This window comes from Hibiscus syriacus, unplaced genomic scaffold (assembly GCF_006381635.1).
Source record: "Hibiscus syriacus cultivar Baekdansim isolate YM2019G1 unplaced genomic scaffold, ASM638163v2 tig00110348_pilon, whole genome shotgun sequence".
Classification (NCBI taxonomy): Eukaryota; Viridiplantae; Streptophyta; class Magnoliopsida; order Malvales; family Malvaceae; genus Hibiscus; species Hibiscus syriacus.
In genome coordinates, this window is record NW_024062699.1 from 2,638,277 (window position 1) to 2,695,279 (window position 57,003).

The 57,003-nt window shown below is 33.6% G+C and overlaps 1 protein-coding gene and 2 pseudogenes across 1 annotated transcript; 1 reads left to right on the forward strand and 2 right to left on the reverse strand.

Annotated features, from left to right (window-relative positions):
• Positions 1-22,514: 22,514 nt before the first annotated feature.
• LOC120120826 (probable WRKY transcription factor 41) lies at positions 22,515-23,767 on the reverse strand. The gene is made up of 3 exons (XM_039140361.1): positions 23,463-23,767; positions 23,247-23,375; positions 22,515-23,157 (listed from the first exon to the last, which is right to left on the reverse strand). The coding sequence occupies exons 1-3, from the start codon at positions 23,750-23,752 to the stop codon at positions 22,530-22,532; spliced, it is 1,047 nt and encodes a 348-aa protein (XP_038996292.1). The 5' UTR covers positions 23,753-23,767; the 3' UTR covers positions 22,515-22,529.
• A 10,763-nt stretch (positions 23,768-34,530) lies between these two features.
• Positions 34,531-41,572, forward strand: LOC120120934 (annotated as a pseudogene).
• A 376-nt stretch (positions 41,573-41,948) lies between these two features.
• LOC120120831 lies at positions 41,949-46,701 on the reverse strand (annotated as a pseudogene).
• Positions 46,702-57,003: the final 10,302 nt, after the last annotated feature.

The following is a 57,003-nucleotide window of genomic DNA, read 5'->3' on the forward strand; positions in this document are numbered from 1 at the left end:
AATCAAAACCAATAAAAAATTACAAGAATTATCTGACTTAAAAGAACCTCACCTTAGCCAAGAAGCTCACGGTGGAAGAAGAAGAGAAATAAGTCTCCATATTTTCTTTCCTTTTCTCTCATCCTCCACATATATATAATACACCCATAATGAATTTTTTAATTCATTTCTTGCTAAAATACCTTTTCATCCTTCCATCTTTCAATCTTTGCTAATCAACCTACACCAATAATTTCAAATTAACTCTCTAAACTTTTCAAATTTTCAAAATTAGTCACGAAGTTTTAAAATCTTACACTTTAGTCAGTATCCCGGTTTTTGGGATGTTACAATTGTTACCATCAACATTCATATTTTGTTGATGTCTAGTAGTTTTTCTTCGACGACGGTGAAATATTCGTTTTATTTACAAATCGAAAGGCTCTAGCTTGTTGTTGCTACGAGGCATAAACTATTGAAAATAAAAAGAATTAGTATCTAAAAAAAGAGAAAATAAATAAGTAAATAAAAGGAACTCTAATGTAAATCAATGCTTCTCGACAATGGCACCAAAAACTTGATACTACGAAATAGTTACAACATTCAATGCAAGTATACGTGTCGTAAGCCAAGTAATAAAGTGGAAGCTTAGAAAGCTTCGAGTGTTGAACCCACTGAAAGTAAGGCTAGTTACAAGAGAGTCTAATGTGAAAAAAGAATATTTGATGTTTTTAGGTAAACAGAAAGAAATTTGAAGAAAACAAAATATAAAAAACCAGGTAATGTTGCACCATTATGGAAAGCACGAAGTCAATTATCAAGTAGAATAAAGTGATAAATGATAGTTCTCATATCAACTATGCAATCAATACTACTTTCATGTGTCTAGCAATGATTTAAAACATTTTATTAACATTAATCAATCTTCACTAATTAAGGTAATCAAACTATTAATGTGGCTAAACAATTGGCAACATGATTCTCAACATGCACAAATGCTACTAAGAAAAACCAACACTGACAAAGGTACACGACATATCAACAACATCTATTTCTAAAATATCATCAATAAATCATGCATTGAAATTACTAATATTTATAATAGTAGTTTTAAAGAGTAACATCACATGATCATAGTATTAACACATATGCCGAAATGGAAAACTTAAACCAAATATCATCCATGAAATTCATAACATCCCAAAGCTAATTGCTAATCTCCTATCTCAAGTGAACAACAAGCTTAGAATGGTGATCTTGATGACTTTCGATGTTGCTCGGCGAAGCTTTTCAAATGCTACAACACTTCCCTGGTGTCGTAACCAGTTTTCGTCCGGGCACGAAATATTTATTACTTGACGGGAAAAATGATGTGAATAAATGGTTTTTTAAAAATAATTTGTGAGTCGCCATCGGCCTTTTGGGTCAGGTAGGTCGAATACCTAAAAATTATCTTTTAACAGAATTTTTAAGAAAACATCAGTTAAAAGATGAGTTGATCTGCGTTTATAACCAAAAATTATTTCTTTTTAATAATAAAAAGGGATTCGTGGTCGGTTACGTTTAGGGAAGGATTAGCTACAACGCCCAAAATTGATACTTTTTAATTATAAATTGTCTCTATTATTAGAAATTTAAAAATTCAAAATATATTTAATTTATAATCCTATTATTTCAAAATTATATAAAATATATTTATTTATTTAAAAATATCAGAAAAGGACTTCTAGGTGCCTTAAGACAGTTCTTTTCTTTGATATTAATAAAATTAAATAATATTTTTTTTATTAATATTTAATTTTAAAATACCAGAATATGACATCCAGTTGTATTAAGACTGCCCTTTTCTTCGATATTGAAAAATAAATATTAAAATAATTTATTGAAAAAATATAAATTATTATTTATTCTATATATATTTATGACTACATAATATTAAAAAATATTTAAACAAGTAAAATTAAAACAATAAAAATACAATTAGAACTATATATCTAAAAGTTGTAAAATAAATGAAAATATTTAACTTAGTGACTAAATTATAATAAAATTAAAATTAAATACCTAAATCATAATTAATCAAAATAGGGATTAAACATATCATTTTCCTTATTTATTAATTTGGTGACTAAAATAAAATTATATAAATTCATATATCAAATTAAAATAAATTAAAAATATATACTCAGGATTAAAAAAATAATTATTAAAATTAAAGGACTAAATATGATATTTATCCTAAATATATTATTAATACGGTTAATGGCTAAAATATAATAAAATAAAATTTAAACATTAAATTAAATGATTAAAAGTTAATTTTAGTGACTAAATTGCAAAGTTACAGACCTATAAGGGTTGCGGAAAGGGTTTACCCTTTCCTAAATTACACAGATACCCTCCCCAAAACGACGTCGTTTGGGGAGGGTTTTAAATACCCTAAACGCCTGGCCCGAAGGGCCAAGCTTCCCCATTTGCATCTTTCCTTTCTCTCTCAAAAATGAGAGAACCAGAGTTCTCTCTGGTTTCTCTCTAGTTTCCCTCGCCGGAGGGAAACCGGCAGCCATAGGCCACCGTACTCCGCCGCCGGCCACCGGAACGGTGGCCGGAATTTACAAAATACCCCCCAAAGCGTAGTTCTAACCGTCCTAATGCCCGATATAAGGTTATTTTAACCTAAAATCCCATAATATATCGTAGATCTACGATTTTCACCTTTGGCGTTTCGGTTCTCCGATGACTCGTGGAGGCTCTCACGGCGGCGATTTCCTCGGTAAGTCTCTTTTTCTCTTCTTTCGGTTTGTATTTTCTGGATCGTTGGTGTAGCTCTTTTCTCTGTATCTCTTTTTTTTTTCTGTTTATTGTTGTCCGTTTGTTCTCGGTTTTTTTTCTTCTTTCTTTGCTGGTTGTTGGTTGCCTCCTCCTGGCTCTCCTCCTTTTTCTTTTGCAGATTCGGTGGTGGCTTTATAGGCCACCACGACGTTCGCTTCAGACCGGTCACAAAGGGGTGAACCTCGATGAGTCACCAAACTATGGTGGTGACTCATCCTAGAGTGAAGACGTGTGCGGCTGGCGTTCTGAAAGTGGAGCTTCTGGAGGCTTCAGCGGCAAGGTGACGTGGTACTGGAGTGTCGACGCCGCGTGGCAGCTGGAATGGCTTCAGAGGCGGCTGGAAACCCTTGAGGCGGCGTCGCACGGGGCTAGGGTTAGAAAACCCTAACTAAAACCCTAAATGTTTTAGGGTTTCTATCTGGTTTGGGCTTGTAAAATGGGCCTGATTATTGGGCTCTGGGTTTTGTAATTATTTATTAAATAATAATAATATATAATATAATAATAATAATAATAATAATAATAATAATAATAATCAAATGAATCAAATGAAAAAACTAGTGTCTTCAGCTGCCCCTCTTTGCTCATTCTTGTGTTAACGAGAATAGAGCAAAGACGAAAAGACAATAAGTTTTTTTTTCATTTAATCTTCACTCAAAAATATTGAACAAGTTCTTCTTTGGGATTAGTTCTTCTCATTATGAACTTTTCCACTGGGGATGACAATTTATCTTCTTCTATGATGTAATCTAGAAAAAAGTTGAACAAATTCTTCTCTTTCAGATGAGTTCTTCTCATTATGAACATTTCTGGAAATGTTGATGTTGATCCATCTACTTCTGTGATAGAGTTAAACAAAAGGTTAAACAAGTTCTTCTCATTATGAACTTTCTCTGGAAAAGTTGATGTTGATCTATCTAATTCTGTGATAGAGTCATGCAAAAGGTTGAACAAACTCTTCTCATTATGAACTTCTTCTTCCTTCTTCAGATAAATTCTTCTCATTATGAACTTTCTCTGGAAAAGTTGATGTTGATTAAACTAAAGTCGAACAAATTCTTCTCATTATGAACTTCTTCTTCTTTCTTCAGATGAGTTCTTCTCATTATGAACTTTTTCTGGAAAAGCTGATCCATCAAGTGATGGATTTGCAAAGGTTGAACAAATTCTTCTCATTATGAATTTCTCCTTCCTTCTTCAGATGAGTTCTTCTCATTATGAACTCTACCTGGTAATACTGAATCATCTAATGATGAATTCAAGTGAAAAGTTGAACAAGTTCTTCTCATTATGAACTTCTTCTTCTTTCTTCAGATGAGTTCTTCTCATTATGAACTTTTTCTGGAAAAGCTGATCCATCAAGTGATGGATTTGCAAAAGGTTGAACAAATTCTTCTCATTATGAATTTCTCCTTCCTTCTTCAGATGAGTTCTTCTCATTATGAACTCTACCTGGTAATACTGAATCATCGAATGATGAATTCAAGCGAAAAGTTGAACAAATTCTTCTCATTATGAACTTCTTCTTCTTTCTTCAGATGAGTTCTTCTCATTATGAACTTTTTCTGGAAAAGTTGATCCATCAAGTGATGGATTTGAGCAAAAGGTTGAACAAATTCTTCTCATTATGAACTTCTTCAGATAAATTCTTCTCATTATGAACTTTCTATGGAAAAGTTGATGTTGATCTATCTACTTCTGTGATAGAGTCATGTAAAAGGTTGAACAAACTCTTCTCATTATGAACTTCTTCTTCCTTCTTCAGATATTGAGTTATTCTCATTATGAACTCGAACTGGTAATGCTGATCCATCGAATGATGGATTTGAATCTTTGCTAAAATCTTTGAAATTCCTGTCAAATTTTAACATGGATGAGAATGAATGAAAATGCACCTATTTTTGCAAATGCCTAAATATGATGCATGAATGTTTATGCAATCTTCATTTGACTTTAAAATGGCGAACTTGGTTTTCCTCCACTTCATCATTTATTGTCAGGGTCACCTCTGGATATCAGTGTAGCAACTTATACTATCAAGCTTTCATTTCTGAAGAACCATCTGATCAACTTGTATCTTTATGTCTTCTTTGCTTCATGAAAGTCTCAGAAGAATTGTTTCATTTGTGGAACTCTTGTCGTAGTCAGAACTATGACTTTGATGCCCCATCTTGTCTTGGATAAAACTAACTTTCTTTGCTTGGAGTTGTGCAGAAATCTGATAAAACTTTCATCTTTGAAAAGAGAATCTGTCATCTTTAAAAAGGGAATCTATCATCTTTGAAGAGAGAATCTATCATCTTTAAAAAATGTAGATGTAGATATGTTTGACTCAGCAGGGAATAATTAGGAGAGTAGAGTCTGTTCTGATTTGACTCTTGAAACATATCACAAGGAGGATTTATCTTAATTCCTTTTATATCTCCACATCTAATCCAATCTTCGAATACGGCAACTTGGACCATATCATGTCGAGATGTTTAATAACAACCTGTCGTTCAACCTTAGTTGGTGCCACTAGTTTCTTGTTGTTAAAATTTCTGCTTCCCTTCTGTGGAAAGAAATCTTTATCATATCTCACTTCTAATCTTGGGGTTGAAGAAGACAAAATTCATCTTGGGTCAATAAATGAAAACCATAGGATAACAACATTGGTTCAACACCATAATCATTGGTTCGTAAAACATTTGACAACACATTCATCATCTCATGTGGCTTCTGCTTGGATTGCTGGTCAAGAAAATTCTTTGCACGGTGTTTAAAACTTTTATATGATGTCACAAGACCATTTGAGAACAAAACTCCCTGGGGATTCAAGTGTGATGTTGGTATGACCAAAAAGTTGGTCAAATTCACAAGATATGCTAGCGTTGAATTGAATAGGAGACACTAACTGATCTTGATATCATCTCGGGCAAAGACAAATGTGATACTGATCATGCTTTCTTTCATAATGAGAATTGTAGGAAGTAGAAACACTTCAACTATAGGATCAATGTACAGGAAGATATTCGTGGAATTCTTGCTGCTGGGGATGAAACACTCATGATAGATGAAAACTCAGTTTATCTTGGCTAGCAATGATGATCCCAATAACAACGGGAATAATAGTAATGTAAGTGAGTCGAATCTCCCTTTCCAATGTCATCAAGTAAACAAAACTGATGTGAAAAACAGCTTCATAACCTCAACAGTATGGTTGAAACTAACTGACAAGAATCTCAAAGAAATATTTTCAATTATCACTGACACACAAAAGGCCAAATTTAATGTTGAGATCTTAAGGAACTGAACTCTGGATCGAGTAGTCTGCCTGGGGACCATCTTTATCCATGCAATCATGATGTAGTTTATCAAAGAACACACTGTCATGTGGTACATGGTTTAAGAAGATTGGGTATTTGAAACCATACTTGCTGAGTAGATTTTGTTCAACAACATGATCATAATATAACTGCTTGATGAACGAAGTAATTATGTATAGTCAGCTTGACTATCACTGTTTCACCATTTTAATTCTTCACACCTTTCTGTCTTATTGGAAATATTTGTTCAAGTCAATGATCTTGACACATGATGATATGGGCCTTCAGCATGCCCCAATATTTAATGATATGAGTGTTCAAAATACATCAAAATTCTTCATTCTGATTGAAAGGGGCTTTCAGCATGCCCCAACATTTGCTGATAGAGATGCTAAAAGTATGCTCAACATTACTTCTTGTTGAGATGAGCCTCCAAGAATGCTCAAATATTCATATTGTTGTGAGCCTTCAAAATGCCCCAATATTCTATTTCTGGTGGAAATGAGCCCTCAAAATGTCCCACATGAAACATTTCTGTCTGAAATGGGCTTTCGAGATGCCCCAATATTATGCTTCTGGTTTACTCTCAATGTCTGTTTGACTTGAATATCATGATCCCCACGAGGTCCAATTTTGACAATACACTGTTGTAGGTACTTGTGGATTTATTCGTGCCCCAAATCTGTTTATCTTGAATGTTCTCATTATGGTGTCACTAAACAGCAGTGTTGTCAAGTAACTGGAGTAATCCTCTTTACGTTGTCACAAACTTAAGAAGTACTCACATTCTGACAGAAACGTCTGAGATATGTGTCTTCTGAATGAGGTGTCCATTTTCTGTATCTGGAGGGATTTATTCATACAGAGAAGTATAAATAACTTGGTAATCCATTTCAGGCTGACACAGTGGCTTGTTTTCAGTGAAGGCTATTTTTAGAATATACTTTTCTGAGGTCGAGAAACCAATTTATGTGAACAGTAATCTGATACAACAGCAAGACTACATATACAGTGGTACAGGCTTTTGAAAAATCTGCATCCATGTAACATGTTGATTCTGATAACAACTCATTTGATTATGAAGTGATCTTTTAGAATGATTTCACAGATATTGATAGTTCTTCTGATATCGAGGGAAATCCTGAATTCTGATTCTGATGAGGAGAATAAACTGTTATACTTGACAAAAATGGGATTCTCAGAGGCTGAGGCTTCAATAGCCATGGAGGGATGTGGTCCCGATTCATCAATTGCAGAGTTGACAGATTTTATATGTGCTGATCAAATGGCTAAGGCTGCTGACGTACTTCTTCCAGTAGAAGGTAGGAATTCATTATACAATGACCCCAATTACAAGCAAAGGCGAAACTTGGGCTATGATTTTTGAAAAGGAAGAAGCAGAGGAAGCTTGAAAAGAAGCTTCTTAATGAAGACGATCATGCAGTTCATCTTTTTAATTCCAATGATTGGTTTTGGGGTTCCTACCGAACCAGATCAGATAACTCAAAGAACACTTCCAGAAGATGCTATTAGGTCTCCTTATTTCTACTATGAGCAAATTCATCTTTCAAATCCAATGATTGGTTTTGGGGTTCATACCAAATCAGATCAGATAACTCAAAGAACACTTCCAGAAGATGCTATTGGGTCTTCTTATTTCTACTATGAGCACATGGCACTTGCTCCAGTTAATGTTTGGACTGGAATATCATAGTACTTATTCGATGTAGAGCCAGAATTTGTAGATTCGAAGCATTTTCATGCTACTACACTGAAAAGGGCTATAATCATAATTCTGCCAATTGAGAACAGATTTTCTCTTATTCTGCTTCCTCCATATACTGATGCTTTTCCATTGACAAAGAAATGATGGCCTTCCTGGGATCCAAGAACAAAGTTGAACTATTTATAAACATGTACAGGAAGTGCCAAATTGACAGAAAGGATCTGTAAGGCTCTTGAAGCTTATGACAATGAGCCACCTTCGAGTGTCCAGAAGTATGTTCTTGATGAGTGCTAAAAATGGAATCTGGTATGGGTTGAAAAGAATAAAATTGTTCCACTTGAATCTGATGAGGTGGAAATGCTTCTAGGTTTCCCTAAAAACCATACACAATGATCTGTATAGAGACATGTTCCATGGTGGTATCAATGTCCTGTCTCTTTTCTCTGGGATCAATGATGCAGAAGTTGCCTTTTATTGTCTTGGCATACTTTTGAAAACAGATGTGCAAGAACTGAATGATGATCGGTTGGAGCAATTGATGAGTAGATTTGTCGAATTCAACCTTGTTGTCGATTGCATCCAGTGTAACAACCTTACTGGAAGAAATAAACATCATCAGGATGAACTAGAAGATTTTTTTTTGTTGGTGCATTTTCTTGCAATGACTGCTACGACAACTCTCTCTTCAGCTGCTCCAATATATCCCACTCTTTTCGAATCATGAAATGGTTTAGTTGACAGTAAAACTGGTCATCTTCAACTTTTGGAATCCTGTAACCAATGTTACCCTATATAAAAGGCATACAAATGTAGAATTTGTTCCAATGTCTTATTCTGTGCCATATGTTCTCAAATTTGAATTCAGCAATCTTCTGAAGGACATAATGAATATCATCTTGACAAAGAAAGTGATTGACATAGAAGAAGTAGCAATGATGTATCAAGACTTGAGCCATTATCACGGTATAACCAGAGTGCATGTGGTGGACTTGTTCATTCCCATAATACACCTAATGTGACTTATAACTCTGTGATTGAAGAATCTTTCAGAAACAATGGATTGATGGCTGGGGAAAATAATTTTTCTGAAGTTGCTTATCGCCATCAGCATGAGATAAGTGCCAATCTTTCTTGGTGGATTGTCACAGGAGAGCATCACAAGTTCAATTCTCTGGATTTTCTGGACTCTCAGACCACTTGCTTTCAAGAATGTGAAATGCTTCATCATTCTGGCCTCGTTCATTCTTTTTCTTCAATAGAGGTAGAATAGACAACTTGATTCAAGGACTTTCCGCATTTGAGACAGTTCTGTTTGAAAATGTTTTTCCTCCTTTCTGAAAGAATTTTGTAAAGTATTGCCCTTTACAGGTTCACAATTGAATCAAATCATAAAACATGAATTTAATGAATATCAAATAAAACTACACTTTTAAATCAAAAATCATAATCCTATGGCAAATGTCAAAATTATTGATTGATTTAAGGTGTAGGTTGATTTTGGTAAAGTAAGGTCTCTCAGGTTGGTCCAACATATATGTCTTTTTGAGCTTACACTAACTTGAAGGAATGGTTGCTATGTTCATCTTATAGAGATACTTCTTGATTCCAGAATTTCAGGAACGTCTTTGGGATATGCGGTGTTTCATTAAGATCGGCTCTTATGTCATTGTTGCACCATTCATTATTCGAGCCACCTTTTTTTAGGTTTTCAACTCGAATCCTCCTTTGGTTTCAAGATGTTATTTAAAAATTTACATCTTGCCCCTTTTATCATTTTTCATATCATGCATTAAAGATTTTAAAAACCAATTTTTGCAAATAAAAATCAATCTTGGAAGGTGGAATGAATTCTAAAGATATCATCTTTTACTTAGAAATCCATGTATGATTAGAATGGACTTTTCAGGTACGTAACGTAGGCCATGGCTTATGGTTACGAAAGAAAGGGATAAAAAGGCCCAAATAAGTGTTTAAGGGTAATCAAACCAAGGATCAATTCATTCTGATGCCATCAATCTTGCCTTGCTTAACTTGGATCTGCTTTGTTGGGGATTTTTCCATCATCTGGATCCCTCTAGACTGCCAAATTTTGGATTCATTTCCATTTTCTCATATCTCCAGCGTTTCTTGCTCTTCTTGTTTGTACTTTACCAACCTTGTAACTTGAGGCTCAATAAGTCATCCATCTTGATTCAATTTTCTTTTTCTTTTTTTTCTTATTTCTTTGCTGGATGAGTATAATACTTCAATTGCTTTGAGCACCTCCTTTTCCTTTTGCATTTTGGAGGTTTTCCATTATTCTTGATTGGATTGATCTTCAAGCACTCTGTATTTGACATACTTTGTAGTTCAAAACTTTCATGACTTCATGGAAACTTGTCTTCGTAATAAAACTGTATTGACAATCTTTATTCTTGTGAGCCAATATCATTTACCTTGCCCCCCAATGTAGAGGGTGATCCTTGGTTAGGGTTGAATTAGAAGAAACATTATTCAGGCTCAAATGGGGACAACAAAGGATATATATATATATATATATATATATATATATATATATATATATATATATAAAGGATAAATGAAACAATGCCGTTCATCATCTCATACACAGAAACCTTTGTAAAAAGAGGTATCCACAGGGGATGAATTTCAAGATTAACTTTATTTACATGAAAAAAATGTAATTAATGCATGATATATTTATTTCAATCAATCACTTTCCCCTTCTTCTTTGAGTATGCCCTAATCACTCGAAATTATCATCAATGAGTTGGTCCATGATACCTCATCTCGTCTCTTCTTGCAGTAAGATTCACAGATAATTGAAAGTTTGGTTCTTTTGAGGTTTTTTTGGTTTATGATGGTTTTGTGTTTGGAAGGATAAATGTGTGACTTTTAAAGTCATGTATATGGTGGAAGGTAGTATCATCAATCAATCAACTCTACCCGAAAAGGTAAAACATCTAGAGTTTGTGTCTCAAAAACAGGTAGAGATATTTCTTCATAGTCTCAGATAAATGTAGTGTCAGGATTTGGTTTTGGTAAGGGTCGAGTAATTGGTGTTGGATGAGATATGGAAGATATAATTTTACCACTTGCCAATAGATCTATAACTCTTGAAAAATTAAAAGAATATTTAATCTACTTGATGCTCAATAATCTCAAGATTAAAATTTGACTCCTTGCTCATAACCATAAAAGAAACACATATTTATTTATTGCACAAAAGGCGGAGAAAGGAACAGAAAACATATTCAAACAAGATGCTGAAAGTAGAAAGGTACTACAGTGGTAGATAATACTTCCACTTGTTTATGCATCATTACTCCTCTATTGTTGGGTGTGTACTTGGCCCAGGATTTTTATCCTTATTTGCTCCCCATTTCTTGATCATTTCTTGTGTCAAGACTCCCTTGTCGATGAGCGTCTCTATTTCCTTTAACAGTGACCAACAATTCCCTGTTGAATGTCCAGATACTCCCAAGTGAAAATTACAGAAGCTATTTTGATCATAGCAATGGGCATAAGGCTTTGGTGTCACCTTCACCAATCTTGGTGTAATGTATTGACCTTTAACCAAAAGAGGGGTACAGATCTGAGATGGATTCTTAAAACACCTTCAGAGTTTTTCTCGCTCGCGAGGCTATCATTTTCTTTGATCGTTCCGAACGACTGAATGCTCTCATGTTATCGAGGGGGTTCTGGATGCTCATTTTAGCTATAACTGGGGTAGTATTAACCAGATTTCTTAAGTTATCCTTTGCCTTACTAGTTTTCAAAAAATCTGATACATGTATATGAGGTGTCTTCTGGGTTATATCTGCCTCATTCCTTCTTAGACCTATGGGCCAATCTCGAATTACATCTATGGGAGCCTTTTGATTTCTTTTCCCATTTTCTTGCGCCTGATATTCTTCGTAGGATTTGGTTACATTAGTCTCTGTTGCAACAACGGTTTCTGAACGTTGAACCTTAAACCCTTCTTTTATCTTGCATTTTTGAATTGCTTACTCTAAAGGGTCTTGAAAATTTCCCTTAAGGTTACCAGGAACCTTAGCTGAACAATTTGGAATTCCAGTCTGATTTATCCAAGGAACTTCCTTATAGGTCCAATTCTCATTTGGAGGCCACTGTGATTGATTAGGTTGTGGAGTAATTGATCTGGCTGAGATCATTTTTGGATGCAATTTTTCACTCGAACAGTAGAAGGGAGGAAATTGAAATCCCTGCACATTCTTTTTCTTCTTGATCACTCTATAAGGTTTGGCACCATGTTTAACTGAATAAGATGTCACTGTATTAACCCCAGCTTATTTCTTAACTTTAGTATTGTCAGAGCCTCTTATCTTGCCTTTCTTGATAGCCATTTCGATGATTTCTCCAATTATGATGATGTCAGAGAAATTATTAGGGACAACCCCTATCATGTGATTAACATAAGGAAATTTTAATGTGCTGATGAACAAAGTAGTGAACTCTTTTTCAGTCAATGGTGGATGTACTTGAGAAGCAACGTCTTTCCATCGTTGTGAATATTATCGAAAGCTTTCATTGCACTTCATATTCATGCTTTGCAACATTGTTCGATCAGGGGCCTTATCAGTCATGTGCTTGTATTGACCCAAAAAAGCTTGAGCTAAATCCCTCCAAGAACGTATTTGAGTATGTTTTAGCTGATTATACCATCTGGATGCAGACCCAGATAAACTGTCTTGGAAACAGTGGATCAACAACTTTTCATTCTCTACATAGCCAGTCATACGACGACAATACATAGTGATATGATATGAAGGGCAAGTGGTCCCATTATACTTCTCAAAATCTGGAACCTTGAACTTTGGTAGAATAACCAGGCCAGGGACCAAACTTAGTTCTTTGGCATCAAACCCATAAAATGACTCAACTGTCTCTATAGATTTTATCACCTCTTCTATATTTTCCAGTCGTTGAGTGAATTTTTCCTTCTCAACTGATTTGTTTAGGTCAAGGACCTTATTACAAAATTCATCAGGCTCCAACTCAGAAGTAGTAGGACAATCAGTGGGGAATGATGCTCCAGCTTGATATGGTGAGTTCTTAACAGCAAAGTAAATCGGTGATTGAATTTCCTGGAGTACAGAGGTAAACTCAGGAATATGAACAGGTGTAACATCCAAAAAAATTTATGGGGTTTTCAACAAGACTCTTTCCAGCGGTCTGGTGCTTCTCAATCATTTCTTTCATATCGTTCAGTAGATCGATATGAGAATTTGTGATATTAGCTTCAATTTGTGCCAACTTGCTCCTCAATTCCTCTTGTATTTCTTTCTGCTCTATCTCAAATTTAGCTAGTCTATCCTCAGTTTCTTTAGACATTTTTCTTGTGCCGTGCTGAGCGTTCTTGCTTCAAGGAAAAACCAAGATCACTTTGTTTGAAATCCTTATTTTAATGAATAAATGTTTTAATGTATTATGACATAAAAATGCAAAGATGCCAAATGCAAATATAAATATGTGAATGTAATAATAAGAATACCAATTGTGCAAAAGCAAACATAAAAATACAAATACAAAGATGCCTAATGCAAATGTAAAAATGTGAATGTAACAATGCAAATTGTATAGTACAAAAGCAAATATAAGAGTATAAATGCACAACGAAAAATGCAAAGATGCAAAATGCAAATGCATGTATGAAAAGGTATTTACTCAAGAGTGATCATCTTAGAACAGATTTCATTGAACACAAAAGTTTCGGTACATTAAACAAAACTTTACATATAAGGATATATTTTACTCCTAACTTTTCTAAAGCATAATTATTTTCCATTCATGCTCAAAAAGTTGAGTCTTCAGTCTGCTTCGTCTCCTTATAAAATCAACTAAATCTATCATTTAAGAACCATATTGCTTGTCTGGACTGCAACTTCTTCTATGACATTCTCTTTCATCTTCTGTGTCACTTCTCGAAGTTGCTCATTTTCTCTTGTAAGAGATCCTTTTTGTCTAAAAAGTTCTTGAACAAGATCTTCATATATGTTGTAGTTCTTTTTCAGCTTGGTGACCCCTGTGATCCACTCTTCTGGGGTACTTCCTAAGCCAGTATTTTGAAAGGCTTGACTGATTTTCTGAAAATCTTCATGCATAATTTTCATTTCTGTGTTCAATTTCTTGTTTTGGTCGTTCAAGTCCTTCAAATAACATGCTTGAGCTTCATAAAAATCTCCACTACTATGAATGTCCCGACTGATACTCTTACCATAGACTGCTTTTGGTATCAATCGGGCAGAATCTTTGTGGAGTACTTTTGGTATTAATATAACCGGTTCTCTGTGTGCAGAACTTCCCTTGATCCTCGTAGTTTCTTCAGGATGCCTTTCCTTGGCCGCATCATATTTTGTTTGATCATAAAACTTTTTGTCCATTTACGATTTCTTTCTAATTTGATGAACAATCTTTCAAGTCAACACCTTTTGGTTATGCCATGATCATGCAATGCAAACAAAAGAAATCAATATAAACAGATTAGAGCCATGTAACATGCATGAAAAAATAAGAAAAAATAGAATAGTTAGTACCAACTAATGAAAAAAAAATATATATATATCTATCAATGTATAAATCTTAACCTCATGCTTTCTAGTTCCATGCTTTGTTTGGAAAATTTAACTTAACCGCATGATTTCTAGTTCGCATGCATTTATTCAGGAAAAAGAAAAGGAAATAAAATAAATTAGAAGCTAGAGCTTATTTCTCCTTTGTGTATACCTACTGACAACATTTCGGCAGGGTTTCAGATCAGGAGAATTTCTAGGGTTTATTATATGAAGGTTTTCAGTTCTAGGAGTAAAGGTACTCGAACTGTCCTTGTTGATGCCCCCTTGGGCTGTCAACCCTCAATCCTAGTCCATTACAGGCTTAAGCGGATCGAGTTCAATTTGAGGAGACACATTTCTCTATGCCTGACACGGGGAATAAATTCTCACGAAGACATAGAGCATATGAACCCCGAAAGTTACTTGCTAGGTCTGACACGGAGAATAAATTCTCACGAAGACGTCGCTTTCACTCCCACTTAAAAGGTACAAACTCAATTATAGAGCTTTATGTTATGCAATGAAAATGTTGTGTGTGAGGAGAAATGTTAAAACCTCGAACAAACAAATAAAATAATTAATTCTTGAATATAATAAATAAATAAAATAAAAATAATAATATATAAAAATAATAAGTAATAAAAAAAAATTGAAAGAAAAGAATTAAAGATTAAAAATATGAATTTTTAATTTCTAACTGATAGAGACAATTTACAATTGATTTTAAAGTTTGACTATCCCCAGCGGAGTCGCCAAGCTGTCGTAACCGGTTTTCGTCCGGGCACGAAATATTTATTACTTGACGGGAAAAATGATGTGAATAAATGGTTTTTTAAAAATAATTTGTGAGTCACCATCGGCCTTTTGGGTCAGGTAGGTCGAATACCTAAAAATTATCTTTTAACAGAGTTTTTAAGAAAATATCAGTTAAAAGATGAGTTGATCTGCGTTTATAACCAAAAATTCTGTCTTTTTAATAATAAAAAGGGATTCGTGGTCAGTTACGTTTAGGGAAGGATTAGCACCCCTACAACGCCCAAAATTGGTACTTTTTAATTATAAAATGTCTCTATTATTAGAAATTTAAAAATTCAAAATATAATTTAATTTATAATCCTATTATTTCAAAATTATATAAAATATATTTATTTATTTAAAAATATCAGAAAAGGACTTCTAGGTGCCTTAAGACAGCTCTTTTCTTTGATATTAATAAAATTAAATAATATTTTTTTTATTAATATTTAATTTTAAAATACCAGAATAGGACATCCAGTTGTATTAAGACTGCTCTTTTCTTCGATATTGAAAAATAAATATTAAAATAATTTATTGAAAAAATATAAATTATTATTTATTCTATATATATTTATGACTACATAATATTAAAAAATATTTAAACAAGTAAAATTAAAACAATAAAAATACAATTAGAACTATATATCTAAAAGTTGTAAAATAAATGAAAATATTTAACTTAGTGACTAAATTATAATAAAATTAAAATTAAATACCTAAATCATAATTAATTAAAATTATAGGGATTAAACATATCATTTTCCTTATTTATTAATTTGATGACTAAAATAAAATTATATAAAATTCATATATCAAATTAAAATAAATTAAAAATATATACTCGGGATTAAAAAATAATTATTAAAATTAAAGGACTAAATATGATATTTATCCTAAATATATTATTAATACGGTTAATGGCTAAAATATAATAAAATAAAATTTAAGCATTAAATTAAAATGATTAAAAGTTAATTTTAGTGACTAAATTGCAAAGTTACAGACCTATAAGGGTTGCGGAAAGGGTTTACCCTTTCCTAAATTACACAGATACCCTCCCCAAAACGACATCGTTTGGGGAGGGTTTTAAATACCCTAAACGCCTGGCCCGAAGGGCCAAGCTTCCCCATTTGCATCTTTCCTTTCTCTCTCAAAAATGAGAGAACCAGAGTTCTCTCTGGTTTCTCTCTAGTTTCCCTCGCCGGAGGGAAACCGGCAGCCATAGGCCACCGTACTCCGCTGCCGGCCACCGTGAACGGTGGCCGGAATTTACAAAATACCCCCCAAAGCGTAGATCTAACCGTCCTAATGCCCGATATAAGGTTATTTTAACCTAAAATCCCATAATATATCGTAGATCTACGATTTTCACCTTTGGCGTTTCGGTTCTCCGATGACTCGTGGAGGCTCTCACGGCGGCGATTTCCTCGGTAAGTCTCTTTTTCTCTTCTTTCGGTTTGTATTTTCTGGGATCGTTGGTGTAGCTCTTTCTCTGTATCTCTCTTTTTTTTCTGTTTGTTGTTGTCCGTTTGTTCTCGGTTTTTTTTTTTCTTTCTTTGCTGGTTGTTGGTTGCCTCCTCCTGGCTCTCCTCCTTTTTCTTTTGCAGATTCGGTGGTGGCTTTATAGGCCACCACAACGTTCGCTTCAGACCGGTCACAAAGGGGTGAACCTCGATGAGTCACCAAACTATGGTGGTGACTCATCCTAGAGTGAAGACATGTGCGGCTAGCGTTCTGGAAATGGAGCTTCTTGAGGCTTCAGCGGCAAGGTGACGTGGTACTGGAGTGTCGGCGCCGCGTGGCAGCTGGAATGGCTTCAGAGGCGGCTGGAAACCCTTGAGGCGGCGTCGCACGGTGCTAGGGTTAGAAAACCCTAACTGAAACCCTAAATGTTTTAGGGTTTCTATCTGGTTTGGGCTTGTAAAATGGGCCTAATTATTGGGCTCTGGGTTTTGTAATTATTTATTAAATAATAATAATATATAATATTAATATTAATAATAAATAATAATAATAATAATAATAATAATAATAATAAAATGAATCAAATGAAAAAACTAGTGTCTTCACCTGGCGAGGGACTTAGGCTATCATGGCCTTAGAAAATATAAACGTGGAGAAGATCTCTTCGTAAGTGGTGGAATGGATGATTTTTTTTTGCTCAAAAATCCCTCCAAATTATAGGCTAGAGGAGGTGGCCTTCATCACATTATATTTTGCCACTTGCTTGTAAATCCAGCCTTTTGGCAGTTGCCCTCATCAGTTGTCCCATCCAGAAGGTTCTTGTAACCACTTGATGACTCATTTATTATTGCAACATTATCCCAACATTCCCTACGGCTTCAACCAATGCTACAACATCAATGTAACAATTTTCAGCGATAAAAGATAAATCAACTCTAAGTTACCCATTTGATTCTCATGATGCAAAATATGTAGAAATATATTAAATATAATCCTAAAATGCTCCTAAGAGTGTTGGGTGCAAGCTAAACTTAGGCAAAAAGAACTCGAATGATAATTCTTTTAGAGAGTTATCAATACACACAATCTTTTAGCACATGTATGGTGGTCTCCTCTGCTACTCGACACATGAGGCAAACCCCATCGCCTATGCCTGCTTCACGAAGACATTTTTCCATCGGTAGACAAGCATATGTCACACACCATGCATATACTCTCACCTTTGGGAGCACCTTTAATTTTGCAATAGTCTGCCAAACTTTTGAAACTAGTTTTACCGAATGCAAAGGTCGTTGTAACCACCAGTATCCCGATTTGACAGAATACGTGGCAGGGTTGTAGAATCCCCAAATTAGCACCTCCTCTGGGCAAAGTGCAATGGTCGTTGCTAAAATCTTCTCAACATCCTCAACTGCGAACACAACTAGAACATGTGACTCATAATATTTATTGCTACATGGATGCATAAAGAATGCCGCTTTAAACCATTCTGGAGGGAAAACAATATAATCACCCGAAAGGGTTACCATACCCGACTCACCCCATTGATCCTGCACAAGGTTCACTTTGCTATCAATTCCAATGCGTCAGAAATGAGCACCAAACATAGCTTGAAGTGCCATATATATCCCTTTCCAAGCATAAGAACTTGTAACTACTTTTTTAGCATTAAGAATATCCCCTCTAGGGAAATATTTTGCTCATAACACATAAAAGAGCAAATAATTGGGGTAACGAATAAGCCTCTACACGTATTTACCTAACAGTGCCAAATTAAAGGAGTGTAAGTTTCGTAAACCAAGTCCTCCTAGATGTTTTGGTTGACAAATCTTTGACCATGCAATAAGAGACTATCCTTTTTTTGTGGTTTTTCCCGTCCACCAGCAACATCACTTTACAACAGTCATGTCATTAAGCAACTGCTCCGGAAGCATGTAACAAGACATAACGTACTTAGGCAATGCTTGTTCCACTACTTTAAGGAAAATCTCTCTACCTCCATAAGATAACAGTCGCTTTGTCCATCCTTCACCATGGTCGATCACTTTGGTTCACAGATATCCAAATGTGTCAGTTTTGTTATTCCCAACGTATAATGGTAAGACCAAATAGTGCCCGAGAGACACAACTGACTGAATATCAAGAATGTTCGTTAACTGTTAGTAATGATCATCAATGGTCTTGGGATTGAAATAGATGACCAATTTATCCAAATTCACCATTTGCCCATAAGTCTTAGCATAGACTTGAAGAATTTCCTTAATGTGTCACGCCTCCACTGTAGAATTATGCATGAACACCAAACTATCATCCACAAATAATAAATACAAGACATGCAGTCCACTTCAACAAACACGAATACCCTTGATTATACCCTCTATTCACACCTTATGAAATAAAGATGATAAACCTTAAGTCACAAAAAGAAAAAGAAAATGTGATAACGAATTGCCTTGCCGAAGTCCCCTAGATGGGTAAATTCCATAGTGAGTGATATATTAACATGAGTGGTGAATGTAACAGAAATGACACATCACATAATGGTGTCCACAAAATCACTATTAAAACCAAGTTTGGTCATGATTGCTTGGAGAAAATTCCATTCAACCTGGTCATTGGCCTTCTCAATATCTAGTTTAAGTGTCGCGCCTTTATTTGCACCATTACAAGACAAATTCAAATAGTGCAATAACTCATGTGCCACCAAAATATTATCTGCTATTTGACGACCTGAAAGAAAGAAAACCTTATTATCACTTATACATGAAGCCATGACACCCTTTAATCGATTAACCAATACCTTAGAAACCATCTTATAGAAGACATTGCACAAACTTATGGGTCGGAGTTGTTTCATGTATTTTGGCTCTTCTACCTTTGGGATGAGCACCAGAACCGTATTATTTACCATTTTCATATCATTGTACCATTTGGAAATTGTAAACAAAGGTCAATTACATCAGGACCAACCAAATCCCAATGCAAGCGATAAAAACTCGCCGGTAATATGTCAATGACTGGTGCCTTCCTAGGATTAATATCTTTAAAAGCGAGTAGCACCTCAGTTTTAGAATAAGGCTTACTAAGCTCATCATTTGACAACTCTCCAAAAGAGTTATCATTTAGAAGTTTTTTAACTAGGTTGAGCTTGAACTTTAGCATTATTAGGAGCATGTTAGGATTATTTTTACATATTTTATATTATTTGCATCATGAGACTAAGTTGTGATCGTTGGCTTAATTTTATGTTTTTATGCTGGAATTGGATACGATGATGATGGGGCATTGATTGAAGCTGCAGGTGATGTTGTGTCATATTGTTGAGCAGGTTCTGCAACATCCGATGACTTATCAGGTGAAGAATGGAGAACCGTTTAGAACGTATAGCTGGAAGAAGGTAGCTGTCAATGGATCTAGAATCACTTGAAATGTAGAGAAAAATCATTGGTTGAGGGTACATTCTCTCAACCTATAAATAGAAGTGCTTCCTTCACCATTGGATCATCTAGTTTCTTTTTATCCTATATTTTCTCCACCATTCGATCCTTGATGGATGTTTAATCCATTCTTCGGGAGGGGGGTCAATCAGCAGCATTGGAGCAGCTATGTAATAGCGGTGGTCGTTCGGGTTCAACCTTACTTTTTTTTATTGACATGAGAAAGAGAAACACTTTGTGAAGTTGAATGTTTAAATTTAGTGTTTTTATCTGGTACCGAACATAAGGTGTTCGGTTAAATGCTTAAATGATAATTTTTGTTTTAAACTATATTTTATAAGTTATGTTCTTAATAGATGTTTTATTAGAGATAATTGCATATTATTGTATGTTGATCTTAGTTTTTTTAAAGATAAAATGAATTGAGATTACATGCTATCTTTGCCCCAACATTGGAGTTTTACAAGAGTAAACAATTCCGTATAGAGATATAGGAAACCAATGTTATGCCTTATTAACCTTTAATCTATGACATTAATGAGAGTTAAAATTCATAGGTTAAGTGTTAATCGTTGCATGAATCATAATATATAGTGCTACTGCAAAATCATTTTGCTAGGAGCCAAGTAAAACAACATCACATGTCCATCGGTATGATTGCTCCATTGTTTGCTGCATCATTCCCCTGCTTTCATCATCTTGATATCTTTGCTTTGCTATCTTTTGTTAATCACCAAATCAATCTATTTCTTACATATACTCTTTCGTAACAAGTTTTGCTCTATGTGGGATTCGACACTTGTAACATAAAATTTGACACTTGTAACTTTTATGTTACCGCTTTATTACTCGGATGATAATTTATGCTTGCACTTTTGTTATAACATTTACTTAGCATAGCATTCATAGATGTGGTAACAACCTCATCAATGGCCTCGATAACGGAAGCGGCCATAATTGGGTTAGAAGACATGAACAAGTCTTGAAAGTAACCGACAACTATATCCTGCAAGTAGCATTATCAGTTGTCCATAACCTGTCACTATTAAAAAGACCGTGGATCATGTTCTTTTTCTATCGTTCACTAGCACGAGCATGGAAGAAACTAGTGTTCCGGTCCCCGTGCTTCAACCAATTCACACGGGATATTTAACAGATGTTACAGCTCTTTCTTTGCTGCAATAAAAAGCCCTAGCTGTCGACCATGAAGCCGAGAACTAATACCATCATTTACATGTTTCTGAAGTGCCTTTATACGAGCTTTAGTATTTGTGAACTTATCATGCTGCCATTCCCGAAGAGATGCACCGACTGCTTCAATCTTGTTTAATGCAGTACCGTTTGTATATGTAGTTAAACTAACAGAACAGCCTGATAAAATAATATTATAACAAAAAATCAATTATAATATTTTAAAATTTAACGATGAATTTAAATTTTTGATATAATTTAAGATCATCAGATACCATTAAATAATAATGATACAAATCAAGCGACCTCAATGATAAAAGAATTGTTGTTATTCCTTTAAGTCTAGAGTTTGAGCACTTGAGTGTTAGAAGTGTGAGAGCTTAATGTCAAATGATTGAAAGTCATCTTTAAACATATATTGTCTTGTACTTATGTCGGATTAATAAAAAAAAATAATGAACAACGTTCAAATAATAATTATAAGAGTTAATTGCATCATATATACTCAAACTATTACTTTCATTTTAAATTGGTCCTTAAACTTTTGAATATTCTAATTTCATCCTCAAACTATGACTCTCATTCTAAATTAGTCCTTAAACTTTTGGACATTCTAATTTCATCATTAAACAATGACCTTTATTCTAAATTAGTCCATAAACTTTGGAATCTTCCAATTTTATCCCCTATTTAATCCAAATAAGTAATTAATTTCAACCATAGTTTAAAATAAATTTATTTTTTCAAACATATAATAGTATAACATGGCCTAACAATTTTATTAATAATATATGTAATTAGTATATATGTGTAGTTTGGGATAAAAATGTCATGTTCAAAAAGTTTAGGGATCAATTTAGAATGACTATTATAGTTTGGGGATGAAATTAAAATGTTTAAAAGTTTGAGGACTAATTTAGAATGATCGTCATAGTTTAGGGATGACATTGGAACATTTAATAGTTTAGGGACTAATTTAATATGAAGGTCTTACTTTAAGTACAGTCGATGCAATTAACTCTAATAATAACAATAATGTCAAAACTTGTCATAAGAAGAAATTATCTTCCAATCAACAGTAAACTGGAAGAGACTTATGTATTGTACAAAAGCTTCTAGCGAAAAACAAAGCTAGAGTGAAGAGATGCAACCAGCTAACCCGGTCAATGGAACCTCAGTTCTACATCTACCTTTTACTCTTTATTTCGATTTAAAAAAAGAATTAGGAAAAAAATCTCAGGGCATCGAATGGGAAGTTTGGATCCAACTCCACTTGATCGAGTGAGAAATCCAAGTCCATAATTGGAGAGTTGGTGGTTGAAGTGTTGGCTGAAATCAATCCCTTGAGATCGGATTCGGAATTTCGTGTATCGAGAGTCACTCCAAAGTTGTTCGTTTGAGATTGCGAAGCCGAAAAGTAGTTTAACTCAGATGTAGCAGGGGACATAAATGGCGAAGGAAAGCTGCTTAAGATATTGTTGTTATCAAGTACTCCTGAAGATGAAAAGCTATAGTTTTCACTCTTTAGCAACCCGAATGATGTTGAAGGAAATGAAAAAGAATGTGCCAATGCCATCTCTTTATTGTCCAACCCCTCCGTATCGACCCTTAGGCCGTTTCGAAGACTTAAGAGAGACTGCAATTGCTGGGTATCGTTATAGTTAAGGTTGATCGATTTATGTTCTTGTTTGTTTGGTGATGCAGGTGGTGGAACCATCTGGTTTCCATGTGAACATGTGTGAGCTCCCCTGTAAGTGACCTCAAAGATGGTGGGATCTTCATCTGATCTCTGGACTTGCTTTGCTGCCAAACAATCCTGAGTGTGCCGGTACGAGCATCGGTAATAGCTTCTGCAGAAGAATAAAACAAGATTTTTTACTAATCCATATGGTGCTTAGCCAATGATTAGGTCATATTGTTAAGGAAATAGACTAGTAACCTAGGATATTTGGCTCCCAAGATGTCTTTTTGGCCATATTTTCTCCAACTGTAGCCATCATCATGAGTTCCTTCCAACTGGCTTTCACAAGTAACTCTCACGTGATCCGTCCATCTCGGCAACATCTTTCTGCAAAACCCAATCTTTAGCATCAAATGAACTTCATAAATAAGCAATAACATACAAGAAGTAGAACTTGTAGCTTCCTAAATTCACCTCTTCTTTGACACATCTCTGGTATCCTGATTATCCTTATCTAAATCATCACTACGAGGGCTGCCATTCATGGATAGTGGCGACCCCGGCACAGCAGATGTTGCACCCACATTGACTTTCAAAATCTGAAGAGCTTTCTCATAGGAAGATAAAATCTTCTGTACTAACAAATCCGTTGATTCAGCAGAAGCTGATGTATCCAACTGAAACCTTAGCTGTTTCGCTAACTCAAGTCCTTGAATCAGTTCACTCACCAGTGTCCCCTGCTCCCAGTTCCATCTACGCTCCATTTTTTTGTCTCACAGAAAGATATGTTGAAGGATTTGGTTATCAAGAAGCAAAAGCCTTCCCCTAAGGAACACAAGCAGGAGCAGCCGAAGGGACTGGATTAACCCGACTGGAGAAGAGCAAGAAGCAACAACAACCATGGAACTTGGACTGAATGAGAGTTTGATATGTAAACCCAAAACTTGAACTTTTGGAACTTGTTCTTGCTTAGGAAGAGTGGGAAATTTAAAGGGTTTGATATTTTTGAAGATGAAATCGAAAGGTGGGGGTTTTAAAGGGAGAAAAAGGGTTGTTGGAATGTAGAAAGTTTAAAGTTTGACCGAACGAAAACGAGTTCTTCAGCAGAGACGAGTGAGCAGTCTTTGGTCATGTGATGGTCCAAGCTCCAAATTCTGACCAATTCTACGTTTGTAAAAGGACCCATTTTCGTCTGCCCTTATTTGTGGGTTGATAAGAGAAAGTCAGCTTTGAAGCTCAACAGGAGAGTTTGATCAAAGAAATTTCAAACCATATTCCGCGTTATTGCTCTCCCTTTAAGCTTTTATCATATGGTGTGGCCAAATCAGCACTGATTTTTTTTTCTCATTTTAGAAACTATATTAAATATAAACAAAATTTAAAGTTCACAGTTTTTTTTTTAAAAAAAAAACCTTTATACCTTTGATTATAACGAAAATATCTTGTTCGAACTTGGACCGGTTGTTTGTTCTGTACAGGAAGCTGGTCTCCGAGTAGACTGCTTATAATTTCCTCCTCTGCGTACAGGGTTGTCTGTTTTATGGAGTAATAAAATAGAGGGTTGACTTCAGTTGTATACATTTATCATATTTATTTATGATATGGAGTTTGTTAAGCTTTTCCTCCATCAAATGCTATTGGCATATGGAATTGGTTGTCCCCTCCTGACGCTGACGAATTCAGTAATTTAAAATGGATTTCAACTTTATGAATTTAATTTGTGTTCGTTGGGTCTTCAATGTGAAACTGGCAAATTAAATTAAATATTTTTTTGAGTAAATTATTTAGTTAGTCCATACTTCATTTTACTCTATTATGATCGTTTTAAAAAGTATCGTTTGATGTCAATTAAGATAAATAATTAACGATGTAAATGATAAAATAATTTTGAAATTTGTACATTAATATATTTACATTTAGTTATTATTTTAGATAATTTAATAAATTTATCCCTAATATGTCAATTTAATTATAAGAAAACACGATGTTATGCAACATTCAAAGGCGAGATTCGCTAATATTTTATCCCTATATTTTAGATAAAATCGTTTTATAAACTATTTGATTGAGTTTTTTTTTTAAAAATTTAATATGATCCTTTTTTCATTATTTAACATCTACTTTTTCTCTCTTCAATAGTTGTAGGATTAATGAATGGCTATTATGATTAGTTTATATTATATTTTATAGACTCTTCTTCCTCAAAATTATAAACTTTTGTTATATTTCTTTTTCTTTAATGAATCTAAGTATATTATTTCAATGCTTGAGGGCCAAAATATAAATTTGTTATTCCTATAAGGGTAAAGTACACAAATGGTCCCTCGATTATAGAGTACTATTTTATTAAGTCCCTCAATTATTAAAAGTTATAAAATAGTCCTCCGACTATAGAGTGTTGATTTATTGAGTCCCTTGACAATTCAAAGTTACAAAATGGTCACATGTATGTTCCAAACTTGTATTTTTTCGTTAAAACTTTGACGATTGTCTAAGTTGGACGTTAATATGATGACTGAGTTACGATAGTCGTTTCAGATTTTAAGATCAAATTTTATCATCACAATCAACAAATTAAAGTTCAGCTCAGGATATCGTCAAATTTTAACGGAAGAAGACAAGTTGGGAACATAATGAATATTCGAGTGACCATTTTGTAACTTTGAATAGTCGGGAGACTTAATAAAGCAACATTCTATAGTTGGGGATCATTTTATAACTTTTAAAAGTTGAAGAACTTAATAAAGTAATACCATATAGTCGGTGATCATCATTTGTGTACTTTATCCTTTTTAAAAAATAAATATAATATTTAATATTCATAAAATCGAGAGAAGCCAAAATCACTGCCCATCAGTTGACGATCCTTTGCTGACCTACCAGCATGGTAGCTAATTTTTAAAGGGTAAAATATAGTAATGGTCATTGAACCTTTCTAAAGCTTTCATTTAGGTCTCCCAACTTTTAAAACTTGCAATACAATCCTCCAACATTTAGTCCGTTTGCAATATGGTCCCCGATGTTACACTGTCGTTAGTACATTTGCAATATGGTCATTGAACTTTTCAGGCACTTGCATTTAGGTCCCTCAACTTTTAAAACTTACAACATAATCCTCAATTTCATTATAAACCCCAAATTTCTTTTCGATCTCAAATTTCCTTTTTTTGCTTCTCTCTTCTCATTTTTAGTGTAACTTTTCAGTCGGGGATGCATGGGAAATTCTAATCTAACTTTGAATTATGTGCAGGTGTTAACTTGAATAAGAGTCTATTGAGAGAAGACCCAACCGAGGGACTATCAGGATCATCAATGATTCAAGGTGTAATGTTAGATACAAGTCATCTCAGGTGAAGCATAGATGTTCGATGAAATGCTTGTGAGAAAAAAAATGGGGTTAGAAATGAAGAGTTGATAAATACTACTAAGATGAACTAAGTATCATTGTTGAAAGTCACCAACAAAGCTGGAATTATTTTGTATAAATGACATATAATAATTTCTTCGTTTAATCCTTGTGGTTAAAGATTTTCCAACAGGTGATCAAATATAATGAAATCTCAAACAGTGCATTCACCTCTCAGCCTCTTTCGTAACTCAAAAGGCATTATGACAGGGTCAAGTAGCTGCTCCAAATATACTACCCTACCATGATGCATTTCGAGTTACGTGCATGCAAAATTGTCTTATAAAGTTATAATTCAATACAATTCAATTATAAAATTTCCAAAACATGTAAAAAATCCTATTCGTTCACGATATATCAGTTCCATAATCAACATGAACTTATTAAAAAGAATACGAGCTCACAGAACGCCGAAAACCACAGGTCGAATCAATACAATTCCCAGTAAACTAGTACCAGCAGTCTCTCGGATTGAGTCTGATGATTTCACTATATCGATACTCACAACCAATTCCCTGATTTAAAGAAAAACCAAACAAGAAGATCAAAACAAATTAGCCTAGGACCCTCTTTCACTTCTATTCTGATGGATTGAATATCTTTCATAAGGAGTACTAAAAGTTTTTATTAAGAAAAAAGAAAGAAAATTAGATGGTTTGGTTCAAAACTAACACTGAATATCCAAATCATTGACATACAGTTCCAAAAACATAAAAAATTCAACAAAATGCGAGCTGAAAATGAGAAAGTACGAAAGATGAAAAGCTTACTTCCGGATAGCCCAAAAGAGAAAATAAATATCTTCTTGCAAGTGAGGGGGAGAGGCTCAGAAATAAACGCAATCGGTGTTGTGTTCCAACAATTCTTCCTCCATTTTTTCTTTGTAAATAAAAAGACATAACATTGCTTGTGTTTACAATTTTACATGGCGGAAAATTGAAGAACAAAAACCAAACGAGAGTGCATGTGAACGAAAGAGACTGAGAGGTGAATGCGCTGTTTGGGATTTCATTATATTTGATCATCTGTTGGAAAATCTTTAACCACAAGGATTAAACGAAGAAATTATTATATGACATTTATACAAAATAATTATATCTTTGTTGGTGACTTTCAATAATAATACTTAGTTCATCTTAGTAGTATTTGTCAACTCTGCATTTCTAACCCTATTTTTTTCTCACAAGCATTTCATCGAATATCTATATTTCACCTGAGATGACTTGTATCTAACATTACACCTTGAATCATTGATGGTCCCGATAGTTCCTTGGTCGAGTCTTCTCTCAATGAACCCTTATTTAAGTCAACACCTCCACATAATTCAAAGTTAGATTAGAATTTCTCATGCATCCCCGACTGAAAAGTTACGCTGGAAATGAGAAGAGAGAAGCGAAAAATGAAATTTAATATCGAAAAGGAATTTGGGGTTTAGAATGAAATTAAGGACTGTGTTGTAAGTTTTAAAATTGGGGGACCTAAATGCAAGTGCCTAAAAAGTTCAGTGACCATATTGTAAGCGTACTAACGGCAGTGTAATGTCGGGGACCATATTGCAAACGGACTAAATGTTGGAGGATTGTATTGCAAGTTTTAAAAGTTTAGGGACCTAAATGAAAGCTTTAGAAAAGTTTAGTGATCAATACTATACTTGACCCATTTTTAAATTACATTGAAACGCGAGTCAGAGCAACCCTAGTAACCGCGTACTTTCGGAAGATTGGAAAATGGTTCAAGCCTAAACGTTTCTAGCAATTTAGCATCCAACGACCGAATCAACAATGGACCAAGTCCCCAGCCCTTCACAGTTTTTTCCACGTTTTCTATAATTGATACATTAAGGCTTTTATTTGATAAATTTGATAATATTAATAAATAAATACAAAAAATAAAATATTTAACTCCCACAAAATTAAATACAGAAATTGTGGAGGTCGATGGGAACTTGGAATCAAGAAGTTTCATGAACTGTTTCTCGACTTGAGGGAATTCTAAGGATTGTATGAAGTGCATTCATTTATACGTTATCATTTTATAACCATGTTAACTGGCATAACTTACTAGTAAAAGTGGTTAATCTTTATTTTTTGTCCTTAAATTTTAGATAAAAATATAAATCTAATATTTAATTTTAGATAAAATGTCAATTTAATCATTAAACATTAAAGAAAATATTAATTTAACTTTTACCTTTTAAATAAAATGTCAATTTAACTCTTGAATTCATTTGAAATTCTACATCATTGGCCGCCACTCACCACCATCACCGGTCGCTATCAATCCCTATCACTAGTGACTGTTAAACCCTAAAATTTTCAATTATCTCTTTATCCACCACACGTCATATGAGCTTAGTTCTCTCTAGGGGTGTTCAATCAATTAATTCAGTTAACCGATCGAACCGAATTACCTAAAATTTATCAACTGATTTTTTTTTTCTTTTAACCATCAACTAAACTGATTTTTTTTTTGGAAAGTTTTAACCAAATTGAAATAAGTTCAGTTAATTGGTCGATTAACCGAATTTACAAAAAATATATATTATATATTAAAATTTTAATATTTTTGGTTTATTTGATTAATTTGATCGGTTAATTCGGTTAAAATAAAAGTTTAAACACCCCTATTAGCTAAATAATATATAAATAATATATATAATATATTAAATAATTAATAATTTCATTTAATTTGGTTAATTAACCATTTCGACCGAATTAACCGATAATCGAAGTTTAAAAAACTATTAACTTTTAACCGATCGATAAATAAAAAAAACTCGATTTATTTCTATTTTAACCCCTAAATCTCCCAATATTTTATCACATATATCTCGCAATACAATCCATGTTCACTACACATTCCTTTAATCCACTTTCAACCATAGTTTGTATGCAAATTAAAACACTGAATTCAACTGTATAAATAATGAGGGGGAGAGGAAGTTGATAGTTTAGTTTTGATTAGAGTTGATATAAGCCATGCTACTCTAGCTCCTTTTGGGAATCCTAGCCAACACCAGGCTTCCATCTAAGAGTACCACTCAACGCTGTTCAATATAAGTTTGAAAGTCAAATGTCAATAGTTAAAACCCTCTATCTCTTTCCCTTTTGTAAACTGCAATTTATTTTGTACAAAAAAGAGCATCTTTCAACAGCTTGCCAACCACATTGTATTGTAATCGTATCCATATGTGAACAAGCTCTAAATTTTCTATTTTCCTATAGTCGTTAGAATTGTCAACGACGCATTTCTTTTCTCGGTATATTTCATGAAATTGTAAGGATAAAGGGTTTAAGCTTTAAGGCTTGCCACTACAGAGAAAAACGAATAATTTGTAACGGTCTCAATCTGATCTAGTAAAAAACTGAATAAAAAATCATATTAACTGATCGAAATTAATTCAAAGTCGAATTAGAACTAAACTAGATCAACAAACTTTAAAACAATCATTAAATCTATTCTAGGGGCCAAATGCCACACATTTCTAACATAGAGGTTGAATTATGTAATTATACATTATGATAGACTAAAATATAAATTTTAGTCAATTAGGTCTAATAGGTTTTGAAACCATTAGGTCAAGTTTGAAACCAATTATTCGGGTATTAAAATCGAACATTCAATTTTGAAACTCAAAAACCTTTTAAAATTTGGGCATCGAAACGTGCCTTTGGGTTTCAAAACTCAATACCTAAAAATCACAAATAGCCTTTCATAGGCCTTAATAAACCCCTAATTCGTATCTTATTCATCCAATAACTCAAATTGACAACATTTTACACCATCCAACATGTATTAGTTCATCAACAACCAAGGAACGGACAGGTGATTATACGTTCATCTAAGCATCATACAAATGATTAAGAGATTAAAATCAACCTATTAGCTAATTTTGAGAAATTACCATTTTGAACCTTATTTTCTATACTTTACGCATCAATTTACTTCCAAAAGTACTATTTAGCAATTTGATTTATGATAGAGACGTTTATATGTGGTTATCATTTCCTCTATGTTAGGGTTCTAGACTTACTATTTTCATGCTTGCTATGATCTATCAATCAAAATGCCATTTTCTCCTAAATCTATGCACCAAAATATACCAATTCTTGACGAAATATACCAAACATTGTATAATTACAATTTATTCAAATCATGAATATATCAAATACTTGAATAATATAATTTTAGCACGAATCAATGTACTTTAGTGATTAAAGGAATGATTGTTATCTATTAAAGTTTCGATTTTAAGCACCAACGATTGTAGGATATTTGAACGTTCATTGTCAAATGGTTAATAGTTTCTAGAACAAATACTACCACTTGTAATTGATGCTGTGTAAAATGCTATAGCAATAACGCAAGTGCATGTGTTGCAAATTAAGTAATAAAAGTGGTAACGGTTAAGTTACGAGTATCGATACCACAGAGTGCATATGGTTTTCAATAGAGTTTAAAAACATAGAAATGTTGATTGATTGCTTTACGGCTAGAAAATATAATCAAAATGTAAAACACAAGTTCATGCTACATCATTACAGAGAAAATGAAAGGTAAAAATATAAAAAAAAACTCCAAAATATAATTTGTCAAAGACATTGACTTATTTAAAAGTGCAAAAAGTATTAAGGAAGAGAATGATCACTTAGTGTGATTGAAGCAATGTGAGGGTTGTGCGGCTGGCAGTAATGCTTTAAACGTTGCCTATTGAATTTAAACGTGCTTCCATCCACTAAGTTCTTTAGCAAAACAACTCCATGAGAGAATACTTCAAGAATTTCAAAGTTACCAGCACGATCGTAGCTTTCCAGGGAATAATTTCAATCGCGAGTTGAATAACAAGACTTGTTGTCCAGCATGAAATTCCCTTGGTAGAATATATTGATCATGCCACTTTTTACTCTTGTCCTTGTAAATACGTGAGCTCTCATAAGCATTATTGTGAAGCTCATATAATTCATTAATTTTGAGCATTTATTGTTTCCCTACAGCATCGAGATCAAAGTTTAGCTGCTTTAATGCCCACATTGGCTTATGATCCATCTCTACGGGTAGATGACAAGCTTTGCCATAGACAAGATGATAAGGGGACATCCCTAGTTGAGTCTTGTATGTAGTTCTATAGGCCCATAAAGCTTCTTCAAGGCGTTGTGACCAATCATTTCTAGAAGGACTCACAACCTTCTCAAGAATTTGTTTGATCTCTATGTTAGATACCTCGACTTAGCCATTGGATTGTAGATGGTATGATGTAGCAATCTTATGCTTTAGACCATATCTGCTCAATGCTCTAGCAACTTGATGACCAATAAACTGAGATCCTTCATCAATGATAAAAGCACGGGGTATCCCAAAACAAGTGAATATATTCTTGTGAAAAAATTTCAAAACAACTTTGGCACTGCTGTTCGGCAATGCTATAGCTTCCACCCATTTGGAAACATAGTTTACAACAAATAGAATGAAAAGGTTACCATAGGAAGATAGGTATGGACCCATGAAATCTAATCCCCACACATCAAACAGTTCAATCTCCAAGATAGGTTGCATAGGCATTTCATTTCGTCGAGATATTTTACTTGTTCGCTGGCAGCGATCACAATGTTTCACAAAGTTATTGGCATTGCTGAATAGCGATAACCAATAATATCCACACTGAAGTACCTTCACTGCTATGCGCATACCACCAAAATGTCCTCCAAATGGTGCATTATGGCAATGCTACAGAATGCTTTGTTGCTCAAACTCGGGAATACATCACCGCATAAGTTGATCATTGCATTATTTAAATAGAAACGAGTCTTCTCAATGATATTGCTTCACATCACTTAGAAATTTCTTTCGGAGTTGATAATTAAGATCTGGTGGCATCATTCCACTAACCAAATAATTTGCAAAATCGACATACCATGGTAATGTTGTAGCAACTAACATTCATTCATCAGGGAAGGTGTCTGGAGTCGCTACACGATATCCATCTTCGTTACCAGATTCTAATCTAGACAAGTGATCAGCCACTTAATTTTCAGATCCCTTCTTATCCCAAATCTCAATATCAAATTCTTGTAGCAATAATACCCAACGAATCAACCTAGGCTTTGTATCTTTTTTCACGAACAAATGCTTCTGAGCGTAATGGTCAGTATAAACAATTACATTTGTTCCCACTTGTTATGAGCAAAAATTTTCAAAGGCAAACACCACATCAAGCAACTTTTTTCCAGTTGTGTTGTAATTAATATGGGCGTTGTTCATCGTTCGACTTGCATAATGTATAGCATGGAACATTTTATCCTTGCGTTGCCCCAACATTGCTCCTACAACGAAGTCACTAGCATCTCACATCAATTCAAAGGGTAGTTTCCAGTCTGGTGCTATTATAATAGGGCATTGACCAATTTCTTCTTGATTGTCTCAAATGATTTTAGCACTTCAGTATTAATGACAAACTTTCAATTTTACTCCACCAATGAACATAAAGGCTTAACAATTTGTGAGAAATCTTTAATAAACCTTCTATAAAAGCTCGCATGACCAAGGAAGCTTCGTACAGTCTTCAGATTTGTTGGTGGGGGTAATTTCTCAATAACCTCCACTTTCACCTTATCCAATTCAATGCCGCATCAAGAGATTCGATGCCCCAGCACTATCCCTTCTTTTACCATGAAATGACATTTTTCCAATTCAAAACTAAATTGGTTTCCTCACACCTTTTCAAAACAGTAAACAAGTTGTTCAAGCAGCTCTCAAAATCTTGTCCAAACACTGAAAATTCATCCATGAAAACTTCCAAATATCATATCAGAGAAGATTACCATCATGCTGCACTGGAATGTTGCTGGAGTATTGCACAGGCCGAACGACATCTGTCTAAAAGGAAAGGTGTCGTAAGGGTATGTGAACGTTGTTTTCTCCTTATCCTCTAGTGCAATAGCAATCCGATTGTATCCACTATACCCATTCAAGAAACAGTAGAAAGAATTACCAGCAAGGTGGTCCAGCATTTGATCTATGAATGGTAATGGGAAGTGGTCTTTCCTTGTAGCTTTATTGAGCTTCCTATAATCCATACATATCCTCCAACTAGTAGTAGTCACTACATTAATATCGCCCTTCTTTGGAACACACTACACATGATTGACCCACTTACTGTCCGAAAGTAGGTACATGATTCCAACATCCAACCATTTAATTATCTCTTTTCAAACTACCTCCTTCATGGTTGGATTCAATCGGCACTGATGTTTAATTGAGCTACTAGCAGGGTCTTCTAACAAAATCTTATGCATGAAAAGTGAAGGACTAATGCCCTTTATGTCAGCAATGATCCAAGTGATAGTTTTCTATTGTTGTTGCAGCACAATAATCAATTGTTCCTTCTGTGCTACTGTCATCTACGCAACAACAATGACTAGTAGAGTCTCATTATCTCCAAGATAGGCATACTCTAAATGCTCTGGTAACAGTTTCAATTCCAGCTTTGGAGGCTCTTCGATAGAGGGCTTTGGTGCACTTGGAACACACTCAGGCATATCTAGAGATTCTTAGTTCTGCAGATAATTGATGCATCATTCATTATCTATAGTCTCCTCAATTGCTACAACATCATCAATAGTTTTTTCAGTGCTTTAGCAATCATCAAAATTCTCATGGGCAAAAATATTATTCACATCAAGTGAAAAATAATCAGCATTATTACTAAAGTAAGATACATTATTTAACACAATAAAGGTAATATGCTCATCATTTAAATGCATAGTTAATTCTCCCTTTTCAACATCGATTAAGGCTCGCCCTGTAGCAAGGAATGGGCATCCAAGAATGATATAAACTTCCTTATCCACTTCACAATCCAAAATGATGAAGTCGGTGGGAAAAATAAACTTATCTATTTGCACAAGCATATTTTCCACAATACCACTCGGCTGCACAGTGGAACGATCAGCAAGCTGCAGCATGACAGTAGTTGGCCTAGCTTCACCGATTCCAAATTTTTTAAAAATGGATAAAGGCATTAGATTTATGCTAGCACCTAAATCACATAAAGTTTTTCCTACAAATGTATCACCGATATTGCAAGGAATAGTAAAACTCCCTGGATCTTTAAGTTTCGGTGGCAATTGACTTGTAGCCATGGCGCTGCAACCTTTAGTTAGAGTGACAGTTTCAAATTCACCTAGTCGTCGCTTCTTTGATAACACTTTTTTCATAAATTTGATGTAGTTCGACTTTTACTCTTGCGCATCGATCAACAGAATGTTGATGGTAAGTTGGTGAAGTATATCAATGATGGCTTTGTATTGATGTTCCTCCTTTGTCTTTTTAAAGTGTTTTGGAAAAGATGGAGGCAATTTCTGTTATTGTGGCTACAGCATTGAAATTGGCAAAGTATCAAACTTAGCAGGTGTCGCTATCGGCAATGGCTCTGAATTACTACACTGACCTACATCTGATGCTATAGAGCGACCAATAGGTGGCTCAGGATCAACTTATTTACTTTTTCATTTACCATGCTTTGGAGCATCCTCATCTTTTTTTTCTAAGTTCTCCCACTGGCTCTCTAATCCGTATTCCATTAGTAATCACAGGTAAGGTGTTTATGCTTCAAAACATTTTAAGTTGTATATTTTGTTTCAGATGCAGTTCTTAGTACAAGGTAAAGCTGGTCACAATGCACCGGTTTTCAAAAGATACCGTCAGAAGGCGGAGTACTTCATGTGTTCGTTGATCGGAAAGGGTAGCTGGAACATTCAGAAGACTCCAGGTGGTTTGATTTTTCGAGAGAGATGAAACAACATGCAGTTTGTGACCAGTGCTTCGTTCTTGGACACTGTATGTCAAAACGATTTTTTTCTTAAAAAAATTTAATTTTTAAAATCTGATTTTTAAAAGATATCGTTTCGAAAAATTTGTGACTTTTTAATAATAAAAAGTGGTTAGATGAGTCACCACCAATATTTAATTAGAGTGTGGTTGGGCTCCCAAAACGTATTTGATATTTTAATAAAATATTAATTTTAATTAAAACAATAAATTTGCAGTATGTGTTACCAAAATTCGAGTTCTGGAGTCGGTTACGTGTAGGGAAGGATTAACACCCCACATCGCCCTAAATCGGTACCTAGTCGATTAATTAATTATATTTGCAATAAAATTTACGAGTTCGAGTCTAATTTAATTTGAGATCCTCTAAAAATAATATTCTTTGAATTTTTGGCCGAAATATGATAATATTTAATTATTTCATATCGAGAAGAATCGATCTCTCATACCTTGAAGCAATCCATTCTTACTCTAATCGAAATAAAGAAACATTAAAATTACATTCTAAAGTTAACTATTAATTCAAAATACCAACACCTGAAATAATTTTAAGAGTGAAAACGATAATATCTAATTATTTCCAATAAAGAATAAATGATCTTTTGTGCATTAAAACAGTCATTTATTACCCCAATTGAAATAAAGAGATATTAATATTTTGTCTTAAAATTCAATATCGATTCGAGTAAAAACGATAATATCTAATTATTTCCAATCAATAATAAATGACCTCTTATACCTTAAAGCAATCATTTATTGCTCCAATCGAACTGAAGAGATATCACCATTCCATCCTAAGAATCAATGTTAATTTGGGAGAAAACGTCAATATCAAATCATTTCCAATCGAGAATAAATGACATCTCATACCTTAAAGCAACCATTTATCACTCAAAACGAAATAAAAATATATCACTACTCTCAATATCATTTCGAATGTTATTATTTTGAAAAATCTATTGGAAAACACATGCAAAAATAAAATAAAATTAAAAACATATCAAGTGATTAATTAATTTACCAATATTTAATGAGAATAAAGATGTTCAATTATTTAAATATCTCGAGATGAGACCTTAGATTCGATCTAACAGTCTTTTCTTGATGAATTTAATTAAAAAAACATGATATTTTTCCCAATCCCCAAATTTTAAAATGAATTCGATTTAATTTGTGTCACTAAATGGGATGGTCATTCATTTTAAAATTATCGAAAGTTATTTTCTTATATGTTAAGACAACCACTTTACGACAATATTAAAATGATCGAATATTACTCTTAGTCAATTTATTTCGATTCGAGTCAAGTGATGCTTATGAGAGTATCATGAAAAATTAATTAGGAATAAAATGAACTAACATGCAAGCAACATGCAAAAATTAAAATAAAAATATGACTAAAACATAAACAATCAAAACATCATGCCAAAATTAAAACAAAATAAAGTATACAAGTGACTAAAATGAGCATTTTCAATATTACGTGCTAAAATTACAAAGAAAAAAAATAAATAAAACATAGGGACTAAATTAAAATAAATTAAAGGGTAAAGTATAGTAATGGTCACTGAAATTTTTTGATGCTTGCATTTAGGTCCCCTAACTTTTAAAACTTGGAATACAGTCCTCCAATATTTAGTCTGTTTGCAATATGGTCCCCAACATAACCGATCGTTTGATGTTGTTACACTGCCTTTAGAAGAATATGGCGTGGAAGTGAGATCATCGTTTGCAACTATGAAAATTAGGGTAAATTATATAAATGGTCACTAAACTTTTCAAGTGCTTGCATTTAGGTCCCCCAACTTTTAAAACTTGCAACACAATCCTCAATTTCATTTTAAACCCTAAATTCCAAAATAATTCAATTATATTATAAACCTTAAATTTTAATATACTTTAATTTAGGGTTTAGAATATAATTGAAGTATTTTAGAGTTTAGGGTTTAGAATGTAATTAAAGTGTTTTGGAATTTTGAACATGAATTTGCCATTTGACAGTGTTTACTTCAATTTGTTTAACTGTTTATATCAATTTTGAATAACAATATGCATTGATTAAACATCCCGAAGAGCAAAATGGAAAAAATTTCATAACAAAATGTAATATTTTTTCTATTATCATTTGCATCAATTTACATCCAAATGTTACCATATATCATGGTATATGGTTTGACAACCATACCATATCGACTAAGCCACTATGTCATATACAAAAAATGACCATATATCATGGTATATGGTTTTGGCAACCATACCATATTGACTAACTCACTATGTCATATACAATCATCTCGGGTGAAGCATAGATGTTCGATGAAATGCTTGTGAGAAAAAAAATGAGGTCAAAAATGCAGAGTTGACAAATACTACTAAGATGAACTAAGTATCATTGTCAAAAGTCACCAACAAAGCTGGAATTATTTTGTATAAATGGCATATAATAATTTCTTCGTTTAATCATTGTGGTTAAAGATTTTCCAGCAGATGATCAAATATAATGAAATCTCAAACAGCGCCTTCACCTCTCTGTCTCTTTCGCTCACATGCACTCTCGTTTGGTTTTGTTATTAAGTTTTCCGCCATGTAAAATTCTAAACTCAAACAGTGTTCTGTCTTTTAGCTTTTTATTTACAAAGAAAAAATATAGGAAGAATTGCTGAAACGCAACACCGATTGTGTTTATTTCTTAGCCTCTCCCCTCACTTGCAAGAAGGTATTTATTTTCTCTTTTGGGCTCTCCAAAATTAAGCTTTTCCTCTTTTGCACTTTCCCATTTTCAACTCGCATTGTGTTTTTTGTTGAAATTTTTATGTTTTTGGAACTGCATGTCAAGGATATGAATATTCAGTGTTAGGTTTGAACCAAAACAATCTAATTTTCTTTCTTTCTTCTTAATTAAAACTTTTAGTACTCCTTATGAAAGATATTTAGTCCATTATAATAGAAGTGAAAGAGGGTCCTAGGCTAATTTTTTTTATCTTTAGTGTAAAGTGCCATCTTTAGTGTATTTTTTGTATATGGCATAGTGACTTAGTCAATATGGTATGGTTTCCAAAACCATATACCATGATATATGGTAACATTTGGATGTAAATTGATGCAAATGATAATATAAACAATAATACATTTTGTTATGAAACTTTTTCCATTTTGCTCTTCAAGGTGTTTAATCAATGCACATTGTTATTCAAAATTGATATAAACAATTAAACAAATCTCAAATTTATATTGAAGTAAACACTGTAAAATAACAAATTCATGTTCGAAATTCCAAAACACTTCAATTACATTTTAAACTCTAAATTAAAGTATTTTAGAATTTAGGGTTTAGAACGTAATTGAATTATTTTGGAATTTGGGAGTTTAAAATGAAATTGAGGACTGTGTTGCAAGTTTTAAAACTTGGGGGACCTAAATGCAAGCGCCTAAAAATTTAGTGACCATTTATATAATTTACCCTAATTTTCATAGTTGCAAACGGTGATCTCACTGCCACGTCATCTTCTTCTAATGGCAATGTAACGGCATCAAATGGTTGGTTACATTGGGGACCATATTGCAAACAGACTAAATGTTTGAGGACTGTATTGCAAGTTTTAAAAGTTGGAGGACTAAAATGAAAGCGTCAAAAAAGTTCAATGACCATTACTATACTTTACCCTAAATTAAAATTGCATGGACAAATTAAAATAAAAAATATATATATTCAGATTCGAAATAAAAACTTGAATAAACTTCAGGGACTATTTCATAAATATTCCATTTTTTCTAGCCCAAAATATACATTCGAAATAAAAGAGGGGAAATTACTAAATTATTTCATCAATATTTTAAAAAAATAAAGCAGTCACTACACATGACTAAATTCTAAAAACACGCTAAACATAAATGGACTAAACAGAAATTTAACTAAATAATATATAACATGCATAAAAGTGGGTAAATTACAAAAAAGTCCCTACAGGTTACTAACATGTAAAAACACGGCTAAACTAGGGGGACTAAACAACAAATAAACTAAAAATTATAAAGCACGAACATAAATGGGTAAATTATAAAAATAGTCCCTACACATGACTATTTTGCAAAAATGCGCTAAAAGTTAAGGGACCTATGCGTGATTTCCCCCAAAATTTTGCCTATATATACAACTTTTTATTTTTTTTTCATTTGCAACCGATTTTTGAAAAAGAAAAGGGAGAGTTCTCTCTTCTCTCTCCTTTTTCTTCGGTCGACCCACTGTTGGCTGCCTTTCTACGCTCCCAACAGCCGGCCGACCATTGTTTCGACTTGCCGACCATATCTATACTCCTAGACACTCATCATATCCTATAGCTACCTAAAATATTCCCGAAAGATCCCCAAAGAGTCTCGACCCTTCGGATCTCACACACTCCGACCGCCGTGAAGGCGAACCGACCCTCTAGTTTGATTCCCCTACCCAAGGTAACTGTGGATCTACTCTCTTCCCCTCTGTTTTTTTTTCATGCAAAGCTTCGCTTTTTTATTTTTTGTTTTTTTTACTCTTATTCGAAACTAAGAGAAAATAAAAAAGAAAAAATACCTCAAAGTTTTCTAATCTTATTGTTTTTTACTTTTTGGAAAATTGAAAAGGGATGAACTATTTTTACATTGTTTTGTTTGAGTTTTATACTCATATTACAGTAGGTATTAGCCCTTAAAAATTCTTCTGACATTTTTTGGTATTTTGGTGACGGTGTGTGTTGTGTTGCAGGGGATGAGCTGCTGGCAGGACAAAGTGGTATGCTCGGTTGGTGGTGCAGGGGTGAGGCATCAACATGGGTGTTGCAGTTGAGTTGGTGTAGAAGGGACGATGTTGGCAGAATACGGGTTTGTGTTGGATTATGGGTTGCTTGAATTGGGCCCAAGTTGCTTGAATTGGGCCCGAGTCTTGAGTTGTAACTGGGGTTGGGTCAGTTGGGTCTTGTAATTTAGACTTGCAGAAACAACAAAAAAAAATAAATATAATATAATATAAAGATAATAATAGAAATAATTATAATTAGATAATAATACTAATTAATATTAATAATAATAGAAATAATTATAATTAGATAATAATACTAATTAATATTAATAATAATAAAATTGACAAGATCCCGGACGAAAACAGGTGTCGACACTCTCTACTTTATCTTACTTCCTCTAGAGGAAGCTTGAAGTGTGCCGGCAATGTTGCACCATCCCAGCTTCTTTCTTTCGCAAAATCTCAGGTGTTTATCGATCTCTTCGCAGAATTAAATCTTTACATTTTTTTATGAATGGTGAGCTGACCCAGTTCAGCCTTCTTGGAACAAGTTTTTTTTTTAATGTTTTGCAAAGTTGAATTCTCAGGTGGATTACCTTCTTGGAGACAATCCAAGAGCTACATGCTATATGGTTGGTTATGGAAACAATTACCCTCGCCGAGTTCATCAGCGAGGTTCTTCGATTGTTTCAATCAAGGTCAATCCTAAATTTGTTTCCTGTCGACAAGGTTATGCCGCTTGGTGTACGAGGAAACCAAGTGATCCTATGATAACTTCGCTGGCGAAAGAAACAATTATGAACAAACAGAGCCTGCTACCTATAACAGTGCTCTCCTTGGCATTCTGGCTAGACTAGCTGGAGGTCATGGCAGATATAACCAACTCCTTCCTGGTATATTAATCCAACATTCCCATTAAAATTTATGGTTTCAGCCATTTTCAAGTTCTCACATATTCGATCAATCATGAAGATCATGACCTTGGCTTTCCCTGCAGTGGCTGTGCCAGCATGTAATCCAGTCATTGCCAAACCGAAACCAGCATCCAAGCCCGAATTCACTCCGACTCCTTGCATGTTGTTTCTGTTTGAATTTATTTACATTGGTTACAGAATGTTTTATTCTCGTCTCATTATAATAGGCCATTACATGACAAGATAATGCTTTGGGATATTTGTTTTGCAGCCTCATCTTCTAGTCCAATTACCATAAAGCAGAAGATGACAAATTCCTGGAATGACAAGGGGAAAACATACTACAGATATTCCACTGTAGTGACCAACAAGTCTCAAAAAACACTAAAGGATCTCAAGATTTCTATATCAAAGCTTTATGGTCCTATATGGGGTCTCACTAAGTCTGGAACTTCTTTTGTTTTCCCAAAATGGCTCAATGCTTTACCTGCCGGAAGAGTCTCGAGTTTGTATACATCCATTCTGCTTCTCCTGCTTATGTCTCAGTTTCAAGCTACAATTTTGCCTAAGAATGGAAGACATTGCAAGGACAGAAGAGTAAAGTTCCACATGGTTTCTGGGGTTGTGGTGTTAGACCTGTGCAGCTATACAAAATGCAGTCAGGGAAGGCTTTTTTAGAGGAGAAATAGATAGGGCTGAGAGACGGTAAAATGAGTGAAAATTGAGAAGTAAACAAGTGACTTCTCAATATGACTGCAAGGAATCTGTTTTTATTTCTAGTTACAGTTACAGAGCAGTAGCTGATGTCTTTTTCTTTCTTCTTCTTCTGGTGTTGTAATGCTGCAAGGTTAGCAGCATTTTACATTTTCAATATAAATACAGTTTACAGAACAATGACCGCAAGGGAAATAAATATTTATTATTATAATTAATAAAAACAGTTGATATTTTCAAATGAATCTAATAGCTTACTATAATTTGAATGAAATAAATATTGCTCATATGTTAACATGGAGCAACAGCTTCACCTGATCGATGACATCTTGAAAGAGAAGGAAATGCATGTATTTTGTCAAGCATTTGGCTTGTTTGCAGTCTTGTACATGTTGTCAATCACACTCAGCATCCAAACGACGTTGATCGTTTTCACGCTCAAGCCAAATATGACAAATGAAAAACAGCTACATACCTGATAATGCTTAAGCAATTGAGGCCTTTTCTTCTTATACGTTGCGGTGAGAAGGTCGCGTTCCATGTCAAATGGCACAGGGTCAAGATGGACAGCTTTTACAAATTCAAAACCTTTCAGCTGAAACCAAAAGGAATCGATTTAGTATGGAAAATGTGTTTGCTTCAATAGTTGTGAAACTAAACCTGTCGATTAAGAGAATCGGGTTGGTTTTCGATCGAATGAAAAACCTTTTTCTCTTTGGCAATCGTTACGAGCTCCTCAAATATGTACTGTCTAGCCTTGGGATTTTGACAGATGGAATCGAAATCACCACTTACAGAATTCACAGCAGCCCAGGTTTCAAGTGCTCGCTTATTGGGGTTAACGACAGCAACCAGGAAGGACTCAAAGCCGTTCCCATAAATCTAGATCTGAAATCAATTAAAGACAAAAAAAAATACTGTCAAGTTAAAGCACTTGAAAGGGCCAAACAGAAACGTACAAGACAACCAAAGAATGATACTGGAAAAAGAAAATTACCGAATCAGTAACAGACGAAAGACCATAAATATTCTCCAGATTCTCAACTGCAACATATTCCACTTGTGAAAGTTTAAAAATGTTCTTTCTATCAATAATTTTCATACTTCCATTTGGTTGCCACTCACCAATATCCCCTAATGCCCGAAAATGATGAAAGGACGTCAACATTGAGAAAACTTAATAGAACCTTAATTTTAGAAGAGGAAAGAAATTAGCAGACCTGTGTGGAACCACCCATCAATCAATACTTCATTAGTAAGGTCTTCACGTTTATAGTACCCCGAAAATAGTGTCTCCCCTGATACAAATTTCCCCACTTGGTGTGCTTGCAAGAGCATCATATCCCATTTCAGGAACAGATTCTAGGTGTATATCTACGTTCGGAACTGGATGACCTACGGTACCGAACATCAACAATTCATTTGGTAATGAGACAAAAGTACCCGCATAAGTCTCAGTTAGACCTACACTCGGATCCAAAAAGAGTGATCAATGTTCAAGCTACTGCAAGTGTGCTAATTTCAAAAGATGGTAAATACCATATCCTTGCAGAACATGACAACATGCAACCACTCGCAGGAACTCTTCCACATGAGATGAAAGAGGTGCTGCTCCAGATAGAATAAGCCGCACAACACATTCCCTCCCAATCCTTTCTTTACCTGAGAAATTATAAATGTGAATGAGACTCGAATAGACGACCGATTCTAGTCAAGAGGCAAGGACCCTTATGTGGATTGTATAACAAGGAAGACTTTAATCACCTTGTTGAATACAACTTTGTCACAAATTGAAGATGCATCTTCATGTTTACTTCCCTTCTTCATCTTACCAAATTTGCTGTAGGAGTTACAGTAGATGTTAGAACCAAATACCAACACAGAAAAAATTGTAAATCAACTGCCATAAACAATTTTGTGAAACTAAAGCCAACAAACATTTATTCTATTAAGGTAACAAAGCAAACCACAGTCAGAAGAAATGCAAGGACAAAATGCAAATGAGTATGAAGTTTAAAGCCCAAAAGGATTGAGATTAAAGGCATATCCCATGTTCTTAGTACCAGATGGGTCTGTGGAGGTGAAATTAATTTCCCTGTTAATTTCAACCTCTTTTCTGCTCATTATATTTTACTAGCAGTCGGCAGACACAATAAACCGCTTTACAAAAGCAAACTCAAAAGTGAATGCAACTCACTATGAGTAAGCCACATTAAACAACTTCCTTCTCAGTAAGCTTCCACCAGAAATCTTCTGTAGTAAACCTGAATGGATTCTGTCTATCACACGAGGAACGGCACAGAAGATAGTTGGCTTTAGCTCCCCAATATCTTCAACCAATAGTTTCACATCCTGAAGACGCAACAAATAAGCAAGTAATAGTTTCAACAAGCTCTTATATGATATCTTCTTACAATTTCAAATAATCCTACTCACCCCACGCCAGAATCCTATTGCAGCACCTCGAGAAATAAAAAACTCCTCAATCACCCGGTCAAAGATATGTGCAAGAGGAAGATAAGAAAGATATACATCCTTCTCAGTCAACTGTAAGATTTCTCAAGAAACAAACAATTGAGAGAGAGAAAAGCAATAAAGAAAAAACATGTCAAAATTTTGAGTCGGGAAAAAAGACAGGTAAAACGAAATGACAGCTGAAACTACTTGTCTTGGAATCAAAAAGTTCAGTGAAAATATCACCTCTTCATTTACACTCTCTAGCAGGGGTTTCATCCCTGCTATAAGAGTAGCAATACTACAATTTGAAATCAAAACTCCCTTTGGATCACCCGTGGTTCCACTAGTATACATTATCGTGCAAATATCACTTTTCGTTTTCACTGGTAGATCAAAATTTTTATTTTCTCCCTGCAAGAATCATACATCAGAACTTAAACCAGAATTAGTCGTCACCTACATGTTAAAATGCAGCGATTGTAACTAATGGTTAATAAGATAATTAAACAATTACAAAATAAGCATGACATATGGTTATCAGATGATACTAGACCTGACAATTCATATATCAGTGTTATGTTCGTGTATTTTCTCGTGTCATAATCGTTAGCTAAAAATTACAAAATAGCTTCAGCAGTATTTAACTATTTCTAACAAATTCAAGAGAATAACAGAGCAAATGCCTACCAATTTCAAAAATTCTTCCCAAGGATATATTGCCAAACCATGCTTTTCAGCTTCAGCTTTCTGCTCGGGTGTTACCGTCCCAAAGCTAACAATTGCTGCGTGGCAAACGTACATGCAAAATTGCAGAAAAAATATTTCTTACACGACCTTAAAATTAAATAAAAAAATAGATGACATACTTCGCAAGTATTCAGATGCCTTTGGAAATGTTTTAAGCAGCTGAAAATGCAAAGCCAAACCTTACATGAGAAAAGGAACTATTTGTGCAATAACAAATTCTTGGATTAAAAGAGAGAAAAATATCTTCCCTATTAGTTCTTAGGCAATCCAAGGATTCGAATTATAGATATTAATATGCTTACCTCGTTTATCTTTTTTTCTCTACAAGTGCTATTGAAACTTCAGCATGGCATATGATAAACTCCAATGCACCAGAACCTATAACATAGATGAAAAAGGTTCAAACATTCATAAAAAGATGCATGCTATATTGAGATGCACACATTATCAACAGAACTTAAATGTTTCAATATAACAGACTATCGCCATATTCAGATATGGAGAAGCCTACATGACACATAAAATTGTTGTCTGCAGAAACATGTGATTAAACAAAATTCAAATCATTATTGATAACATATACCTAAAGTGTCATACAAGGGGACACAATAGAGCCCATAAGCATTGCAGGCCTGTATCGATGTTGCTGTATTAGTAAACATTTTGGGCAAGAAGAATTACAACTGCAAAGAGTATGACATCAGTGTAACTAGAGATGTTTAACATGCCAATCAGATATAAACAAGCAAGAATAATCATACCTCCATGCTTATTACCCACTCTGGGCAATTGGCACCAAAAATATCACATTTTCCTCCCTAAAAGCATTGAATAAGAAGCATAAAATTTGTAAAATACAAATAGCATGTGACCGTGGATGATGATCACAGAATTAGTATTTTCGTTGCAAAAGTTTCGTCGATAACGTTACAGTAAAAAAAATGTTAGAGCGTTACTTTCTCAACACCGCAGCTCCGGATGGAATTTCCGAATTTCATTACAGTGTCATAAACTTCTTTGTAGTTTGCCACACGTATTCTCCAGCCTGAAGTTAAAACACAGCAATTTAGACGCACAAACTACAAGGCAGAGGCAGCAAACATAACAAAAGCAAAAGCAACAGAGAAGCAAAGAATAGAAGACACTGCAGTGGCAGAGCATACTTTCCCGTTCAAATTCTGCCGGCGACCAACCATGGGATTATCAGAATATTTCTCAACTGACATTCTGCGAGGAGGGGATGAAATGCGAGTTATATTACAGTTTGACAACAAGGTCGATCCATCCACATTAGCAAAATTTGAATCTCCAAATTATATAAACACCGAAACATCGAAATAATTACTACTATTGAACTTTTTTTTTTGGTTATTCACTTTTACAGTCTTGAAAGAAATACAGAGCTTTCAACTATAATCATGGAGATAACGTGATCTCGTTATGTGTGAATGTCAAATTCAAGTGTTTCAAATACTAGACGTCTGATAATATAATTAGATCTTATAATCTCTCCCATGGCCTCCTCGGATTCAAACTTAAAAAAGATAATCAAACATTTAAAAAGAAATCAAAGGAACTTCTAGAGAGAAGAAAATTTTCCAAAGTCATCAGATATCAAACAGGGAAAAATAAAAGTTAAATATCCATTCATGTTTTCTTGGCAACCAAGCAAGAGCTTAAATATAAAAGAGCAAAAATAGAAATCGTAACTGGAAAATGTCCCAACAACTCTCCAGTCCAGGAACCGGAGCAGGGAAACCACTCTCCGCAAAACAACTGCGATAAACAGGACCGACTGACGGCTTTCCATCGGCGGCGGCCTTCTCTTCCTCTACTTTTATAACATAACACTTGTCAGACATTTGATCAAATTCTAATGTTCCAATGATTCATCCACTATACACACTTTGGATGCTACAGTTGTCACTTTTCAGAGAGAGAAGATGTCTATGAGTGGTTGGATGTAATTTAGTAATAATTTAATGAGATTATTTATCATTGAAAATAAATTATCTAAAAGCTATTTTTAATTTTGGAGAAATTATTTTAGAAGGCCCCTATAAATTTCTAATATTAAGTTAATGATTAGTTTTACTTAATGTTATTAAAACCGGACCGGACCGGTCGGTTCGACCGGTTGAACCGTGAACCGGTGGCCTGTCCGATTCGGTTAACTCCCAAAATCGGATTAGCATAGAACCGGTAAAGAACCAAAAGAACCGGCTGAAAACCGGGGTGAACAGGCTGAAAACCGGCAAAATCGGTTTGAACCGCCGGTTCACTTTTTTTCTTTAAAAAAAATTAAACCAAACTATGTCGTTTGTTCAACGAGCCGAGTAAATTCGAGTATTGCTGAGCTCGACTCGAACTCAAAAATTTTAAAAGTAAGCTCAACTCGACTCAAAAACTCATGAGCTAAAAATTATCAACTCGAAATATAATATTAAAACTTAAAATCGAAAAGGCTCGAACTCAAAAAAAAATTTAGAAATTCAATTGAAGCCTAAAATTTGAGCTCAATTGAAGCCTAAAATTTGAGCTCAATTGAAGCGAAAGAATAGTTCGCTTTGTGCTCACCAAAATGCTTCATGATTTTGAATGTCAAATTACCTCTATTATTTATAGAAGTAAGTTGGATGCTCTTCTATGTTTTTTAGCCATGTGGGATTGTTTTGTTCTCATATTTTTACTCTTTAAACTTTTGGGATACTCTTCTATGTTTCTTAGCCATGTGGGATTGTTTTTTTTTAAACAATTAAACCAAATGACATTATTTATTATAATTTTTTTAAGCCCCAATTTTATTTTTTATATTATAGTTATATAATTATATTTATTATTTAATATGTTTTACCTTAAATATTATGTTGTAGTTGATTTGAATCATTTTGTTTCACTTGATTTTATGGTTTTTCATTTATACATGTTATAACTTGTGATATTTTTATACCTTTTAATATTGTAAACTTAAAAAAAGTGTTACATATATATTAATATTGCTTTGAATATTATGTAAAATTAAAAAAAATATTATTTTATATAAAATCCGGTTCAACCGCGATTGAATTCGGTTAAACCAATGAACTAGTGAACCAGTACCTTCACCGGTTCAATGTCCGGTCTAATTTTAAAAACATTGGTTTTACTTTTATAGATGAGAGAAGGTTTGAACCTACTTATACAGAAACTGACCCCCTATGATCCAGGGAATCAACCGCCCACTGTATAAGAATTCATAGCCAACCCAATAAACTATGAAAGATCAAATTTTGATCATCAATATTTAAATTTTATCAATAAGACCATTTAATTATGTAAATATTACTAATGAAGTTATTTGATGGAGAAATTGACATGATAATTAAAAAAATAGTATAAGTATATATATGATCTCGTTATTTACGTATTCAATCAATTTAATTTTAATTTTAATTTGCTTTAATAAATTTAATTCTCAAATAAATTTATTTCTGATCAAACCTCAGACTTGAACGGAAAGATTTAATGTGACTTAAACACCGGCAAAATTACAATATTCTATGTATTTTATTAAATTAAATTAAAATTAAGATCAAATTAATTAAATATGTAGGTAATAAAGATTAAATGTGTAATTATATTTTTTAAACTATCAAGTTATTTCTTTCGTCAAATGTTATACATATAACTTAATTGATAATAGTTAAATAATTAGATAGTCTGATTGATAAAATTCCCTAGATTCCGGGTAAAAGAAAATTCTCAACTGCATAAAAGCACCATCATTTTTTATTCTATGGCCCCAAAATACAAGGACTACAAAAAATAATATGACAAACAGGTTTATAATATAAATATATCACTCTTATGCCTCATTTGGTTCACGTCATATTTCATTTCTGGGAGAAATGTTTTTTTCCTGGTAACGATATCCATGTTTGGGTGAGCTTCATTCCCAAGTGCAGGTAAATAATGAATACCAAAAGTGGTATTTTCTCTCTCTTAAGTATTAGCTTATTCTCGGTTCCCGTTGTCTAAAATACCCCCGCTTGGTTTTGGATGAAAGAAAATCCGATTCTTCTTCCATTTGGCTTTCAGATTTGCTTCTGGCATAGGTATTTGCTTCTGCGTTGATATTTTCAACATTTTTATTTGAATCTTGGCGTTGATATTTCAATTTGTTTCATTGTTCAATTTTTATGGGTTTGTGTTTTCACTCATGTTTCTGTATTTTCTCTACTACTACACTGATATGCCCATTACTTTTCTAATTTTTATGGGTTCGTAGGAATAATTGAGATGCAACTATTTTTCAATACACCCAGATTTGAGCTCACTTGAGTTGCAGCAGTTAAACCCATTCAAAATCTAAGGAGTTATTCATCTTTCATTGAAACCCAGGTATGTTTTCATAGATGTAAACCTTTTCTTCTTCGTTTATGAAACTGATGCATTGTTTATTGAATTGGAATTTCTATCTGTGTTTGGTTTGATTTCTTCTGGTTTTTAAATGAACACGAATGATTAAGAGAAATATAACACATCAACTGGAAAAACACTGATCTTGTAATGACTTGTCGACATAAATAGCAGAAAATTAATTGAACCGTAAGAAATAGATAAAATATTAGTTGAACTGTAAGAAATAGATAAAATCACGACAGAAAATTAAAGTAGAGTACAAATTAGGCTTCTGTAGTTCAGCATATGTTCGGAAACAAGCTCTCTAAATAAATGTCATGCTAATTACAGGTTAACTACGAAAGCTAAACAGGTTTAACCTTGCAAGGGCAACTTTTGTTAAATCCGACCTGTAGTAGTAGTTCGTCGCCTGCAATATCAAATCATGGAACATTGGACAAAATTCATGTAAGAACTGCTATGTCAAGAAACGAATTATACAAGTACCGTTTCAAAATATCATTGCAAATGAACATTACACAGAAGGGGTTTAGAAAATTAACAAATAGATACAAATAAAGAGTAGGATACTAAAGAGTCGTGACCAAGGGAACTGAATCAACAAATGGATAATACCATGAGCTATATATTTCTAAATGATCATGACAACAAACATTTCACTTCAAATGACAAATTTTTTAAGCAGAACATACATGCTCACATAAATTCTAATATGATGCACTTAAACATTTACCTGAAAGCCACGAGACTTTGCTCCAAGAAATCCTGAACAGTTGAGTGCACCACAGAGACAACGAACATTTGCATTTGATTAAGACAGATTAATACTCCCACCATTTTTTGTAACACCCCCAGCCCGTATCCGAGTCCGAGGTGTCACATTGACTTTTCAAAACACTGTTCTTTACAAATCTACTAAAATCTTAATTTCATCATTTAAGAAAATGAGTATTTTACATTAATAATTACAATCAAATTGTTTCTTTAAAAACTATCAAAGCATATTCAATTTAAAATCTTGTAACTACATGCCAACAAACTCTATAAACAAAATACATAAGTTCAATATGTTTCTGATATGATTATCGTAAGGAAAATACTGACTTGTCTTGCTTCTCGCTATTCCACCCTCGTTTCTCATACCTACGTGTGAAACAATCACACACTAAGTCGTTGACTTAGTGAGACATAAAACATATAATAAAACTCTAACTCGTAAGCATGCTTGAACAATTTCTACTAACATATCACATACAAGCATCACACCCACATATACATATACTAATTCCTACTATGCACATTTCATATATTCATCTATAAAATAATTATCCATATGCGCACATATCATCCCTCACTTCATAACTTTATCATCTTATTATCATACTTTCACATACGTACACATCATTTTACCAAACAAACATATAGTATCACATAGCATTTTTTCTCATATTATATCCTATAATTTATCCCATGCATACATGTGAGAACTGTAGATATGTGAGTCTATTGAGATTGTGAACTATGCTGTCACCACAGCTCATATGGGGTCCCACTAGGGATTATGAATTTATCCCAAAGGACCATTATGAAATGTCCTGAAGGACCACTGTATGTCCCGAAGGACCTATGAACCCTCGACTCTTGACATGCCAACTATACCTCTAGCTCTCTTTACACATAACATGGGCATTAGCAATCTATCATGTCACATATTCACATGTACATATCACTGTTCATATGATTTCATATTCATATGTCACTTGTCTTATAACACTTCTCATGTGTTCATATAACATGTATATCATTTTCATCTCTTGTTCACATATGTTCCAGTATATCATATATATCACATATGCACATAGATCATTTTCATATTCACATAGATCTTATCACTTAACTTATCCTTTATACTCATTTAATTTCTTAACTTATTTTATATTCTCTTATCATCACTTAATAGTGTCTTTAAAGAAATCACATAGCACATACAAGAACAAATCAATTCATATAAACAAGCATACACACACTCATATTAAACACAAGTTATTATTCATAAATTCATACGCAACACTATAGGAAATAGACTTGTCGCAAATCTTATTTCCATCAACTATCATATACTATCGAATATGCACTTACCTTGGCCTCATTAAGTTTCGATCCCCTTTTATGATTTCCTTTCTTTCGATCAAATCTTAACTTGATGATCATACCGGAACTTGTTCGTGTTCGATATCTACATAATCATACATTGATACATATTAGTATCTAATTAATATACTCTAATCTATCATTTCTTAGACCAAAAGAAAGGTTTATTTCTATTTCCCCTTGAAGTGCATCGATGCATTCTACAGTGTATCGATGCATCCCTTAACATGTGCATCGATGCACTAATTGCATTCAATGTTTCCATTTTTAAGGGGTGCATCGATACACACTGAACAATTTCTTGAAATTTACCCTTGATGCATCGGTACATGATGAATGTGTACCGATGCACACTAGCCCAGAATTCCAATTTATGCCCGAAAATCCACTCTTTTCAGCTTAATTACTTCATATACCATCCCCTTTCTTATTATTAACTTACATACTCATATTCAAACTAATTTCTATTCATTAACCACCTCTTTAACATCAAAATCCTATTCTTCATATGTAATTCAAGAATTACACTAAATTTTCAACATGTTCCAAATTCTATTGCTTCTAACTTCTTAATTAGACCATTGTCAAGTCAAATTCATCCTTAGAACTTCAAAAACCTTTTTATAATAAAAGTTCATTTATAAACTCTCAATAGAAATTCCTTTCTAATTCTCTCTTCTTGGTGTTTTAAACTTATATAAGCTTTCCTTAAGCTTATATAACCCCCAAAGACTCAAATCCAACTTAAAAATTCAAGAAATCAACAGCTAAATCAAACTTACCTTTGCTCTTGGCTTCCACATAAAGAAGAAGAAAGGAGAAGAAGAGAACTCTGGAGAAATCTCTCCCTTTCCACGTGGTTCCCTTTTCTTATAAAGGAAGAATAAAAATTTTACTTGTCAATTGACCATTTTACCCTTTAATTCATTCCATAATTACTAAATAACCTTTATCATATATTTCCAATAAATCATTGAACTATTCAATTATCCTACTTTAATCAACAATTTCTGAAATTTTTCAATCTAGTCACTAACCCGATATTGAGGATGTTACAAATCTCCCATCCTTTTAAGAAAATTCGTCCTCGAATTTTCACTGAACATATTAATAAGAACATATCTTCTAATGTTCTCATGTTACCTCCTTTACTTAATCTTTCATTCCTTTAGTTATTCAACTACATTTTTCCCTTATATATTCATCTACTGTCACTTATCATATAAATAGTAACTAGTAACTTTAATCCATTTCTGTCTTTTCTCTCCTTCCATTATGTATTTTCCTTTTACCATTTCTGAAATTTCATATAATGTCACTAATCACGTAGACAATAACATTCATTTTCATCACTTAACTTTATAAATCCATCTTTAATTATCTTATAACAATAACCAACTCGTTTTCCAACATCATTTGACCGAGAACACAACATTAGATCTTCTTTAAATATAATTAACATACACTTTAAAGAATCTTTTCACATCACCTTGCACATTTTTCTTACTTCTATATAAAAATTGTCATCTACACTTTCATATAACCTTTATCATATCTGATCCTTTAACTCATCCCTTTCATTTCTTTATTCCATTATTCCTTTATTTATTCCTTATACCCAAATCATATATTTCCTTTCATGTTCACATACTCTTGTCTTATCACCTATACTCATCTCTATGTACCAATCTTCATTGCATCCTCATAACTTTGATAACCCATTTACTTATATAGAACTGCATTCTTTATCATTTCTTATACTTGTATTTTCCTTCCTTAAGGTTCCATGCAAATACTTATCTCCTTTTCTACACCATAGCTATCTGATCAGAATACACAACTATATTCAAATTCACATCATAATCAATTAACTCAACTTTTTCTTCTCCTCCAATCTTATAACTCTATCACATTTACTCTGACAACTAGTCAATTACATTTGTTCAATCTAGGGCACAAGCCCTAGTCAACCAATCATATACATCCTTTCCAATCGAAACTATTTAACTTATCAATTTCACCTCTATTCTCATACATCCTGTAATTTTCGTTGCTCAAACTCAACATTCTGACTTCCTTTGTCTTATAATCTGATCATCGATTTACTCATTCTTAAACTCTTCTTATCAATCCTCAGCTTTACTCAAATATACAAATCCTTACTTCCTTTTCCTTTACTATACCATATTACTATGATCCAAATATACAACTGTATCCAGATCCATTTCATATTTGATTATCATATCCTGACAATATCTTATAATCTTATAATTCCAGTACATTTTTATCACGTACTCTGGTTAGCCAACGCTAACTTTTTTCGTCTTAACTGCAAACCCTTATCATATAAACACTCTTGCTTATACACAATATTATCCCTTCGTTTCGAACTCATAAGCTCTGACTTTATACATTTTATACGTTTGTCACTGATACACTTATTCTTGAACTCTTCTACCAATTCTCATTGCATCTTTGATCTTTTAACGCTCTTATGGTGACACTTGTTCACCATATTCTATCTTATCCACGAAATAATAAAACTACTCCATATCACTTTTCCGATTCAAAATAGTGAAAAACTTTATATCATTATTCAGATATGATTTCAACTTTATGAAAATCAACCTTTAATCTTATAAGACACTTTCTGAGGTTTCCGCTCTTCATCCTGTATGGCCAGGGCAAGTGAATTGCTATCATCATCAGATTTGTCAACTATCGATTCACTTTGACAATTTTTATAATCAATTTCTACTATATCATACAAATCTTATTCTATTAGCAAGACAACATACTCCTTACACTATCATATCAGAAATATTTCATTCTGTGTTAGCATGTACACCTTTTTAAAACACTTTTTACTTCGATTTAAGCCTAGAATCGGCTAAACCTTGGCTCTGATACCATTAAATATAACACCCCCAACCCGTATCCGAGTATGAGGTGTCACATTGACTTTTCAAAACTCTGTTCTTTACAAATCCACTAAAATCTTAATTTCATCATTTAAGAAAATGAGTATTTTAAATTAATAATTACAATCAAATTGTTTCTTTAAAACTATCAGAACATATTCAATTTAAAATCTTGTAACTACATGCCAACTAACTCTATAAACAAAATACATATGTTCAATATGTTTCTGATCTGATCATCGTAAGGAAAATACTGACTTGTCTTGCTTCTTGCTATTCCACTCTCGTTTCTCATACCTACGTGTGAAACAATCACACGCTAAGTCGTTGACTTAGTGAGACATAAAACATATAATAAAACTCTAACTCGTAAGCATGCTTGAACAATTTCTACTAACATATCACATACAAGCATCACACCCACATATACATATACTAATTCCTACCATGCACATTTCATATATTCATCTATAAAATAATTATCCATATGCGCACATATCATCCCTCACTTCATAACTTTATCATCTTATTATCATACTTTCACATACGTACACATCATTTTACCAAACAAACATATAGTATCACATAGCATTTTTTTCATATTATATCCTTTAATTTAGCCCATGCATACATGTGAGAACTGTAGATATGTGAGTCTATTGAGGTTGTGCACTATGCTGTCTCCACAGCTCATATGGGGTCCCACTAGGGGCTATGAATTTGTCCCAAATGACCACTATAAAATGTCCCGAAGGACCACTGTATGTCCCGAAGGACCTATGAACCCTCGACTATTGGCATGCCAACTATACCTCTAACTCTCTTTACACATAACATGGGCATTAGCAATCTATCATGTCACATATTCACATATACATATCACTGTTCATATGATTTCATATTCATATGTCATTTGTCTTATAATACTTCCCATGTGTTCATATAACATGTATATCATTTTCATCTCTTGTTCACATATGCTCCTGTATATCATTTATATCACATATGCACATAGATAATTTTCATATTCACATAGATCTTATCACTTAACTTATCCTTTATACTCATTTAATTTCTTAACTTATTTTATATTCTCTTATAATCACTTAATAGTGTCTTTAAAGAAATCACATAGCATATACAAGAACAAATCAATTAATATAAACAAGCATACACACACTCATATTAAACACAAGTTACTATTCATAAATTCATACGCAACACTATATGAAATAGACTTGTCGCAAATTTTATTTCCATCAACCATCATATACTATCGAATATGCACTCACCTTGGCCTCACTAAGTTTCGATCCCCTTTTATGATTTCCTTTCTTTCGATCGAATCTTAACTTGATGATCATACCAGAACTTGTTCATGTTCGATATCTACATAATCATACATTGATACATATTAGTATCCAATTAATATACTTTAATCTATCATTTCTTAGACCAAAAGAAAGGTTTATTTCTATTTCCCCTTGAAGTGCATCGATGCATCCCTTAACATGTGCATCGATGCACTCCTTATGCATCGATGCACAAATTACATTCGATGTTTCCATTTTTAAGGGGTGCATCGATACACACTGAACAATTTCTGGATATTTACCCTTGATGCATCGGTACATGATGAATATGTACCGATGCACACTAGCCCAGAATTCCAATTTATGCCTGAAAATCCACTCTTTTCAGCTTAATTACTTCATATATCATCCCCTTTCTTATTCTTAACTTACATACTCATATTCAAACTAATTTCTATTCATTAATCACCTCTTTAACATCAAAATCCTATTCTCCATATGTAATTCAAGAATTACACTAAATTTTCAACATGTTTCAAATTCAATTCTATTGCTTCTAACTTCTTGATTAGACCCTTGACAAGTCAAATTCATCCTTAGAACTTCAAAAACCATTTTATAATAAAAGTTCATTTATAAACTCTCAATAGAAATTCCTTTCTAATTATCTCTTCTTGGTGTTTTAAACTTATATAAGCCTTCCTTAAGCTTATATAACCCCTAAAGACTCAAATCTAACTTAAAAATTTAAGAAATCAACAGTTAAATCAAACTTACCTTTGCTCTTGGCTTCCACGTGAAGAAGAAGAAAGGAGAAGAAGAGAACTCTGGAGAAATCTCTCCCTTTCCACGTGGTTCCCTTTTCTTATAAAGGAAGAATAAAAATCTTACTTGTCAATTGACCATTTTACCCTTTAATTCATTCCATAATTACTAAATAACTTTCATCATATATTTCCAATAAATCATTGCACTATTCAATTATCCTACCTTAATCACCAATTTCTGAAATTTTTCAATCTAGTCACTAACCCGATATTTAGGATGTTACATTTTTCTCTACCTCTGATTTGGCTTGAGTTTTTCCCTAAATATCACATCTCCCTCTGTTAGCATCGCTTCAATGTCAAGGGGATAGATTAGGACGACTTGGTTAGAATGGGTTGAATATGTTGACTTGGTGAAATAGATTAGGCTGACTTGTTTTTTATGTGAGATTTTGATGCTACTATGTACTTGTAAGCTCTATCCGAGAATGTTGTTAGTGTGAGATTTTAAACTTGTAGTTTTCTATTCCAAGATTTGCTCTTAGATTTTATATAATTTTCTAAGCTTGGAATCCAATCATCTTTCTTTCCACGAGGAATATAGTTAAGACCAGTACCAGTTGTAAT

Bases quoted from the DNA above. Each gene is read 5' to 3' on its own strand.
- LOC120120826 (XM_039140361.1), bottom strand. From the start codon at position 23,752: ATGGAGCGTAGATGGAACTGGGAGCAGGGGACACTGGTGAGTGAACTG. The intron at 23,376-23,462 runs GTGAATTTAGGA...TGGGTTTTGCAG, and splicing joins AGAGATGTGTCAAAGAAGAG to AAAGATGTTGCCGAGATGGA. The intron at 23,158-23,246 runs GTTACTAGTCTA...ATTCTTCTGCAG, and splicing joins TTGGGAGCCAAATATCCTAG to AAGCTATTACCGATGCTCGT.